This window comes from Coregonus clupeaformis, chromosome 35 (genome assembly GCF_020615455.1).
Source record: "Coregonus clupeaformis isolate EN_2021a chromosome 35, ASM2061545v1, whole genome shotgun sequence".
Taxonomy (NCBI): domain Eukaryota; kingdom Metazoa; phylum Chordata; class Actinopteri; order Salmoniformes; family Salmonidae; genus Coregonus; species Coregonus clupeaformis.
This window is the reverse complement of record NC_059226.1, coordinates 38,407,586-38,479,674: the sequence shown is the minus strand read 5'-3', so window position 1 is coordinate 38,479,674 and position 72,089 is coordinate 38,407,586. Positions and strand designations below refer to the sequence as shown.

The following is a 72,089-nucleotide window of genomic DNA, read 5'->3' as shown; positions in this document are numbered from 1 at the left end:
CTCACACTCACACACAAAATAATCTTGCAGAGATGAGACATCAATAGTTTTTTTTTAACCTATAACTTATCCTCAAGCAAATGTCACTTTATAAATAATACCCTTATCAAATATAGTTGATAGATAGTAACACAAACACACACACACACACACACACACACAAACACACACACACACACACACACACAAACACACACACACACACACACACACACACACACACACACACACACACACACACACACACACACAGAGAGAGAGAGAGAGCCCTCTCTCTCTCACAGACATTAACTTTCAATGTCTTATACTCCGGGACGGGTGTGTTGTAGACTATGCGTGAGTGTACTAGAGGGTCTCTGAGAGCACAATGCTCGCCCTTGTTAAAACTCCTGACAAAACTGCGTTTCACGGAGAAGAATTCCAGCCAAGCCGTCTCTCTCTGCTGAAACACAAATCACTGCTGGACACCATAGCAGAGAAACATATAATCAATAAGAATATCTCCCCCCCCCCTCTCTCACTCTCTCTCGCGCTCTCTCTCTTTCCCTCCCTCTCCCCTTCCTCGGCTGGCTCCCCAGACCTCCAAACCTCCTCCTGTCTCATTTCGAGCCAGTTTCACCCAGAATGTGACACGTCGCCAGAGAGGAAATGAGAACCACACCAGTGACCACGGCGTGCAATAAAACCCCACAGTGCTGCAGCTCAGCTCAGACTCCATTAGATGTCTGCCTTGAGCGGAAACGGGAGGAGACCCGTCCCATTCGCGTCGTATGCGGAACTTTTGGAAGTAAAACCACTTGTGTATGTCAACAGGGAGTGATCATGTTTTGCTCCTCGCCTAATATGCCATCGAGGTTTATTCAAGAAGGCCCTACGCCCCATTACGAGATAGGGGTCCTGTTGTGTGGTGGAGGTTGTGTTGTTGAGCACACCAAAACTCCCATTTCTGTTCCAAGGCAATGGAATGTTAGGTATTTTGTGCAAAAGGGAAATGCATGAATATACAGCTGAGCATTTTCAGCTGGATTTTATGGTTTTATAGCCTACTTGTATTGTATAAGCTAGGCTACCGGTTATGGAAGGAACTTGCGTGCCCTTTGCCACTATTGGTTTGAATCCTTGCCAATTGAATGATAATGTTTATCAGTCCATTTAGAATTACAGGTAGAGCCTATTTCTATTAATTGCGCCATGAATGTGAATGAAAAGTAAGCAGTGGCTCTAAGTATAAGGCTTGTTTAGATACTTTACAAAAATATCATGTATTATGCATATGATGGAATAGGAAACCTATAGATTACCTAAACTTGTAATACAAAGCATGTAGAGGCCTATAGTATCTCATTACAAATATTGCTTATTTATTACTATTATTTACTTATTATTTTAATCAAACTTTGCTGGATTCCAGGCCACAATGACACTAAGGATTTGTGGTAGGCCTATAGCTATACAGTCGACGCTATCTGACCAGGAATACTAATGAAAAAAACACTGCAATTTATTTATATTTCTGATAAGTGATACTTTTGACTAGAATTCCATAACAAAAGAACAGTGTGGAAATTACTACCACTTCCATTCAGGCCTATACATCAGCTTCCCTCTATACTACCCAACGGTTATACCTGCGGGGATTGTAAAACTATTTACTGTACAGCAATTAGTAGTGGAAACAGCTCCTAAAATGTGACTTTTAGATGTTTATATTTGCTCTGCAAGGCGTGTTTACAACATAGGCCACTACTGAGGTAGCACAACAGATGCAGTACATTTGGCCCAGCTAGATTCAGAAATGTATTTATTAATATGAGAAAGATTTCCCACCAGTTGCCTTTTAACCTCCGAGAAGATAGTAAATAATAACAATATCCTCTCCACAACTAATCCTTCGAATCATATAATCTTCAGAATATAACAAAATTGTTTGATTTATTTCAGCAAATTTCACAACATTTCCCTCCACTGGACTTATGCTTTCCATGCACTTTTATCAAAGCTTTATTATTTAGTTACAAAAAAGAACACACATTTTAGTAGACGCTCTTATCCAGAGCGACTTACAGTTAGTAAGTGCATACATTTCTTTTTATACTGGCCCCCCGTGGGAATCGAACCCACAACCCTGGCGTTGCAAATGCCATGCTCTACCAACTGAGCTACACGGAGCTACACAAGCTATCTAGAGCATTCGATTTGATTGGATTTTTTACTACTTTCAGTTTGTTGAGAAAAAATAAAATGTGTTTTCTCTCGATTTCTGTCTGTTCGATCGTTCTCACACAAGCTCTGCCTCTGTTATTTACAGGTGCAGACAGAAAGCGAGGTCGACAGACGTACACGCGTTACCAGACGCTGGAGCTTGAGAAGGAGTTCCACTTCAATCGCTACCTGACCCGCCGAAGACGCATAGAGATCGCTCACGCGCTGTGTCTCACCGAGAGGCAGATCAAAATCTGGTTCCAGAACCGGAGGATGAAGTGGAAGAAGGAGAACAAGACGCCCGGACGGAGCTCCCCTGCAGCCGAACCGCCGGGGGGCGAGGAGGATGAGGATGAAGACAGTAGTGACGGCGAACGGACGGTGAAAAGACTAATGAGCACTACATGAGACTGATATTATATTAAAACCGTAGGGGAAAACCGCGTCCCCCTATTCTTACACTGAGTTAAACATACAATACTACCTATAAGATTAATGATTTATTCATGTAGTCTAAAGCCACGTCTTGTTTTATTAAAAGTACAGTGAAATTGTATAAATAAATAAATTTACATTGATTTCTAAGCGATACTAAATAAGCTATTGTTGCTTACATTTTGATTTAGATCAATATTGTCTAGTGTTTTGACGTAGACCTGAAATATTGCAAAACCCTGGTTGGGAAAATTTGCCTATATACAAGAAAAGGGAAACTAAGATCAGTTATTATATTTTCATTCTCTGTCATCTTGTGATCTTCTGGATGTGTATTTTATGACTTGTTGTAAGGGCTTTTACCCCTATGTCAATTGATTTTACGTATTTTGTTTTTATTCTTGACATGTGGCCTACACCGGACCACGAGATGTAGGAATTTGTATATTTTCGTGTTGTGAGGAACTATTTCTTATTCAATTGCACAAGAGTTCTGTTCATGTCAATAAAACAAAAATTAATCAATTACAAAAACAAAATGTTTTGGATTTCTCTTGGATTGGGTGTATTCTACATTCATAAATGCTTAGGCCCTATATGAGATCGCTGGCAGGTAGCTTAGTGGTTACGAGCGTTGTGCCAGTAACCGAAAGGTCGCTGGTTCTAATCCCCAAGCCGACTAGGTGAAAAATCTGTCGATGTGCCCTTGAGCAAGGCACTTAACCCTAATTGCTCCTGTAAGTCGCTCTGGATAAGAGCGTCTGCTAAATGACTAAAATGTAAATGTCTATGTTTGTAATGCATAGGCCTATGCGATGGCCTATCGAGGAGGCTTAGGCTATTCGGTGAATCAGAAATAATATTCTTACATCGAAGATTTAAAATAAAAAGACAAACGTTAACATTTATGATGGTTAAATGACTAGGCCTAGGCTACATGTACAGTTGTAGGTGATACTTCTTAAATTCATTTAAACAAATAAGTCCACATTAAGCCTTTTGTTTAACAAAACTTGTGACAGCATGATACTATCCACAATCTTATCAGAATTTAGTACACTTTTTTTCCACACATTATCACATTTTGTTGATAGTAGGCTAGCCTTCCACTGGCAGGCTAGTCTGGTCAAATAAATAAATAGGCCTATTCATTTGTAGGCCTTATAGCAAAGTGTTATAATTTTCATTGAATATTATTTTGAATCTGTGTTTATAAAGACAAGGTAGCCTAACCTGTTTCCATTTCTAACGCATCCCAATGTTTAGTATTGATTATAATAGGGATACTGGTATTGCTATAAACAGCCTATCCGTATCATGATTTCGACCCTGTTTAGTTTATTGATGCAAGCATTTGAGTTATTTAGAACATTTAGTTTAGTGGTATATATTTTAGGCTAACCTATGGATGTTAAATCTACCCGTTTTCCCTGGAATTGTTGGCTATAGTCTCTGCCTTGGTTCTGTGCATACAACACTGGCCAAAAGAAGGCATATATTGGGGGTTGTAACTAATGCGTTTATTGCATCGATGAAAGACCGGAAACCACCATAAAAGTAGCTAAAAAAATCAACAAAATGGGAAACAGGCGCTCACGAAAACCCTCATGTGCCAGGATTGCAGGCCCTGTAACAATACTCGTCTTCAGACTTTAGACTTTCCTTTTTCATTTTCGTTAATAATCAACATATTTCATTTGCTTATCGGAAGCATCAAATGGCATCGTTTAGTTATTGTATATTAGACGAAAACGAAACCAGGATGCAAATGCATTTCATTCTCTTTAGTACCTCCTTAGAAGACATCTTTATGATTTGGGCCTTGGCCACAATGCGGCGATTATATGCCGCAGTGCGAAATATTTTACGCACGCCTTTTGTAGCATAGATATTCAGTTGAATGTTGATATTTGCATATTTCCATGGTTGTGATTCGATTAAGCCTTCTTTATCAAAGTATCTCCTATTGGACATTTTGGTAGACTGGAATGCTTTGTTGTTTAGCTTACACGCCTCAAAGCCTATGTTTTCAATGCTATATCGTAGCCGTGCAAGATTTTCTGTTCTGAAAATGGTTTAATTCTGAACATACACCACCAATACACCGTCAATACATAAAGCTGGTCTCATACAAGCTATATTAATGCAAATCATATCTAACATCTGAACAAAGGCCTCGAGAATGCATAGCAATTAACCTATAAGCAACGTAAATGGCTAAGATTGATGTAATTTGAGTATGCAACTATTCAATGAGATATGTTGGTTCATCATTACCTTTTGTTGTAAGTAGTTCTTGTTTTTATGCAATTTTTTTCTTTTACATTTCAACAATACAATGATAATATAACTAAACAACAGGAAAAAGGTCAATGTAAGCCCAGTCTTGTCCTCCATTTTCTTGCTATCCATAACATTTACGCATTGTGCCAATAGCACACAAAGATATCCCTTTCAAACATCTTTAGAAAAGAGACTAGATATTAAATATCTGAGCAATATAGTTGTATTAATTGCTCATAAGTGCACAAAAACACCCTCACAAGAAACGTTTATGTCCCACCGATCGGCCTACAAAATATTTTATGCAAAACAGAAGAGAAATCCTCCCTTTGCCTTTCCTTTTTGAGAGAAAAAGATGGCGATAGAGGAACCACTGCTGTTAAAGCAGTCATGAAGAAATGCAATAAATTCCTTGTTGTTTTATGAAAATTTACAACTTTGTGATAGAACTTTATGAGTGCCTGGGTCCTGGGATTGGCCGAGGATGGTCATGTGGATGGGTAACCGTGAACATGAACTTTTTATGATTTCCCAAGTGGTTATATTGCAGCAATCGTTTGGACACCGCACCTTCTGTAGCAACACTGTGCTCCTTCAAGGTTCTAGGCTCTTTAATCGCATGTATTAAATTTAAAAAATAACCTTGTCCCCGCGCAGTGTTTACAGAGAAACTGGAAGACCTGCCTCCTCGCCCTGCGCTATGCAAATGTGGCCGACTGTGATTGGGATTTCCGCTGCGATGGAAAGAGTGACTGACTGTGAGAGATCTGGACACACCGGAGGGTCTGTCCAATTTTTCATACCGGGATGCTTCATTCCTGTTGACTAATGTAAATGAAACGGTATGGAGGCGGCCTGCGACACTGTAAAGCCACAGTGGTGACTTCGCGCGCTAATGGCGGTACCGAGCTGGGGCAACAGGAATGCTGTACCGCGAGCTGTGCGAGACTCGCGGATGATATCCAAGGACTTAGTGACCGATTATCAACAAAGGTAAGGCGTGCTTGTCTGTCATTACACTCACGCTGTTTCGTTTCACATAAAATGTGAAAACAATTATTCAAAACGAAATCATAACTGCTCTCTCCAATGAACATTTTCACATTTTAGGTGTGCATAAACCTTTAGTAAATATTAAATTATATGATGACGTTCTATAAGATCTCGTCACTCGAAAGTGCTTGGAGATGTTTACCTTGTTATGTGTGCATGACGAATTTGTATTTGGCTCGGAGGTATATTAGAGAAATGCATATCGATTTCAATATGCTCATTTGTGGCTGGCTGAGGGTGTTTGTGGTATAAGGATACCCGTGTCCGGGCTGCGAGGGCGAGGTTTGATGGAGCGGCTCCTATGCAAATAGGATTTCTGATGTACAGTCTTGGGTCACCTCTTAAGTGGAATCCTTAATCAAAAGGCACGGGGCTATACAACATTCCTTCGCTCTCATACGCCTCCCTAAACCGTGGAAACAAACAAGACGAGGCACACAACATGGCGTTTTGTAGAGATAGCAGATCATCTTTTGAGTATAGCATTGAGACTGACCGTCTTATTTCTAAAGCCTCCATTACGCAAGGGCTTGTCAAATAGTGGTGTAGCGTATCACTTCCAGATCACCGACGCAACGCTTCCAGGTTACTGGACAGTTGGTGCGTCTGTGCGGTGGATAATGTTTTTGTATGTGTCTGCGGGGTTTTATTGCTTTATTTCCCCTTTCATTTCCCCTTCTGTGCCATCATCCGGTATTTTTTTTTACACGCTAGACCCTTTGGTGTCCATTTGTCGTCTCCTCGTCAGTAAAATGTCCCCACACCCACCATAAATGCTGCTTCCACAGTGCACTTGTTATGATATCTGTTTCAGTCTGTCTGTGCCTTAACCCAAACGTAGCCTACTATTTAGTTATTTTCAATGTACCACTATAAACATGATCACTTAATAGGCTACCACTACTACAACTGCCACTAATAGCCTATACTGACACAAATCATGCTTGCCTATCCTCATCCAAAGTTATAACATATTATTTTTTCCAATGTATAATCAATGGTGATATTATTCTTAGTGTATAATGCGTAATTGTGAGTGATAATATTCGCTTCTAGCTGTGTATCAAGGGTCTGGCAGTCTGTCTACCTATATATCTATCTGCAAGTCTATCCATCTGTGTGTGTGTGTGTGTGTCTGTCTGTGTGTGTGTGTGTGTCTGTCTGTCTGTCTGTCTGTCTGTCTGTCTGTCTGTCTGTCTGTCTGTCTCTCTCTCTCTATCGGTCTGTGTGTCTGTGTGTCTGTGTGTCTGTCTGTCTCTGTCTGTCTGTCTGTCTGTCTGTCTGTCTGTCTACAGTTTATCACAATACTTCTAATATCAAATATTCTTTATCATCTCACTTCAGTATTTGACATCCCAACAAACAGCACAGCAATTCCTTATAATATACATTTATTATGTTATAGCATAGTACGTTTGGTATTGTATGGCATATTGTCAGCAAAATACGCAGCCTACTATTCAAGTTCGTCCATGCAGATACAATAACTATCAGGAAATAAAGGGTAGCAACCTAGTGCATAAACAGATATCCTATTCCACTTAACGATGATAGAGACCTTGTTTTGGATTTCATTTCCAAATGTGATAAGCCGCCTTGGCAGTCTTGCAGCTTTGCTGGAATGCCAGTTGATTTGATCTTGCAGTGACGCAGGTCGCTGGTTGCTGCAGCCTCTGCTCGTTCCTAACTCTTTGGTGCCATCTAGCGTCCATTTATCCATAATGCCCAAAAGCCTCCTAAATCAGGGCCTTCTGTCTGTGTGTGTGTGTGTGTGCGTCTGTGTGCATGTGCATGTGCATGTGTATTTCTGTGTGTCTCTGTGTTCGTGCGTAGTAGTGCACAGTTGAAACGTACATATTTTGCTCCTATGATTGTGCGGAAATGTGTTTGTCGCTGAGTGCGTGAGCTGTTCACAAACGGATATGTGATATTTCCAGTGTTATTGGTCCCTCTTCTAAACTATTGCGTGCAACAAAGCGGTGAGGCCCTGGCTGGGGCAGGAGATAACAGGAAAGCTGTAAGGGGCAGGTTGGGCTCGGTGGCAGTGAAACGTAAAAGAATGCAGAGGTTGTAAATTCTCGAGCCGCTGTTGCCGCGCTTTGATGTGCCTGCGTTTGGGAGAGATTTGTGGCACACACGCAGAAGCCCAAGCCTTAAGGCTCGATTTCTTGCATCCCCCCATTTCTCCCCCCTCTAAAAAGCCCTTCACCAAGACGTAAGCGGATGACCGCTCCAAGGTTATTGCATTGCGCAGTGAACGGAGCGTATAGTGGTGGCCCCGTGCTAGAGACAACCTGTATTCACTCAGTGTAACTTTCATTGTTATTACGCGGCTGACTTTAGTTGGTCACTTGGTGTATTAAGTGATGTGGTGTTGTGTGCTCTCTCCCCAAGGAAACAAACCGTGCTATAAACGCAATCTGGCCTTATTATTTGTGAGGGTCGTGTTGAAGTGGAGATACAGTGAGAGGGGTATGGCGCGGTGGTTGTGGATAAAGGGGAGGGGTGTGTGTATGTGTGTGTTCGGGTGTGTGTTTGTGCATGTGTGTGTGTGTGTGTGAAGCATACAGGATTTGTCCTTGGTCACTGTTTTCATTTGGTTTAGTGGGTCGCACACGCAAGGCAGTCATTTGTAAACACCTCGAGAATGTATTTCATACCGTGTGTTTGTGTGTGTGTGTGTGTGTTGGTACATGAATGCGTTTGTTTGTTGGTGCGTGCATGCGTGCAGCGTGCAAACTTGTATGTGTGTGTGAGCGTGTGTGTGTTACATTGACCTGGCTAATTGTTTAGTTTTAATGGCAAATTTAATTGTACAGGTTTATTACCGTCGACTGTTGTATAGCCAATGTTACAACAAACAACATAATAATTATACTGTGTATTTTACTATAACAGAATACAGTAATTACTAAATATCTATATTTTGACTGCCAACCATGATTAAAAGTTGCAAAACATCAGAATATTAGCAGTAATTAGGTCTACAGTAGGCCTATATTAAACTCTATGAGACCAACGCTATGAAATATTTAATGAGTAACCTGCGCCCAAAGCTTTTGGCTGAAGGCTGATCAGGTAACGGTCTAGGGACTTCACAAGAGTTGAAAGTCCGTGAAGGACTAGTCACTTTCTGGAGAACAATTATAAATATGTAAGGAAGGGTCTGCCCTGTCTATCATTAACCAGCACAAGTTATTCACTTGATAGAACAACGTTGTAACACCGCAACTTAAAACCACACCATGCTGCATGGGCCTATATAGCCTACGGTAACAATATTTGCTTATATTGATATAATTAGTTTGCTAATATTTTATTATAGTTCTAAATATTAAACTATGCATTGCCAAGCTAAACTTGTGCGGAAAAGCATGGTTGTTGTAGTCACCTTTAATTAATGCATTATTCACATAGGCTATCTACTTCCGTTTAATTCGATATTTCCACACACTTTGATCCATGTAAAGACTTGCAGAATGCCTTGTACAGAACTGGAGTTTCTTCAGAATTAGAGAGTCATTGTGTATGCAATGAACATAAATAAGACTGGTGAATCCTCGGTTTAATTTAATACAATTTACTAAAAAGTAGAATATATCACTTTCAATAATCAAAAAGGTTAAAAGTAGGATTACTGTTTATGACAACTGTAGCAGAATGGGGCGAACAAGTATCAAAAGCAGATGCTTCTTTTCGATAACCGAATGAATTAGGCTATGCACGCTAGCGCGCACTAAACCGGCTAATAGAAGTCAAATGGTTCTAAATAATTCTGCATTGTTTCTTATATTATGGTTAGGCTAAGTGCACTTATATAATAAACACTTAAAACAAAATTACAGTAAGAGCTAAGCCAGGCGCATTTGTTATAACTTCTGTTGCCGCCACTTGTTTTCAATTCCAATCGTGTCTGCGAATTTACAAGCCGCCATAAGTCATAAAACACTAAAACACTTTCCCCAGTGAAATAAAACAGCAACTCCAAAACACAAGACACCACAACTCGTTTACAACTTACTTATATTTTAATGATAGGCCTACATTATCACCAAGATTTGACATTATACGCAGTTATTAACTTAGCAGAACACACTATTGAGATGTTTAATCGTGCAAAATATACTTGTAAGACAATTATTTCCATCAAAATGCTGCGAGTAAAACACCTTTTATGCACAGTAGCTAATATAACATTTACAAGGAGATATAGGCCTATAACTACATGACTTGGTTTCACACACATACTCATATACATACATTTATTAATATATTATAAAATAAACAACTATACAGAACAATGCATGGTCATGAAAAGCGCACATACTTACATATGCATATGTCATGCGGAACTCGGGGGACTATGAGGTAGTTCCGGGACACATGTCAAAAAGTGACAGGCGCGTGTTTCCTCCCTGGTCTGTATAAACAAATCACAACTTTTTCCTCCATACAGTCAGACGCATCTTCACTGGGATTTCCGGTCATAGTCCATAGATATTGTGTAATTTTCACTGAATTGGTGTCCAGTGTGTTGCTGCCCATGCAATTTGTGGACAACTTTTCTGCAGTGCAGTTTTGTCCACAAAAGTTACCAAGTCAGAGTACTTTAGCCGGCTTTACCTTGCTGTTCGTGAAGTTGTCAGGAGACCTGCAACGAGACAAAAAGCTAAATGAGAATTGGTTCAGAGGAACAGACATTGAAAGTTAGTTTTTACACAATAATAGCCCCATATCATCAGATCATTATGCTAACATTATCTTTGTTAAGACTGAATAAAATTGGCTTAAGGTAGTTATTATTTCATTAATTATTAACCGAGACTTAGACTGGCCCATTTCTCTGTGTACTTTAACAAATGGTCACACAATGGACGTTTTCCGTTCACACAAAACTAAGCCAAACCAAAGGAAGCTCTGTGTCCTGGTTTGAAAGGGACACAAAATGAAAGTAAAACTACACAGACTCCCGGCACTATTGGACAGACAACACTTGTGTGAGGACCGGATTAATTTTTGGGACTGGCTAATTTATGATTTTGTAAATGCCATTTGTAAATGAAAAACAGACCCAGGACTGACTTGACTCATGGTCGAAAAGTCAGCGAAACATTTAAAGCTCTACAACGCGTAATGACCTTCCCAGTCAATAATTTTTGAAATAGAAACCGGTGCATGAAATGTGGTCAGGGCAGTATGCATGTAAATACATACTCAGACTAGACAAATGCGGTAATAAGGAACTTTTATGATACCGCAACATAGGCCAGAGCCGTTCAACAAACAACCAATGGTAACATATTGACCAATGTGTGGCAGCTAATTTGCTCTAAACATTGATAAAAGCCAGGGCTCTCAAAATATTGTATCATACTCAACTAATATAGGAATATTGTTCAGTGAAGGCAACTGTTGCAAAACCCAAAGCAATTGTAAGGCTGAATATTCCAATAAATTCCAATAAATATAATAAGAACGTGCATGTTGAAATATACATTAGGTATATTGTCAAATACCCCGGATGGAAATCTCTATGAAAATAATGGTGATGATAATGTGCTGGAAGAGGGGAGAAGACATATCTCATCACATAGGCTACTGTACTGAGCGAATAAATCAGACAACTAAAAATATAAACACAAAATATTTCAAATGCAGAAGATAACTCAAACCCCCATTGGTGCGTCTCTATATGATTTCACGTTTTCAAGTCCTTTTTAAATGTGGGGATTATTTGAAGGGTCGTATTTGTTGTTTTGACTGAATAGGGCCTTTACAGTATATGGGCTCACCAAAGACCAAACAGAAGGGGGAGAAGTGTCGATGTATTCAATTTACCACTTTAAAATTCCAGTCTGATTCGTATTGTGCAATCTCATTGGAAGGAGAGAAAGGCGAAAGAGAAGAGAAGAGAGAGAAAAAACGCCTGCTCTCGGGTTTGCGCTGGGGTCCCCCGGCGCATGCAATCACAGCCCCCCCCCCCTCCAGGGTGCTATTTTGCAGGCACTGACGCACGCTATTGGTCAGCGCCTGGTCAGATGGTACGGTTTCCCTCTGTCCCGCACTGGCACATCGCCACCCAGCGCCCCCCCTCAACTAAAACCCAATCTCCGATAAACTACTAATAGCTAAACCACTTGGACTATAAAACACAACAAATCATAAACCAAGGAAAAGAACCTGTACCCTCCCAATGAGTTCCTATTTTGTAAACTCAACTTTTCCAGTGACTCTGCCTGGAGGACAAGAGTCTTTCTTGGGACAGATACCGTTATACTCCTCCGGATACACTGATCCTTTAAGACACTATCCCGGTGCTGCCTATGGCGCTACCAGCGTTCAAGACAAGGCGTACCCATCCTCCTATTACCAGCAGGCGAACGGTGCCTATGGCCGGGCCACCGCCGCCGGTGCATGCGACTACGCAGCAGCCAGCTTTTACAGGGAAAAGGACCCCGCCTGTACCCTCGCCAGCATAGAGGAACATTCGCTCGTCCTGAGCCAAGACCATCGCAAGACGGACTGCTCGGGGCAAAATAAAAGCATATTTGGGGACAGCGAGGACCAGAAGCCCTCGACGCCCGTTTATCCGTGGATGCAGAGGATGAACTCGTGTAACGGTGAGTCCACATTGTTATGTCATTCGTTTTTTCTTACGGTTTGTTTTGGTATTTGCCTGTCTCGGCTGATACATAGAGCTTGCCTATTACATGTGACCTGCAGCTGCACTGTACAGCGCCGGAAGAGCATACAGTTGGGGAATATTGTCGCTCTGGTTGTGTCTTAACACCCAGGCTGAACGTAGAGGAAGCAAAGCATGCTATAAAAATAAAATATACACTTTGATGCGTCCTCCATAAGTATAGTTTTTTTCTCCCAATAAACTGGTATGATTATGGTTCCTATCGCCTCGAGGCTGACATTATTCACGTTCTAGATTAAAATCGCACCGCACAGGAACACATCCTTGGCAACAATGGAGTAGCAGTTCCATCAAAGATGGTTTCTTATCACAAAATGGCTCGTATTGTTATTCTGACAGGGTTCCAGCTATTAGTGCTTAGTTATTCACCACAAAAATACTTTCAATATCACAAAGTTCAAAATGTATCACCAAGGCAAATACACATAATGGCTGTGCTATGGGTTACAGTTAGAAATTATGTCCGAGGCATGAAATATGATAGGGAAACACACTACACAATAATAGAGGAATACATTAGCACCATAAATTACATTCGAGGAATTCCGATTCGACACACACAAAAAACATATGGATATCCTAACGTTTGAATTATGATCACTTTAAGTGCACCCACCATAATCCAAAAGTTGTCTCCTCTTCTATATAGGCTATTTATTGTTTTCTGGCTCTAAGCAGAAGCTGTGTGTGACTTGCCAGAAGCAGTGTGGGCAAATTTGTTAATGCTTAGAGTTATGATGATCAATAAAGAGCTCGTTGTTCTTTAATGTTAGGATGCGCCATGGTTTGCCCCTACCGCAGGCTAGAATGTGTTTATGAAGATATCATACATCGTTATTTAACTTGCCAAAACTAACACCCCTTCTCTGAACAGCTTATCTTTTTGTATGTGTGGAAAAAACAACAGGAAATAACATGATATTTCAGTTGCTTATTTGTAATGCTGGCGCTCATTGTTTGGCGCAAAAAACCCCACCCATGATTCAAATATCCTGCATATTTATAACAATCTTACATAACCCTATGTAATATAATCTAAACAGCACTTTCACGAACTCATTTAAGGGCAGCTTCCAGGACCATAAATATTGTCCTTTTTCGCTACTGTACACAAAATGTCTACCAGTAATGCATAAATCTTCAGCAAAAGCTCACGAGTTCCAGTCATGGTACTCGCCCCAAGCTTTCTCCTCGGACATAGCCTATCTATATCAGTGCTATAAACACAAGTTAATGTTTGACTCTCTCTTCCCTTTCTTTTGACAGGGACCTTCGGTAACCCCGGTCGAAGGGGTCGTCAGACGTACACCCGCTACCAGACGCTTGAGCTGGAGAAAGAGTTCCATTTTAACAGGTACCTTACCCGGAGGCGCCGTATCGAGATCGCGCACGCACTGTGCCTAACAGAACGCCAGATCAAAATTTGGTTCCAGAACCGAAGGATGAAGTGGAAAAAGGAGAATAAACTGATCAACTCCTCTCAGACCAGCGGAGAGGAGGAGGAAGAGAAGAGGTCAGAGTAAAGAAAAGAAGAAGATGCATAAAATGGCTTCTGGCATCATCTTCGGAAATCCTACAAATATGAAGATACTACCTTCATATGCCCAAAGTTCCCGCCGGTGATGTTGTGTTTGGTAAATTTGTTGTAGCATTCCAGAAGTTCACTTAACTGTCTATTTTTGTTATTGTTATTGTCATTTTATGTTTCTTTTTATAATGATTCGGGTACCCGAAAGGCAATGTTTTTGTGCGCTTGCCTCTTGATTTAGGATGTGGCCCAAAACATTATTGGCCATGTATAACGAAACTATTTCAAATATATGTCATATTCGTGTTCATATTTAAACTGTATAGAAATAAAATGAAATTCTCCTTGTATGGTGAATTAATGTATTTCTTTTGAAAGTTAAATACCCAGACTTATCTAGTTGTTTGGTTGACTTGTTGTATAGTTTCATGGGGAGAACATACTGATCTACTGATAATTCAAAACTACCTGAAGACTGGGTCAAAAGTTTATATTTTATGGATTTTATACGTTGTTTATGTTTGTGGTTTTGTCACAAATAGGTATCTACTTACGAAATCATTCAATAAAATGTAATAATTATTCAACCTGTCATGCACGGTCTGAGCGAGCATACTTTACAGGTCTTTGTGATTTTGTCACCTGCTTAGAACGCCATTTACAGTAAGTAGGCTAGAACACATTTGGCTCAGAAAGTGAAATTGGCCTAGGCATATATAATTCACAATTATGGCCAGAACAAAACTTGTGGATAAGTATTTGAAAGAGCAAATCATATGAAAGCTAAAGACCTCTCTGGAAATCTTATTTTAGTGAATTGTCTACCATTTGGCCCTGCATAAAAACAGCGAGCACCGTGCATCTGCTGCAGTTATAAAGGTATGCGCAAACAGTGACTTAGTCATAAACCAAGCTTCGCTCTTTCACTAGTGTATGAAACACACGAATTTAAGTTCATCCGAGACAAGTGAATACTTAAGGCCCAAACAGTGTCAGCAAACTGTGCGAGGCTGATTTAATTAATGGCTGGGAGCGAAAGTTGACCTGTCGGCCCAGACACTCACCCAAACACTCGAGTATCCAATCCAAGACCCCATGTCTCTCAATGGTCACGTTCCCTTTCCAGGTACCATCAGTGTGACATTTCATATGCAATAGAACCCTCGGGCCTGGTATTCCCCAGTAGGTAATTACACACAAATTATCTGGAAATTGTCAACCGACAACCTCCCCAGTGTACATGACACATAAAGTAGCCAAGACATGATAGTGTTGTCATTTGGAGTTTGAAGGAAAACCGCACAAATACATATGGTGGATACTTGTGAACTACAGCAAAATGTCTTGAAGTGTGTATTACTTTGAGTAGACTGATATTCTCCAGGCTTCATGTTACAGATGTAGCACACACACACTTAGAATAGCCTCATGTGTGATATGTGGATACGTAGAATGCATAAGTATCAATCTGTGTCTCCCCTTGGAGATAGTCTGGACTATTTCAACTATCCTTTTCCGGTCTATATGTAAGCACAAATGTCTGTTCTGTATAGGGGGGTTTACATATCATGGTACACATAGCCTACATGAAATAACTTGCGCCTTTCAATCAACAAACCATAAATCAACCATTACCGTATATCATGACTTTGCATTCCTCTTGTGCACAGCAAAACGTTTCCAGTCAATAACTTTGCATGCATGCTGCCTTAGAAAAGAGCATAAAATACACAGACAAATTATGTGACGTTGAAACAACACCTTTATTTCATTTCACGGCCTACTCATCGACGACCTTTTACTTGCATGTAAGAAACATTACCAGGTGTGCCATTACCTTAGACTGAGGGGTTTACTGTTCGCTTTAGAGTCTAGACCTATTGTGTGCTATATTCTAAAACAAACCTTTCGGACTTCCTAAAAATAGTATCGTAACCTCAATTAATAATACAAAAAGGGAATTATATATCAATATGACTAGTATCGTAGTGTTCAATATCTATCAGGTATTATTATTATTATTATTATTATTATTATTATTATTATTATTATTATTATTATTATCTATGATGGAGAGCCAGTGTGACTAAAACCTTACGAGACATTTCCCCTGAGCATGGTAGAATAAGCAGGACTCTAAAATCGGCATCATAGCTATAAACGTTATTAGCTGTAGTGTGTGTTTCTCTACTGTATTAATATTCAGTTATTAATGGTGCATTTATTGCCACGAGCCCACTTTTTCTCCCACAGGAAAGGTTAGTAAAGACACAAAATGATACTGCGATCACAACAACCGATAAAGAAAGTTATGGGGGAACAAATCATTTGTATTCTTCCCGAAAGAGAGACCTAAATCCTAACTAAAACTCCTTCTATAAAGTCCTTCTTTACTGCATTAAATAAAATTCCCAGTAGGTGACGCTCTCTGCCAACACGGAGCACAACCCTGCAATGGGGAGGCACACATTGACTTGAGTCTAACGACTCCCATCTCGTCATCATTTGTAACCATAGAGCATGAATTACCTCTTGAAGTCATCAGTGAGAATTTACGACTGGTCAACAAAAGCACGTGATTCTCAAACGCACCCCCACCCCCATATTTGGCCGCATACATAGCAAAAACGAAGTACACTGCATTGCTATAATTCATTAATACATCATAAATCGTGAAGCACAGCGTTATAACGACCAAGATCTACAAATCAAGCCCTCTAAAACAACCTAAATGAGCTCTTACTTTGTAAACTCGTTCTCAGGGCGCTACCCAAATGGCCCCGACTATCAGTTACTAAATTATGGAACTAGCAGCAGCGCTATGAACGCCTCGTACAGGGACTCCGGCACCATGCATTCGGGCTCTTACGGCTACAACTACAATGGGATGGACCTGACCGTCAATCGTTCATCCAATACTGGCCACTTTGGGGCTGTTGGGGATAACTCCCGGGGTTTCCAGTCTCCCGCTCCGGAGACACGGTTCAGGCAGCCGTCAAGCTGCTCGCTGGCGTCTCCGGAGTCGCTGCCGTGCTCCAACAGCGAGAGTCTGGGACCCAAATGCTCCTCACCCCCTTCCGACCAGAGCGCCTCCACGACGGGCAGTATCCTCACCAACACCACACATTTCAATGAAATAGACGAGGCGAGCGCTTCCTCCGAGACCGAGGAGGGCACCCATAGAGCCAGCGCCAACCCCGCCGCCCGGACGCAGCAGAAGCAAGAGTCCACAGCAACCTCCACCACCACGGCATCGAGCGATGGCCAAGCACCACAGATATTTCCCTGGATGCGGAAACTGCACATTAGCCATGGTATATAGCCTACGTGATGTCTATCTTTACTAATTTTGATATAAGAAAGGTTGTGTTTTGTGTGTTCGTTTTATTGGTTAGCGTTTCCTCCGTGGCGCGTGATGTTGCCTTTATTTTAGCCAATTCCACAAAAGCGCCATAAATCTGTCAACAGGGTAAGCCTCGCAAACTGAGGGCTAGAGAATGGAACTGGGTGGGAGAGAGAGGGCAAAACGGCAGGAAGACTTAGAAGTTGTTGTTCCTTTGAAAAGTTACGCTTTATTAGGTGTGGGAACTTTATAACTGCAGGGGAAGAAGAACAGCAATAAAATGTGGAGAATGGAGAAAGCCAGTACAGGAAAGAAGAGTGCAAAAAAGTTGAGGGATGTGTTGAGGACAGTGGCTATTCACGAAAAGAAAATACTAATGTTGTAACCAAGCATGTTCTTTGTAATGGGGAATAAGATGCCCAGTAAAAGGAATGCATTGATAGCCTAAAAAAATACACAAAAATACCCCAATACAGCCGAATGAGGCGTATAAGCACCATTTGGCGTAGTTTTATGTGCATTGATAGCCGTAGCCTATATCGGTGGGCTTGTGTTGTGTTTGCAAACGTGTGCTGGTCAAAGTTATTGAGTATTTGCTTGTGTAATGCGTTTTGGTAGTCCTTTCTCGCTAATGTTTATCCCCTTGCGTTTTATCCATGCTATTCAGATATGACTGGACCAGACGGCAAAAGGGCCCGAACAGCATACACTCGCTATCAGACGCTAGAGCTGGAAAAAGAGTTCCATTTCAATAGGTACCTTACCCGGAGGCGGAGGATAGAGATAGCCCACGCACTGTGCCTCTCAGAACGGCAAATAAAGATCTGGTTCCAAAACCGAAGGATGAAATGGAAAAAGGACAATAAACTGAAGAGCATGAGTCTGGCTACTGCAGGTAACGCTTTCCAGCCATAGAGGTCACGCAAGTAAATAACACACTACGTGGGGGTGGAAAGAATACACAAAATAAAAATAGGTTTTAAAAACACTATAACTGAGTACTGTACAGCGCGGCATCTTTTGGCATGTTGTTGATGTTTTAGGGCAACTTAACTTATACTGTGGTACTGCTTCTATAAAAACAGTTCATGTTCGTATGTTGTTGTCTTTTTAATACAACAGTGATTATTGTTTGGAGGGGGGAAAAGAAAAATTGCTATCAATGCAGCCCCTTGTTATTGTTATAAATATCGTTTATGTGTCAAGTGCTATGTTACTGCATTCTTGAAAGTTGGCATGTGAGCTCTTAAATGTTATAACTTATTTACAAACTATAACGAGTATACTTTTGAGTTTACAGCTTTAGAGACTCCTCTGCCCAAATATGAAGTGAAGCTATAGTAGACAGGCCCCTGTATTGCTTTAGCAGGAGTCTCGGTGAGTTATATGTGGTCATCTTCATGTTTGCATACCATTGTTTGAATCATATATTTGGATTTTGTCATGTGTTTAAATTACTCATTTATTTTTTGAAAAAAAGGGAAACTTGTTTAAAAAAAATCATGACTAGAATTCCTGTATCCGTTCATACGTGTGTATAGTTATATTCAAAATGTAATTGTATATTATTGGATCATGCCTATGTTCCAGAAAGGATGTATATATTAGACATTTTTAATGTGACCAATTGGCTATTTGTATTGGGCAGAGTGAATGACAAGTGTGTGGGGAAAATGGCAATTGTCATTTCGGACTGCCTGTAAGCATTTTGCCAATAAGCTTTTTGTATTTGTTTGTAGCTTACCTTGGAGTACAAAATAAAGTTCCTCATACTCAGACCAAACCCCTCGAGCACACTGCTTGTAATTATGTACCCCCTGCCTACCTCACAAACGACCCAGCTGAGGGTCAAACACGTATCAAACTCCCAGACCCCCGTCTACCCAGTGTCCAAAACTGGTAGACGTGTACCCTTCTGTGTACGACATCAGCTGTCAATTCGTCTCAAAACCTTATCTAAATATTTCGGGAATATGTCTAAGTCTTCCACAAATGCAGTCGGACAAATGATAGGCCAGAGTTAAGTCTTAAATGGAACAATCGCAGTTACGCATTACGCACAAGGACATAGCCACTACTGCAGTCATTTCTATTTTTTAAATGCAACCTGAGGGACATGTGGCAATCACAACCGCAAAACAACTGAAACTCAACTAAAATACACACCGAGCACATACTCTTGGCCCATCTCTTGTTGACAAACTTTGACATCCAAAACATTAACGAATTGGGCACTTTTCTGTAATGATTTCCTCACTGTTAAATGGTGTCCCTCCTGTACAAATCAGTTTACGTCTCACTTTCAGTAAACAAGCACTGAACTTTTAAACTTACCGGCTGGTCCTCAACGGTTCTTTCTGGTCCTACGCTACTTTTGAGAGCCGGGTAAAGGTCCTGCCAAAAAGCCCCATCTGCCCGGCGCTGCCTGGCCAATTGCGTTTTGAAAATTTGCTTTCCCCTTTGGCCAAACTATACCAAAAGAAGCTGTGACATTTACATGTCAAACGGATGAGGGTTTTATCTTGAAGTTAGATCGTAAAAATCGCCCAGGCCACCGACAGATACCCCTTACTGGCTCTCAAAAGTCACGTGGGGTCCATAAAGTTAGTTTTATGGTTTTGGGGAGTTGACAATATATATTTCACATTCTAGAATGCAAGTGACGGTTTAACTGCTTCGAAGGGATTCTAAAGGGTCAGTAGTTAGAGAAGAGCTCTGTAGTAGGCCACTGCCATGCCCTTGTCTGGTACACACAATGTCTGCGCTCCGGTTCGAACCATTTCAAGGCAGAAATGTAGCCAGTGGACTGTATGAATGCACCAACTGCACAGTAAGTCCAGTTTTAAGGCTTATTTGGCTGGTGGCTAGGCCTAGGGGCAAGGGAGGAAGGAGAGGGGAGGCATCGTTTGTAATTAGTGTGTCATTCATTTTACTCTCAACTGTGGTATTAATATGGTGCTGAGTCTCTGGACCTTCATATATTTCGGGTATTTTAGTTAGGCCTATCTGCTATGTGTGGGACATGTGATATAGGCATCATAGATACAAGTGTTTATGTGTGCTTGTGTATATGCTTTAGTTGTGTATTTGTGGATGTAACTATACAAACTTTGACCTCTGCCTCCGAGGGAATTCATGTAGACTCAACTGTTGAGGGAAGTTACTTAGACATACAGCCTGTCGTTTTTATTGTCATTTTGCATCTATGAAATAAAGTTTTGTTGTGGTATACACGTTGACATCTTGATTCGGAAGTATTGTTATTAGATATTCAAAATTATTGAACATTTCTTGTCTATAATCTGATAACGTATTAATTTAAAATAAAGCTAAGGCGTTAAGGTGCTTGGTAACCTGGAGTGGAGTTGCTTCAGCCACAAACAGATTGCAGCATAGGCTCCTCGACGGTCATGACGATGGGTCCTTAGACAGTATAGAGCTGTGAACAGAAAATAAAACAGTTCAAAGTTATTATGAATATGAATATGAGCGTAATATGCGTGATTGTGGTTGTTCATTGTTTCTACCTGTCTGATTTGAGGATCAGATATGCTATTGTGATTATCCAGTGGGCAATAGATTACTTTTACCCACACTTTTACGCACACTGGTTTAGTGTATGGAATGGATATCAACACCAGCAATCAGAAAATGTCACCAAAGTCCACTATTTTCATAGAACAACCACACACACACACACACACACACACACACACACACACACACACACACACACACACTATAATGATATGCGTCCTTGAGGTACAAGCAAATCTTTGTTCGTACCCTGCCCTAGTATTTTCAAGCAGGAAGGGTGTGAATAGCAAAACTGGATGCGAACATTCACATTCGACCCCTGTATCAAAATCTCCATGCAGGCAGGACTATTTTAAGGAACAAAGACTTGATTTAAAATCATCCTTGAGATATAGTCAATACCATGGAAATGGCACCTCTGTATGTCGTATGATTAAATCCTTCATGTAAATTGTTTAATAGTTGTGTCAAAGCGACACTTACATTTGAGACCAACTGTAGTTGAACTCAAGTGTAAACTTTAAACTCTAATCATTACATATCCTTGTGTAAAGATCTTTATCGTGGAATCTCTGGCAGTTACTGTCGATCAAAAAACAGAGGATACAGACGTCATTATTTTAACAATTAATAGCTATGTAGTCTAACCCAAAGCAGGGGGCAACCGCAACAAGACCCATGGCAGAGATAGGCTAGCGAGTAAACGGCTGCTAATAGGGAGGGATTTTATTTCGGAAGTTCCTCAGAACTCGTCTACAGATCTCCAACTGTCATTAATTATTTTCTCTCAGATCTATCCCAATGTATTTTCAATATGGGCCGACTGGCCCTATTTCTCTTCTAGTATTTTCAACCGTCTGGACAGTTCTTGTTTGTAAGGAGAGTTGTGCGTAGCATAATGCAAAATATTAAGAAAAAAACAACTTTACGCAGTGGAATATTTACCAGAAAAGTTATTCAGAATGAACAGTTTTGTTTACCATTATTCATATTCATGACAGGCCTAAATTCATTCACAAGGATATGGGGTTTTATATTTCTAATGGCAACTTTTGCATTTGATATTCGGAAAATGGAAAATCCACTATGGGCTTCTCTATGAGGCCTATTTAAACTTATATTAATATGACGAATAACAGCATATCGAACTATGAGCAAGACAGATGTAAACACGTTATTAATGGTTAGTTTCACAAGAATACCTATATCACAATAACAATTGCCAATGAGGTTAACGTTTTATTCGTAAATATCTGATTATTTTCACTAAGACTACATTTAATTGCACCTTCTCTTTTCAAATATTATCAAATCAACAATGCAATAGAATGATTCAATCATATGTTCAGCTGTTGGGACGTCCCATACGGTATTTTGAGAATCCAAGATTGTCCAGTGGGATCTTAGGCCTAGTTCATGTGTTCTATAACTCTAAATCCTACAGCGTCCTATTTATTTAAAAATAAAACGAATATTGGGTTTCCAGTGTATTTTGCTCTTGGCTCCTCGTGTGTGTGTGCGCGCGCTTTCGCGCGTGTGTATATGTGTGTGTGTGTGGGTGAGCACGTAACAGAGTGAGGAAGTTCAAGCCAGTAAACAGGAAGGCGAAACTCTGGTCGGGAGGAGAGGTTAGGGACTTCCATTTCATTTTTCATCAGCTTCCTTTTTATGATGATAGCATACAGTCGGGAGGAATCTGGCCAGAGGCCTCAGCCCGTCACAGAAGTAGTGCGCCACATGCATGTTTTCCTCTTCAAAGTTGTCCAACGGGTTCACCGACCTAGACCCCCACGAAGTCGACCACTTTGTTTTTTCATCATCTGTTTCCCGTTTATGTAGGCTACATGCACTTTTTGAACAGTCAGAGACTTAGCACGAGCATAAACGTTTGTAGATGTGTGGGTGAGTAAATAGGCGACAGCTTTTTCATTGCAAGGTGTGTGTGTGTGCTTTTACATGTGGGTGTGGGGTGTGTTTTGGTGAAGTGTTGGCACAACATGAGAGAGCAGAGAGAAGCGTATCGGTAAAGGGTATGGAAAACTGTATTGTGGTTTTAACAGAAATTATAACATATGTGTCTTGGTCTTTTACAGTGCTTTCAATTTGAGACGTGTTAATAGCCAATTTAATTTGAGTTTAAAGATAACATGACTGACCTAAATAGTCTTAGATTATGACTGAAACTTGTTAATGGAATTTGGAGATTTGCTGTTGCTTGTGTACAATATGAGCACGACTTTCCCTTTTCTCTGGGTCTCTACTGTTATTTGGTATCACAAAAACCTCCAAACCTTTCCGGTCTTTTCGATGGAGGACCTGGAACATTCGTTCGCCACAATTTCGAAACGTTTGAAATTGCCATTTGAACAGCGTAATGTGTTTTGCATATTGATAGGGTTAATCTGGGCGCATATCTCATCCATAATGCATATGGTGTCACCGTGAGGTCAGCAGACGAGCGATGCAAAGCGAGCTCTATCTCTGTGCGCAGGCGCAACCACAAAACAGCAAGCCCATCAAGCGCAGCTATGTGCCATGTTTCCACACCGACAGGGGGGAAAATGAATGAACTAAGTCGTTTGTATTTACCTATTGGGGCAAAGGCAACGAAAATATCCAAAATGTGTCCTGCACGTGGCCCATGTAGCGTCCACGTTTGAGAGAGGATTTCAACGGAAACGCGCTGAATACTACTATAAATCTGTTTGCAATTGCAGGCTGATCCAATCTGATATTCCTTGCGTTGAGATAAGAACTTGATAACGTCAATTCCTTGTTAATATTCGCTAAGATTTATGATAAGGGGATCACCCTCCTGCAAATATTTGAAGTTGTACATCACCTATATTAGATTTGTATTCCATGCATGTTTAAGTTTAGTGATAACTGGAGGAAAGGGAATCTGTACATAATTTCATTACTTCAACATATTCCCTTCGACGTGCTATTAATTCATTCCAGAAACAGCAAGTTATATTTGTGCAACTTTTCAGATTATTATGTAGGCCTATGTATGTGATTATTTTGCATATTGCAGATTCCTAACATTTCTTTCACTTCTAAACTAGTTGTTAATGGTTTGCGTATTTCAATTACATCTATACATTAATAATAATAATAATAATAGTTTAACAATGAAAGTGCTGATCATGTGTGAAAGAAACATATGATATACAGGATTGTTTCATGTGAATACACATCGAATCTCACACTTTTACCATTTGATGTCAGCATTACAAAGCATTTGTATTTTCCAATAAGTCTAGTTAACTTTGGTGATCTTATTCATCCTCGAAAACCACTTGGGCCTAACTATTTTCAAAAAATATTTATAAAACTAAAAATGTTTCATATCTTGTTTCTCTCTCAATTTTACGCATGGTGCATACCTTTATCAGGCTAAATATTTTCTGGAGTTGTCCTTAAACCTAAAAGTATTTCTCCACAAACACAAAAAGCTGGATGTCTTCCCGTTGTAGTTATGTTTACACAATTAGATCTGTGCCAAGGAATATTCACTTTAAACGCAACTCTCCCTCGTCGCCAGCAGAGCCCGCTTTAGACCAAGTTCACAGCCACAAGAGAGAGTTGTGAGGCCCGCTTATCTTCCACCCACCCAGCGCTTCGACCATTTGAAACATAACAGTTGATAACTTAAACACTGTTCTTTACTAAAACAGCCCTCTCAACTGCCTAAAATTGAACTTTGATTCTACGAAGTGGAGACCACGAGTCGAAACAGCCTTACTAAAATATAGCCAGGCACACATTACAAACAATTCCCGTCAGACTGTCTATCTCCCTGTTTTTCTTCGCTTTGTTAACTACACGAAGAGCTGGAAAGGCAACCAGAAAATAACCCAGCAGTGTCTGTTAAAAGCAGTTCTGAGATAAGAGAGTAAGCATCGTACTCTCCCTGTCTTTCTCTTCTCCCCTGAAGCTAATAAAGGAAGGTGAGTCCAGTATTGGTAGAATGGCTGTATAGCTGCATGGGGTCAAACAGTTGAGGGGTCAAAAGTTTACGTCGTGCGTGACTCTGCCGTCGGCTGTCGACTCTGTATTCTAGACCAATTGCTGCGTGTCAATGGCAAAGTGGGAGAGGAGAGGGAGGGGATAGAGAGAAGGGGAGCGCGAGGGAAGGGGGCTATAGATTGTCTCATGCGCAAAGATGAGAGAAATGATAGGGAGAGGAGAGTGAGAGGTGAAGGGCTGACCTTCGTGGTAACAAAGCAAGCCCCAGCGCGTGAGGGAGAGAAAAATGGATGCTTAGATTGAGGGGAAGAAACGGAAGGATTTGGTGACATTGGGGGTCTCTCACGCACAATGCAGGTGTTTGCTCTCCCCAAACGTCCTGTCACAGGGACAGCCGGAAATATCTGTTGGCTCGTGCAATGCAATTGTATTTATTTTCAACAGAATCAAACATTCTGTCTGTTTTTGTGGTGGTCTAATTTACCTTTTGACGAAGCATTACGAAGAGAACGAGAGTATACTGCCCATACATAAAATGCATGATGAGGAATTTTGATAATTTACTCTAAAATAGATCACATCTCTTCATCATATTGAAATTAAATGATAAGCTACATGTGTGGTTCAATGTTAGTGCGTGTGTGTTTAAAAACATCAACATATAGGCCTAGAATTATGTAGTTTTCCCCTTTCCAGCATTGGATAATCAAAATAATGATAGGCCTATCAATTAAGCACACTTTATTTAGTGTCACTAGCCCATATATTTCCGTTTTTGTTGCGTTCTTTTAGTGTCAGACATTTAGTTAGTTGGCCTGTATGAGGACACTTCTTGTCAGTTTAAATAAAATGGGAAAGCACAAAGTAAAATGAATTATTTGCTTTATTGTCATTAATTCTACTCTTCTACTACCACAACAACTACATCTATTATTATTTTATTAGTAGAAGTAGTAGCTGGCAGTAGTGATGTGCAGTAAAGAATGATGGTGTTAGTGTTACTGCCATGGTGGAGGTCAAATGATAAAAGTCATAGGCTTTAGTATAGGCCTAATAATAAAAGTTGTGTTAAACTTGAATGGATTGAAATATTTGAAATCTCTGTATGCGACCTGCGTTTATGAACCCCAGAACCCTTCCTTCCTCTCTCTGTGCTTATCAGCATAACTCCGTCAAAAAAATCCTTATCTTGCTTACCATCTTAAAAATCACTCATCTTATCTGATTTTCCTCTCAAAAATATTGTGCACGAAGACAGAACCGACATCTTGAAGAATGAGTATTTTGGCATCCTAAATAAGGTTAAGAGGAGACACTCAAGCTATTGACTACACTTATCCTGGTATGTAAAAACAGTTTAAAAAATGTCTGTTTATTCCTATCCTTCGCCAGTGGTCTCCACAGAGTAACTCTAAGCATATTCAAATAATATTAAGGCTGGATCCTTATGGAGCAGGTTCATTCTATTTCCAGACGCTACAATTGCATATGATGGTTTTCCCCTCACAAATGTGTTGGATTGTTTTTGTTTATGCCTATTTTGTGAGAATGTATTTTGTAACCCCTGTAACAATTTAAACAAAACACAACAAAGTCTATAAGCTACTATAGGCATATTGCAATGTACATTATTTCAATATTCAAAATGAGAAAGGAAATCATCATCTCTGTTGAAAATGTCAATCTGTCACTTCCACAAAGAACTGCAGTAAACAGTGAAAATACAAGGAAAACATCCCGTGCCCCCACCCTGAGGAAAACAACAGTTTTCATTTCACTGCGAAAGGATGAGTAAAGGACAGTGGTTGGCAGAAAAGGGTGTTTAGACAACATTTTGTCCACATGGTGACAACTTTCACTAGTAAGAATATCAAAGTTGCATACCTGGAATAAGGTTATATCATGCAATCTGGTTGCCCTTTGGAACCCTAAAACATAATACTTCAGCAAATTCATCAACAAATAGGCCTCAATTTATCTTTACGTAAACCTCTTTATCTACGTCGAGAAGTTGAATGGGTGACTTTGGACATATATTGTTGAGGTATGCTTAATGTTGGGGGGAGAAAAGAGAGAGGCGAGAAAATTGATAATTCAGTAAATAAATAATTACGTTATTGACATAAACATTTGGCCTAATGGTAGAGTTTAGGATGATATAATTCTGGTTGGTCGGTATTTTGCCAAACAAATAAGTGCATAAGTGGTGAATAATTGTATTAGAGAACCTGTCCCTATTGGAGTTCATCCGGAGTTCACTGAATTAATTTCAATTCCATTGTAGCTTGTGCGGTTGCCTGGCAGGGTATTGCCGTGAATTTTAATATCTGCAGTTTGCACACGGCTAGAGAAAGACAATAATTAATTTAGCTATCGTAGCTTTACATTTTTCAATACGTCAACGTAATTAACATCGAATTATAGCAAAGATTATTTCATTTCTGTTGAGCCCAAATACGATCTGTGCGTCCCTAAAATGTCCAATGATAGGCCTATTATACATTTAGATGAAAATAAGACAAAAAGTGAGCACATATGTTAAAACCACAATACTCAATAAATATATTGTAAGGAAAGGGTATCGAATATCCTCAACAGCATTTACTTTATACTTTTAACTCCACAAGTAGCCTAGCACATTTATGGTGAAATATAGGCTATCAGCTAACAATCAATTGAACAATTTATACAAATTTTAACAAAACATATATGTATATTTTTAACAAGATAGATTTCTAAATGTTATTCTACATTAACAATATTGTATATCACGGTTTGTTAACTGCACATTTGGTATGTTATTTATGCAACAAAGAAAATTAAATTCACTATGCTTGAGTTGTTTTTCGGACTTGGAAAGCCTTTTTGAATGAGCCCCTTTCCTAGTCCATTTTTCTTCAAAGTAATGACCTGGGCACAATTCAATATGACCGAGCAAGCTATGCATACATTACTATAGAAGTTGCGAGTGGGAGAGACCCAAAGAAGGGGTGAAACGCAGGTCAGCACGTCTAACAAATATTAAAATGTCCTCGGACTCGTGACACGCCTTGCTGTTTAACAAAGACTGCCAAACTGCGAGATTAATACGAAAACTTGAGCCCACAACAAAAATGCCTTAAAGCACCCGGTGGTTTGTCGCGTTCAGAACAGTAGAGGGGTAATGTGCATTTTATTTTTTAGATGTATTATGTGGCATGCGGTGGTGTTGGGGGGGGGAATATACTAGCCCTCTCTTGTCGCCCACCGCAAGGTTAAAGCGACTATGTCGCATTCTTTCGACTGATGAAGTTGGTCTCCTGCTGTTTTATCGTATTATTTTCTTCCTCTTATAGTATGTGTAGTCTACGCGTCGGAGATTGGCTTGCGCCCTTTGGATAGTTTAATGCCCGCCTGCCCATTGTCGCCCTATGCTACCGGAGTGAAGCTTAGGGAGAACACCGCGAAAATTAGAGGGAGTTTCACGCAGAAAGGTATCACGGAGAGGTCACGGGCTAAACCTGTGGCGTTAGAGAAAGGAAAGGGGGGCTTCAGGGCTCACGGTACGGCGAAAGAGAAAGAAAGGCTCGGAGAATCGACAATAACCGGAGCAAGACCGCGTCCTGTGTGCAGCAGGAGAGATGGGGAAAGGGGGGAATCGAAGACGAGATGAAATGTGCCAAGGAGCGAAGTAAGTAAGAAATTGGCGCCTCATTTACATATCGCGGTGTTCTCCATAGAGCAGGTGCTTGCCTGGTCGGACCACGTGCTTTGCACTGCGGTGAGTGGTACTGTTCCCCCTCCTTTCATATTCGGAGTAGTTATGACTTTAATTCAACCCATTGAGGTGCTGTACCCTGAGCACCGTGTGGGGTTTTGGGGTGAATATTTACCTTTGCTATAGTTTGTGGGTGCTCTCCTTGAATGCCTGTCGGTGTACACATTAACCCCCGAAAGGGGCAGATGGCTCAGGCGTCCCAATGCGGTTCAGAGGGGATAGTTAAGGGGGTGAAGGCGAGGTCGTGGACTCCAGGGGGTGAAAGGGTTACAGTGGACACTAGGGCTGGACTTTCTCCCTTGTGCTATGAACACATATTGGTCCTATTTTTGTGCATTAGAATTTAGTCGTATGACATGTTTCTTATACAGGTATGATTAGGACTAGCTGGATTAATTTGTTCATTTTGTCCACATTGTATATTGATTCATTTAGCCGTGATATAAAGAATGCCAGTTGTTCTGAGGAGTAAGCTAGAAGAATAGACTGAGACAATGCTAGAAAAGGACGATTTGAGTGTTCAGGACATTGCTAAGGCCTATTTGTGAATTAAGCAGCCCAACGAATATGTAAACGCTAGGGGTGCTAAAGATTTCGTAATGTAGATTTGGTTAGTTTTTTTCCTCATTACAAAGTATGAAACGAACAAAGAGAATTCTGGTAAAGAGGTTCACTTCGATTCCATCTCAATTTTTTCGTTTTTTTTAAATGACGTTGGCTTTAGCTCACTAATAGTTTCTTAAATTGAATTCCCAAATTCCATAACAAAGAACCCTTGCGATTTCTAAACAAAGACCCATCCTAACAATAACCTATACTCATTGATAAAGGAACACTTTGAGATAAATATATTTGGACTAAAATGGACACATGGGATTTTGAAATATCAATAGGCCTACTTTTTTGCCATCTTATTGGTAGCCTATTAAATAATGGCACAATATAAGGAATTTCAAAATATTTTAATTCTGCATCATAGGAGTAGCCTATCGCTGGTATCGTGTTAGATTAATAAATAATATTTCCTCATTAAATAAATAGCCTATTTGAATATGTAAAAATATATTTTCTAAGTCAATATTGCAATTTATTTCAACACATTTGTATATTAATCTAATTCCAAATGTCTCTTACAGAGGATGGTTTGAAAAACATGCCTTGAGATTTATTAGAGATGAAGGTCTTTGTTGAATGTGTTTGTGTGCATTATTTTATTTTTGGAAAGTAAAAGCTGTACCCAGAGACTATTTGACTATAGTCTGGGCCTATCATTCTCAGAGGTAGCCTATACACACATTTTATCCTAAATATTTCGACATAGTTTGATATGCATTTTAATATAACTCTGTAACTCATGTACATATATAAAATGCCAACGCAACCTATTCCTATTAGGTATTGTTACAACACATTTAACACACATTTAGCTCACACAATGAAGTCGATATCAAATGTTCAACTCTGTAGAAGATTATTGTGGTTATAAATGCTTTCGTACACAGGTCTTACCTTGATAGTATGGACGATATTTTTGCCTTTGTATATGGTCAATATGCCTGCTTCTTCGTAATGTTGGGATCTTGAGTAGCCAGAATGAGTATATGTGGTTTTTTCAGGACGTTTAAAATCGAAATGAGAGACTCTGTGCTTGTTGTGAGGGGGAAACTTGTTTAAAAGGTCGTAAATTCTGCTGTGCTGCTTTAAGGATGTGAGAGGAGTTGGCCACTTCTTCCTTCCTGCATATTTTATTGTTTTATATACCCTACCTCCGGATATCGCTGTTTGAGTGGTGTTTGCCCGCGACCTGTAAACAAAAATGACCTGCCATAAAAAAACAAATGTTTCATTACAGCCTGGGCTCGAGCCTCGGTTGACCTTTTTCTACAGTTTGACTCACTTGATCTTTCTTACAATGTGTATCGTTGCTTGTCAAAATTGTGTACAGTAGTCGATAAGGAGCTGGCTATCTTATCATCCCGTACACCCTCACGTTTATTCACTTGGCTTTTGTTCTCTCTGCATTGTCAGATAGATTACTGGCTTTGGTTATAAACGAGCTACTCTCCCTCTTTTAATTGTAGAAGTGTGAGCTTCAGTCTCCTCTGAATAGTAATATTTTTAAAAACCCAATTATTTACATTGATTTGCTCTTACTGTTCTTTTGTGGTTACCGAAAATCACTGTGCCATTCACCTATTGTGCAATACATTTTGGTGAGTCATGCTGTCTGTTTCAAAGCATAAATGCATGGCAGAAACAAATGTGAATTTGTAAAGTTGGTCCCTACACATCACGAGCTAGCTATGTTTGCGAGCAAAGCACCTTTCATTAAGTAGTGCTGTAGCACATTGCTGACACACTTGAAGGAAGCCTGCTTTGGGCGCAACACCTTGATACCTCACATGACGCAGTCAAGGTGAGCAGCCCCTTTCAATACCTGTCCGGAGAATACCTGTCATCTATATATACCCTGTAGATCCGGATTTGTGTGAACAGACTCACGGTCACAAATTCGTATCTAAGGGAGTATGTAGTTGATGTATACACTACAAGCCATCGATGGATACAGACGACTGTTTATTTTAATTTTGTTGTAGCATTAGGCTATATTATCCCAATGTAGGCTAATGGGGTGAGATATTTTGTTATTGTTTTTCATTGTTTATAATTTCAGTAGAAAAGGTAACCGAAAGTTATAATGGGTTTTATTGTTAATCTGTCAAGTGCTGTGATTTGCTTGTCTCCACTGAAAAGCCTATTGACGGTGTCACCATTTCGATTGAGAAACAGTCAATTTGGACAACAAAGGAGTTTTATCGCATGATCACTCACCATGCATGTGAGCCTTCTCCAACGATAACATTGCATGGGTTAGGATAATGCAATCCTGATAAGGACCAAAACTATTATTCTGTTGGCAATGCAAGGGCGCATGGTCTCAATTACTATTCAAGGTAGGTGTGCAAATTGGTGTGCAGGATAAACGTGGTCTTTATGGGGGACTGACGGTGGACTCGCTTTAATGCAAAGGTCTAGCTGTGATTTAGGAGGCTTTGTAACCTGAATTAGTTGATGAATTTTCTATCGATCCTAAACAAGCCTAGATTCATCTCTGACAGCCTTCTGCTGCACGCAGCGCACGCCAGGGCATTCTCTCACCATTATTAGCAAGTGCATTTAAAAGCTTGGCAAGAACGACAAGCACACGGCATCACATTTCCCAGCACTTGTTTTCAAAAGCTCCAGCCAAAATAATAAGAAAAAATCGTTTGAATGAACAACCTTGGGCCGCAACACTTTTCTTGTTTATGTACTGTATAACGAATTGGGCAGGTGAGGGGGCTGGCTAGTTGATCTGCTCTATAGACCGTTTGAAAACTCCGGTGGTATGTATTTCTGGCATGTCTGCTTCGGGTTGTTATTGTTGTGATTCTCTCGCTTGCTTATCGCCAGCGTGTAAAAAAGTATGTCACATTCGAATTCGAATGCCACAAACTATGCCAAGATGATGTGCGGGTTCTGCTATGCCTAATCCTATTTCCTTATCCGGGAATCGTCAGGATCCACGCCATTGGCTCCCGCTGTCACATGGATTCTTAACTTTGTTCACTTGACAGAAAGTAGGAGGGTTCTACGAAACAGGAAAACGAGTAAAGCGATAGATATAAATTTTAGTATATTTTGTGTGCAATTCAAAGAAATTAATGGCCATGAGTTCCTATTTGATCAACTCCAACTATGTGGACCCCAAATTTCCACCCTGCGAGGAATATTCACAGAATGACTACCTACCCAGTCACTCTCCGGACTACTACAGCGCCCAGAGACGAGAGTCTGCGTTTCAGAATGAGTCGATCTACCATCAGCGGTCGGGCTGCGCCGACCCGCCTTACACGACGTGCCAGGGTCCGGGGCAGCCCGCGGTGGTGATGTCTCCACGGGGTCACGTCCTCCCCCCAGCCGGACTCTCAACCCCTCTCCCGGAGCCTAGCCACCATTGCGACTCCGTAACTCCAAGCCCTCCACCCGCCTGTGGCCAGAATCCCCTCAACCAAAGCCCTTCCACGGCCAGCTCTCGCAAGGATCCCGTGGTTTACCCCTGGATGAAAAAAGTCCATGTAAACATCGGTAAGTGCTGCTAACTTCTCCCTACTCTGCGTCTTTGTGAGCATGAATCAGTTTACCTAAGGTGGGAAGCTGAGTGTTCGGTGCTAAATCTCTCCCCTCGTGAAGTAGCCCTTGGTCTAGATTTACGATCGGCTGTTTGCAGGGCAATATAATTACATCCTCCATAAATTTTTATTGCACTTCTTCGTCAAGCACCTTTGAAGTCTATGCAACCTAGCCCTTCTAATTTCTTCCTAAGATTGGTTTTATGACGACTCGACTATCCCATAAGTTAAGTTTTATGCTTTGGTAATTTGATTTTAAGTGGTTGGATGTATAAACGTGTACTTTCCTCTGTCACCTCTCTATTGTTCATGGAAAAGTTTTATGGAAGCTAAAATATTCATATTTATAGTTGAACCATATAATGGACCCACACAACTATTCTGCAATGATTAGAGTGTGTACTTTGAGAACTAGTCCATGCATTCAGACAACAACAAATGCGACTATTGCAAAGTCACCGTTTAAAGACGTTTCCCTGTGCATAATGCAAGTGCCATTCGCCAGAAATTCAAAATAAAGGAGTTAGTGCCTTACTTTTAGATAGGTTATTAGGTTTGTATTTTATTAGGCTTTTTGTGGGTACTATCCACTGTGTTTTGTCTAGTTTTGAATTAGTTGAATCATTATCCAGCACCCATTCAGGCTCTACAAACCCTCATGCGCCCCCATTCACAGTGAACGTATACAAAATACAATGAGCATCCATGGACCTAGGCTTACTTGTAGAATTTTGCATACCATAATCCAAGAAGGTTATGTCTACATAGGCCTACCTTGTGACACGTTCTGAGGCCGATTTAATATAATATTCAAATGTTTTGAACTGTGCATTAATAATGTATGTTTAGTCCTACAAATGCAATCAATACATGTGTGTTTTGGGGATTGGCTGTAATATATTGCTCTGTGTCCCACAGTGAATCCAAATTACACAGGGGTGGGTGAGCCTAAGCGCTCGCGGACAGCCTACACGCGACAGCAAGTCCTGGAGCTGGAGAAGGAGTTCCATTACAACCGCTATCTGACCCGGAGACGCAGAGTGGAGATCGCCCACACCCTGGTTCTGTCTGAGCGCCAGATCAAAATCTGGTTCCAGAACCGGCGGATGAAATGGAAGAAGGACCACAAGCTGCCCAACACCAAGATCCGCTCCAACAGTAACTCCAACAACACAAACTCGCAAAGCAGCGGGCTCGCGCTGGGGAGCTCTCAGAACCGAACCAGCGGGCCTCCACCGAGCCTATAGCCTCCACCCTCCCCTACCCATCCACCACACACCCACCACCATGCACTTTGAAACCTCCGTTTCTGGAGGGGGATACATGGATTCCACCATGTTTTTACCTCCCCTCTTCAATTAAATTACAGGGATATAACATGTGGGGGGGAAGGGGGAGTAAAAAACGAAGAGGAGAAAATGTCTATCTCAAAAAATTTAAAAAGGGGAGAAGACTCAAACACAAACACTTCCAATGATGTGTTCACAACCTGATCCAGTTCCCTTTTTTTATCCCGTGCCCCTCTCCTTCTCTCTCTCTCTCTCTCTCTCTCTCTCCTCCATTAGAACAGAAGGCGGCAGATACTTTTCAGATTTGGTCGAATCCATCAAGATGGATCCGTGTTTCATCTTTCATCATGCCAAACTCGGCCCCATTTGTCATGTTTACTCTGCAGTACAAAGGATGAACCGTGGGCCTGCCCATTACCTCGACGTCCAACGTTGTGTTTAATAAATGAGCCCCCTTATTTCGTCAAGAGACGTTTTCTTACTCCTTTTTCTCTCCTCAATACTAAAAAAATACACCGAATATGTTCTCCGAACATGAAGTTTTTTGTAAGAGAAAATATAGCTGATTCTCAGTTATATTCTATGTTTATCAAATGCAATTATATTAAGACTGACAACGATTGTGAGGTCCGTTACTAGTTCATTTTTACAGGGACTCGTTTTTCCTTCTTTGTTTCTAGCGGAGACAGGGTGCATTTGAACACAAGCTGGTAAATCACGGTATTCACAAAGGATAGTCGTCGCAGTGGAATGATAAAGCTGGACTTATAGAAACATATTAACCAAAATCAGGTACAAACCTACCTAAGCATTATAAACACCGCACTACAATGTACTACCTAGCTATTATAATTACCTCAGTTGTACTTATGTTCATTATTTTCTTGCCTTGTGTTATGAAGTGACAGGTTAAGCTCATTTGAATTTTGTGGCAAGTATCTGCAATACAAAGGTATTCATTTCTTGTAAGTGAAACGTAATTTAAGCAATTTTGTTGGCCAGGGTTGTAAAGAGAAAAAAGGTGCGTATATTGCATGACTGAATACACATTTATTTTATATTTTGTCTTTCTCTATCTGGTATCTTTTCTTGGCACAGAAACATGCACACTCCCTCTTTCTTTAGCTCTCTCTCTCGCTCGCTCTCGCTCTCTCTCTCGCGCTCTCTCTCGCTCTCTCTCTCACCATGTGCCATTTTGGGTATTTTTATTGTATGTGTTGCTTTTATTTACATTCCAAAGATCAGTCCTGGCGCTGATAATGTCGAAATTGTATTTTTTTCTTCCTCCATATTTGAATGTTGCTCTTTTTCTGCTTATTCTTCTCGTGTCTACCTATTATTTGTAAATAGCTATAGAAATGTAATAAATGGCTGAAAAAGCATCCATCTGTCCTCTGTGTGTCCTCCTTTCCCCCTGCCGCTGTTTCCCCAATGCTATGGGTCCCAAAGATACTGAGATATGTCGCTCTCTTCAGAACAGCTCCTTTAACAGCAAGGGATGTGTAAAAAAACAACAAAATGATTCAATTTAATTTCGCCCTCCCATGGTGGGTTTTCGTTTGCCTTTCTATGTAGCCTGTCTTTTAAAAAATCACTGAATGTCTCCGTGGTGATTTATATCTTATGGTCATGAGTGATCCTGGTACATTATGCCTTGTAATCTCGTTTTAAATCACAAACCCCTTCGTTTCACTCTCTTCCCTCGTTAATTTAACGGTGCTCACACACCCGCTGCTCGCTTGTGCTGAGAACAGCCTGAAAATATGGATCCTCGTTTTTGATTTTTTTTTTAAAACAGCTTCTCGGCTCGTGGGCTTTTAATGCTTTAATGAGTGTAATTTTTGCACAACAGTTTCTCGGTGTTTGCTGGCTAGCTGTGTATTTTTGTATATTACAAAGGAGCGGGCCGGCGCATAGCTCAAACCCTGACAACCAGATAGATAATCAAGAAGACAAATGGCTTCTTTTGTAAGGCACGGCTCTTGTATTAATTTTCATTTTCTTCTCTTAGAGCAGGTATCGAAAATATAGAGCAGGAGAAAATAACATTCCGTTTGGGTGTTGAACTTTAAACAAAAGTGTGGCCTCAAATTGGTCTGCTAGCATTCCGTGGAACAGAGAAGATTTTCTATTACTTGTTGGTTGATGTAAGCCCTTGTGCCATATAGCCTCCTCCAATCCACTTATATGTTTGTTTTCTCACCATATATTTATGAAATGTATTTTCAAAACCACCAGCGTCCTACAGGCCTATGCTATGCCGCAAGACATTGAAGCAAGTCCAGTCAAAGACACGCACATGGTACCATTGAAATACATACAATGTGATAGGCCTACCATCGAATTCGTTCACAGTATTCTTGAATGTGCTCTTTTTTAAATTCTATAGGTGTTTTCGCGTGAAACCGATGATAGGCCCTATAGCGCACACATAGATGCACACCATTTATTTTCATGTGGGCCCTTAGGCAGTGTCTCTATACTTCTCAGATTTCAAGTGATTTTATGTCCAAATGTTGTGATATTCACAACAGTTCAAACGTCGTTTATTTGAATAGATACATTGGTCCCCACGCATGTGTCTTCACAAAAAAAGCCCCCAAGCACTTGCATAGTAAAATAAATGAATTTGCGTGTGACATCACATACAATATGCACCTTGGAATTCTATTCTTATCCTTTATATAAAAAAAAGAAGCCTTCTGCTTTCGGAGGGTGAATAGGAGCGAACAGATTTCTAAAGGGGCCCCAAAAGTTCACCTCCATTATTTGCGGACAGAGCCAAGAAAAATGTGAGAATTATACAGAAAAATCATTAATCACTTCTTCTCTTTAAACACTTCTTCTCCTCTATTGTCATTCAGCAGCACAACTGCACGGACCTTCTGCTAGGAGGGGAGAGGAGTCTTGGAAGACACTTGAAGATACCACCCCCCCTCAACCCACCACCTTCTTTTTGACCAAGTCTTGCCACAAGAAAACTTTTTTTCTTGAAGAAAATCCCCATAGAATTCCAACGGCATTGAGAATCTTCGCATTACCGAGGATGGCAGCGACGAAGGTAATGACTTTTGTTTCGTTGGTTTGCTTTGGTTGGAGTTTTATTGCTTTATAGCCCTTGCTTTCACAGCCGGGTAGCAGGCACGCATTTGTTGAGGTCGGGAAAGGCTAGCTAGGTTTTATGGTCGCTTTGATATAGTGTGAGGACTTTTGGAGCCCTGCTGTTGTGTATCCATGATCCGTGTGGAGGATAGAAATTAAGTTGCGTTTTCCTGAGAATTTGTGCAACTGTTTACTTCTCTTGGTCTCCAAGCGTCACCTCTGAAATGGTATTAACATGTCAGATGTCTCTCTCGCTCACCCTCTCCCTCTCTCTCTATTTGTTGCTTACTTTCAATAGGCCTATGTTTTTAGTACATTGTATATATGGATATGGGTGTATAGGCTATGTAATAGGCCTACACACCCATGCGTAATGTTGCCCTTTTGGATTGGACAGCATCCTTGTCTTCAAAGCTTGACAATGCACTGCATTCTTCCAGGGTTAGGATGTTTACATTCTTAGAATACTGTCCTATAATTGGCCTATTTATATTTTTCTCAATATACTTTTTTAGTATTACTGGCAGTTAGATTTGAATTTGAATATGAAGGCTGTCCTATCGTTTTTATACAGGTGCGTAAATGCAACAGAGGCTTGGCTATGAGTAATTCGATGCTCAATTGGTCAAACCAAAATTAAAAGAACGATTAATGGGGGGGCTACCGAGCGCAAAAAAATAATTTACCTCGAAATTAAACGACTTGCAGCACATCCCTGCAACGCAATTGCATTTAGTGGTTGCTTAGATGAGCACGAATGCCTAAGAAGTGCATTCACTGCTGTTTCACCCCTCCAAATCAATCTCTGCGGGTATTTAAAAAAGTCCAGAGGTTCTGCGCCATGGCTTCTGCTCCCTCTGCGCACCTGTGTGGCATGATGCGTGTTAAAGTAACAGAAACAAATGGTAAAAATGTAAGGACTGGCATCGAAGGGAGAGGCAGAGAGAGAAAAAAAATCGATGGGTGGAAGGACAACAGAATGGCCTGGCCGTGCGCGAGTTCAACCAGGGGACACGTTTTCTGACCGATTAGGTCCGTTGCGAAGTCACAGACTGACCCTTGGTACCCCTTGACCCCTCGCAGACTGGACACCGCTCCGTGTTACATTTCCAACAAAGACCCCGGGCGAGTTAGTCATAACACCGCTGCCAGGTCACTGTAACCTCGGGGCACGGTGCTATCTCGTCTCAGACACCCACGTAAACCAAACAGGGCCTTAAGAAAACAGACAGCCGTGCCCTTCTCCAGAGCTATCTAGCTGCATGGATTCATTTTTTTCTCTCTCATTCCCCTCAGATTCACAACTATACAGGCTAAGCCCCTGGTTGCTATAGGAGACGTTTGGGTTGTGTCCCATATTTCGTTGATAGGCCTCGCTATGAGTAAGACTGTACATTTCAGCAGCTTCAGCTTTACACAGGAAGTCATGCCCCCCCTCCCCCAGATATGACTACTATATGGTATTCCAACGCTTTGCGTTGTATCATGCTCCCTCGGTCCCTCTCCAGCCCCATTCCCTCCCTCCTTGGCCCTAAAACCCGTCCAAGATTTGTTGGAAGCCTCTGCCGCTTGGCCCTGGAGAGCTGCTGTGGTGCGGTGCCTGTTTTAGATCACCCCGCTAATTGCGAAACAAATAGCCCACGCGCATTGCTGAATTATTATTGTGGAAAGCCGCGGAGCGGAGGTCAGCGCCATGTAGTCACAGAGATATATAGCTAACGCACGCGCACTTCGTGTGCAAAAGCTGAAAGCTGTATAATTATTTTTTTTTAAAGGAGACATTAAGTAAAGCAAAGCACCATTGTTACTGCTGCCAGCAGATCATCATATAATCACCAAATGCGGAATGTGAAAATAAAAGTAAGTTCCATGTTACTATTTTAGCGAATAACTTAACCCTTTTCGTTTGGTTTCAAGGATAGAAATGCAATTAATTATATCACTGCGCCTATCTATAGCGAACTTCTAGATAGCCTCTTTACTACTCTTTATTACTTAGCCTACTACTACTACTACTACTACTACTACTACTACTACTACTACTACTACTACTACTACTACTACTACTACTACTACTACTAGCTACTACTACTACTACTCCTACTACTACTTTAACGATACTACTAATGATAATAGCACTAATAATGATAGGCCAACATACATACAGACATACATACATACATACATACATACATACCTACCTACCTACCTACCTACATACATACATACATACATACATACATACATACAGACATAAATACATACATACATATATACATACATGCATCATGCATACATACATACAAAGGCTAAATAGTACATAAATACAATACAAAGGCTACAGTACATACGCTAACAGCATCCATAATTCATCTTTATAATTATGATCGCAACGCCAATAGCTTAATACCGTTCATCATGTAGGCCTACCTACATGTTTTATCATATTTCAGACTGGCTTCCATAGATTTTGAATTTTGTTCAGAAGCTTGCAGTATTGATTGAAACATACCTAAAATAACTATAGCATAATTTTTGGTTAGGTTACATGCTGGCAAGTATGGCTGGATGCTGTCCTATGGAGTCCATGTCTCTCGCAGAATATATATTTTAAAAAAGGTTGTGTGTGTCCTGCCGGCTCTGACAGATTTACGATCCCCAATAAAGGCCGGGATGTTGGGCTTCGCAAATCAATCTCTGCTACCCTATATAAACCTAGCCTTTAGCAAAACGTTGTGTTTACATAGCCAAACTTCAGCTTTGATTTTCATTGACTGCTGTTTGATAGTTTTTGTATGAGTATTTATTGTTATTGACTATTTATTATTTGTTATTTTTTTATATATATATGATGATGATGTAAATTATGATGATGATTATGATTATGATTTATTCTGTAAGCAAAAGTAACCCACAGATAGGCTATTCTTTATTTACACGTATTTCAATAGCTTTTTTTATGGACACTTCAGTTTTTAAGTGCAGTTTTATTCCATTCTAGGTGATTAGGTTAATCATTTACAAGGATAAGGCTTTTGGGTGTTCCCATCGATCATGGATTTGTCTTAGACCTTTTCTTGCAATGTATTTCGTCAACATTTATAATAAAAAAAGGCTATTATTAGGCCTGTATAATCATCACTATTATTCTCATTAAGCTATTGGTGTGGTGTTGTTGTTGATATTAATATGATTATCATAATAAGACTACACAATATGGTGTCATTCTTTTGTTAGTCGTGTTCGTTTGTGGTTCTTATTTTAGTAATCTTTGTTGCAATTATATGGGCCTACTGTGATTAGTGTAATGTATAGCTATCATTAATAGTGCTATCACCCCTGCAAATATTTGATTTAAATTATGTGTGAAATCTTTTACAACTCCTTGAAATGTGTTATTCGTTCTGGATTTCTATGTTTCCCAGTCGTCCCTTTGTGTCTCCCCTAATCTTTTATAGAAGAGAGTAAAGCTACAATAACAATTTTATCTGATATCCACAATTTTATGGTTCCACTCTGGCATCTTGCGTTCATTGTTCACATTTTCCCCCGACCGCAAATATTCCAAATAACCTGCTGGGCAAAAGTTATAGCTGCAAAATAGCTTATCTACACAGCGTTGATTTCTTTCCCAAATAGTTCGGGGTAATTGCATTTGATATCAAACCCTTTTGTGCTTTTCCCTTCGAGCCGTTTAATTTCTTGTGTAATTTTATTTTCCTGGGGAAAAGGCAAGCAGCTTCAGTGTTGTGTTGTTCTCTGCTACTCGTAGGCACAGCACCAAGTCTTGCTATTGTTTGACCTTCAGGATTCTCCTTTAGACATAGCTGGGGTTTGTTGGACACAGCCCCAGGTCTATTGTTCTGAGAGAGTGCAATGGCAGAGCACACCAAAGGATTGGTACCATTGTTGCTAAGTGCTTGCGGCAGGGTCTCTCCCCATACAACTCTCTCCTTTCTGCCGCGTGCTACCTGTCTTTTATTCGCTCCATAATGGTCCCTGTACAAATGAATCACCCTCGTGCCACGGGCTTCCACCAAACTTGTTAATAATTAGATGCCTGCTATTTAGAGATCTCGTCGGCGCAGCTATGTGTGCCATCACTTCACAACTCCTATCGAAGTAATTCGAAAATCAGGATACCACAAAAAGGTAGTTGTTTTCATTGATCTTTTAGCAATTGTGTCATATTGAATCACCATCAGTAATGATAGTGTTATTATGAGATTGACTGTGGGTGAAACAGTGTATGCATCGTTTTCATTTCTTCCAGAATGGCCAAAAATGTATTTAATTATTGTGTAAACAAAACATTTGTGCAAACCAACAAGGACTTCAACGAATAATAGGACAGAAATAATCTCAACAATAGACCAAGCAAACCAGTTTAGCTGCTACAAAATTAGCTTTTAGTGTACGCCTTCTGTGCATAAATCTATATCTAAATAAGGATTGCTTGTTTTCAAGCGAAAGAAAAACACCCTTATCTCGAAATACATAAACAGAGCGGGTATGGTAAGGAATAAAGACAAAACGAAAGCACCCAAGGGTTTCACTATCCTCCTCTATTTGTATCATGTCATCTCTCTCAAATAGCCACTTACCATAACTTCTTTCAGTAGCCTACATAGCACACACATAGCCTGAGACGTATTTCTCCCTTTCACAAAGAGCTTTATAGTAAACGATGTAGGCCTATAGGCTAGTATTTATTGTATATTCTGTAAAATATTTCAGTTAGAACGTGGGCTCTGGAGTGTTGGGTCAGAGTGGTCCCGCGAGCGTGCAAGGAGAGGTACCCCATCCCCCTCATGGTCACGTGATTCATTAAATAATTAATGCAGATGTTGCAGAATAGATATGTATTCGTCAGGAATATCGCAGACATGGTCTCCCTGTGTCTGACGTGAAATTCAACTGTCCTTTTAAAAACAAGCCCTATAGCGGAGAAAAAAAAGAGAGGGAGAGACACACAGAGGCTGCAATAAAACAAATTTGGACGGGAGCCTCTCGTCGTGTGGACATTGTGAGTATAGCGGAAACGGGGACGCCACTTCCACGCAAGTGCATTGCTGCGCCGTTGGCTTACCCGAGTCAATGAATTATATGCTGTTTGTAATATTGTGGTAAATATGTCAAAAATACTCATCTTGCCGTACTTTGACATCATGCATGTGTGTTTGCACCCATCATCCCATGTTTGACTTCAGCCTTGGTTACATGAACGATACTAGCCTTTACATGTCATAGTACTGCACTGTATTGCAATGCAATGATAGCGATGTATATATTTTAAAAGCAGTCGTATTACTATTCTCATCCGTCCCCCATCCCATCTCTGTCTTCCTCATGTCTGCATGTCTCTCTCCCTCTCTCTTCTTTTCAGCCAGCTACTTCGCTTGATTTATAGTGATATGTGTGTCAGCGGCAGCGGGCTGCCATTGTGTGTTTGTGAGGGAGTTGTGTTGTTTATGGCCGTCTCCACGATAAATCATTTCTCTTGGAAAATGATTGGCGAGTGATGATACGCGGGAATGAGGAAGAGATTCCTGGATCCTCGTTTCTCACTCTGGCTTTTTCGGTGCTTCTTGTCTCTCGCGGGTCGAGAAACGCTTTTGCCTTTTTCTCACTCCTCTCTCCCCCGGGCAGTTGATTATCGCGGGCGATTTACGGCAATGGATCAGCGACTAATATGAAGGCTAAGTAGCTCGAGGTCTTGAGTTACTGCATATGCGATTACCAATTAAGGGAAGGTTTGTTTAAATTTGGCGAAAACAGGAACGCCTCGTCGCCATGTGAATCTCATAAAAGCGCCGGAGCTCGCCAGCATAGGCCTATTCATAGCCAGGGGTGTAATACCTTAGCTCAAGCCGTTTTTTCGGACAGGATAGACAACTTAATTGGAATACAAACTTAGTAGAAGAGTAGGCTATAATTCAGCTAGATGGGAATTGTTGTATAGAGGGGTGGCATGAAGAGCATATAATCGACTCACTGTAGCTAAAGGGACTGGAGGATTCATTCAAAAAAATATTTTTCGACCGATTATTTCGTTGAATTTACTGTGGATTTTTTTCGACCATGAAATGATGCAACATTCGATAACTTCGTAGCCTATCTTTCTGCATTTCACCATAACGCACAATGAGACCTTTTAGTGAATGGTGGTGTTTAGTAAACAGAATATAGTATTTTTTTTAATTATTTGGTGTACTATTGTGTCCATTATGCCATCGAATGTCTGCAGGTTGTGAGAATAGCACAGGCACCATTTTTATTGGTTGTGGTGGCATTTCAGCGCATTTTATTGTGCCTGTGCCTTTACCAAGGGGTGGGGGGTGGGTGGGGATGTGCAATTTTCTGGGCTAACCGTAGTAAATGTCGTAAATGACGCGTTAACGTTGTTTTGGTGTGGATATAAAATATGTGTATGGTGCATTGATGCTATTGAAAGAGGAAACTACAGACAGACAGAGACTGCAACAGTTTTCCATTTGAAAATGTTTTACTCACATTTAGGTTTGAAAAGGATGACAATACAGATAATGAAATCAGTATTTAGTAGGATAATAATAAATAGGACTAATAATAATAATAATAATAATATATTTATAATACAGTGCTTCCTTTTTGTATTCATGAATACAAAACCATCTTAAATTTCATTACCATGGCTGGCTCCTTCCACAATCCTCCCCTTCGCCTCGCTAGTGTAAACCTTTGTGTAACAAAATTAGAACAACTCTGTGGCTCCCATCAAATATTAATGGGCATAGCAGCAAGGGGCAGCACTTTTGAAAATGTATAATCCAGCGGCGCTCCTTCTTGTCGGGCTCTGTGTCAAAAACAATATTCCAGCTCATTTCTGTGGACGTACAGGGGGTCGATGAGAAGGGGACATTGTGCGCGTAAGAGATCACGGTTGCTCACTGAAACCGCCTCATGTCTGATTTCAATGACAGCCCAGCGTTGGAAAAATGATTCCAAATGCCAGTCAGATGGGTAGCTAGGCTGAGTGCTCAGATTCTGGGTGGAAACAATGGTGCATCATCATCATGGTGTCAAGACAAATGCTAATAACCTACAGTCAAAAACTAACTATTAGCATTACGCACAGCTCTAATACACGTAAATAGGCTACAAATAGATTAGCAGTAACACTTTGTAAGTAGCATGTAATGGTAGCAACAGTGTGTTATGAGGCTTCTAAAATAGCATCAGTATAATACTGTTACAAATAATCTATATTACCCACCCTGCCTTAACTAGAGGTTGAAAGCTGAAAGTGGGCCCTTTGTTTGAATGGCTCTTTCAGGTTCGATTTATAGGATAGGCTATTGCTCTTCAAAACCCTTTCAGCAACCTGCAACTGATTCACTGCGTCCAGATTGTATATGTATATCTCTATAGAGGCTTTATGTATGCATGCGTAAGTGTGTCTGATTATTGTTTATTCATTTGTGTCACAGACAAGGTCGTTAAAATCCCACGCATAAGAGACGAGGCAGCACGAGCGCATCTTCTCGCTCAACAGCGGTGGGGAACAATACAAATATATGGCAGCCATATTGAGCCCTTTCTCTCACAAAAAAGGTGCGACCCTCCAAGAATACACCATTCATAAGCATAGCCTTTTTCTCCAGAATATTCTCTCGCTTACGTCCAAGTATTCGTTTTGCAGTGCTACAGCAAAAACTATCGAGATAAATGTATTTCCATCCGTTTTTCTGCTATATGTTTACATAAAGAATGGTGGCTCTATAATACTAGTATTTTGGAGGTAGCTTAAATTCGATTGTTGCACTTCGTTTTTACAATTATAGATACACTACGACACTGCATAAAAACAATAATGGAACCTTTATATAAAATAACATGCATGGTACATAACACTGCAGGCGATAAAAGACTCACTAGAACACGATACTTTTCCTGTGGTCAAAGAACAAAATGACCTACCATGAATCATTAATTTACGCGTAAATAAGTAACACATGTATGTACCAAATAATAGCCTGGACAAGACGTCCACAAAAAGCCATGGGGATTGTTTTAATATATCCAAACAAGAGAGAACTGTTCATTCTAAAGCCTGTCCTTACCTCGATCTAACTTAGCTCTATATTTGCAATAGTTTTCATTGTAAACGAATATCGAAAGCATTAGGTTAACTTTTACGCAATGGAAATCTAACCATCTAACATATCTTGCACTTTATCCAAATGCCTCTAAAACATAAGCGTAATATATATCCTCTTTATTTCAGTCACATCGACCACCCTTAGCCATAATAATAAGCCGAAATTTAACATAATAGCCTACGAGTAGCCTAATACAGTTTCGATGTAATGTTACTGAATGACTTGCCCAAAAGCTATACAATAATTTAGCTCCCCAAACCATCTATTAAAAAACAGGTGAAAATCCAGCTAACATATAAATCTAGTGGTCAGATTAGTCTTAAACTTGAGTCTTAAACTTGAAAAAATAGCTGTTATTTCCCCTAAGTTATATTACTATTATTATTATTATTATTATTATTATCTTTGTGAGTAGTCTATTTCCATCTCCTAATTCTGTTCAGAGGGCCAGGTAGATATTGGTTGGCCAGGTAGGTATTTCCCCGGCCTTCAGTAAATGCAGGAATGATTACCCCTTCGGAAATACATCAATATGAAGCCCCGCGCTAATTCATAATGGTCTGCAAGAGCAGCAATTCAAAAGCGCATGAAAAATGACCGGTGAAACCGTATCCAGAGGCTGCAAGGATAATTTTCACCCGGCTGAAGAGCATGCAGGAGAGCGATAAGAGTGCTAAGCCGGAAATGTTCAGAAGAAAGGCAAGGTTTTTCATGCGGGACTAAAAATAGCTCGGATACTATCGTGGAACATTTGCATCAGTATAATTGAACTTCCCACTATTCGTGTGGGTATCTCTCCCTCCCTCTCCCTCTCACTACCTTCTATCTCCTTCTCTCTCCCCCCCCCCTTTCTTTCTATCCCTCTCTCTCTCCCTGTGTGCGTGTGTGTGTGATTGTGTGTGTTTTTTGTGTGTTTGTGTGTGTGTGTTTCTTTGTGTTGTCTGAGCGTAGGCAGATAACACTCAGACACACAAAAGGATCGGCCAAGAAACAAAGCCAAGTGCATCCGACTTAGTCACAAATTCTAAAACGTAATAATCTACGTTTACAAACGTTAGTGCAATAAAAACAATCAAAGGGTGAGAGCCTTTAAACACATCAAGATAGAGGTCATTTATTTTCACATCCCCTTACTAGCCCGGCTGCTATGATGCAAGCCTATTTCATTCGTACTATCCGCTATCCGCCAACCATCACCCAGCCTAAAAATGAATTTAACTCTGGCAAGAAAATGGCAGTATCGGAATGAGGTTGACCACGTTCACCCCTGCAGAAGCCCGCAGGTTGTAATCGCCATATGGCCCGCGTGTCGGCCTCGCAGCCGTGCAGTCAGATCCCTATTGGACAGACGAACCCCTTTGCCTTCTCCACCCTGTGTGTCCTGTCAGTCCACTGGTTCAGTAGTTCACCGTGTCAATCCACCCCGCTCCACGCAAGCAGCTACAGGCGGGAAAAAATAGGTAGAGGGTAGAGGTGGAATCTATCGCCTGCTGCTGACTGCTAAGCCCGAAGGAATCGCAAGCAGGGTTCGAAGAGTTCGGAAGTGCAAAGGGGGGCTCCGTGTTCGGGAGCGCTCGGGCTCGGAAGACACCCGTCGTGTTGATGGGTGCGCGCGCGCGTGTGTTGTGAGCAGTCCGTCCTGCTCGCGGTCGAGGATTTATAGCTTTCCAAAGCCGCCCAGTAAACTCTCTTTTTTTGTTTTGTTTAGTGGAAAGATATAATTACCAAATTACGCACAACGCATCCAAGGTCACCAAAAAGCAAAAAACTATATATTCCAGGCGCGTCTACACTAGATAATCCTCCAAACGCTGGCCAAGCTTGGTTCGTGAGACCCAGAGAAGTGCTGGAAGTCAGGTAAGGTTTTCAGGCATCGACTGACTCCGGATGCTTGGGCTCTTCCCAGTGTCCTATGCTCCTCTGTAGACAAGTCATTAATTATCCGTTGTGTGACCCATCTTTGGGTGTGCCTGAGCTCGCAAACTTTGTGTTTTCGAACAGCCGAAGACAGATGCCTTCGAATAGGTAACCGAGGAGGGCTAAAGGGCGACTCGCTCCCCTCACTCTCTTTTCCTCACCCTCTCTCCATTCTCTCCGTCTCAGTGCATTTCTTTACCTCTCCCCTGACTGTCCCTCTCCTTCTTCTTTCTACTTCTCAGTCAAGCATTAATATCTGGGCTCCCACACCCCCATTTAAAAGTTTACTCATTGCGTAAAGTGCGGTGCATCTAATGTTTAGAGAGGGGAGTGGGGGACTCGCGGTGTGGGGTGAGCCGTGAATGGATCTGATGGCTAGGTGTAAAAAGAAGATGCATGTGCTCCTGATTTATGACCGTGTGAAAGGATTGCTTACTCTAGCTGCTCCCAATTTAGCCTCGGTTTTTTCTCTCTCCCCAGGAATCCCAAAATCCTTTCAATACCATCACTACCTCCTTCGTTATTATTTTTAATATCGCTGTTTGTGGAACAACTGGTGCTCCACATAAACCTACAAATGGCGTTTTAGGCTATGTGAAGTAATGTAGATTCGCGCTATTACTTCTAACACGACCTGCAGGTTCATGGGCAATTGAAAGCTATTGTTTTTCATACTGTAACTGTTAACCTCTAGGGATGTAAAATAGAAGTGTTGTTGTAAAATAGAAAATGTTGACTTCAGAGGACCTCGAGAGCTCACTGATAATAGTAAAGATAGTCATTCATAGGCCCTCTGTGAGCCTATACGCTCATTGCTAATTTTGCTTCCCATGCATCTCGGTCTGTACATCGATTAAATATATTGGTTCTATTCTAAACTATCTCACTAACAACACGTTCTAATGTTACAAGAACATGAAAATAAATGGTGTAAGAGGACTTTGTACAGCAAAAGATGCAGTAAATGAAGCCATACTATTACATGCCGATGTGAACTTTGCACATTGTAAAATCATTGTAAACCGATTATCTGCAACTGCCATTTTACAACTACACATTGTAAACACATTATCTATGCAAACATTATCTAGACTACCCTCGAGATAACACGAGCAAGATGTCAGTGAAAGACATCTGCAAGACACGTGGACTTCCAACTATATAGGAACCCCCAATGATGCTACACGAACATCATGCCATCTATAGCTTCTTTAACCCACAATAACTAGTTGCGCCAAAAGGAAAACCAAAGAATAGACTCCCAGATATGTGTTGTTCCTGTTGTTCTTTCTTTAAAAAAAAAGGATTATTTGTGTGCCTGTTTGACATTGTACTGCATTGTCAGGAGCTAATAACATAAGCATTTCGCTGCACCCGCTATAACATCTGCTAAACGTGTGCCAATCATCTTTGATTTGATTTGAATATGGTCCATGGGTTATCTCACTACACGACGACCATGTTTTGACAATACCATTATACTTCTATAAACTACATTTACTTCTATAGACTAACTTTGTCTATAGACTATAAGCTGTACTGCATGTCAACCATTAGTTGGATAGATCGGTGGAAATCATGACCTGGCAGTTTGTGCGTCATGGGGTTGGAAAACTGAATGAAACCACAAAAGTCTAAGTGGCCATGATTTAATTGATTTTATCATACATCACTGACAATATAGGCAAGCTCCAATGGAAAAAGTGAAAGTAAAACTACTGTGTGTCAGTGTATAATATCTGACAGCTTTGGATAGCATCCATACGATCTTTATGCAAGTTATTTGCTATAGTGGCATCTGCTTGAGACGACGTGGATCACTCTGCAGCACAGCAATCATTAGCATGATCTCTAAAGTATTAAATGTCAAAAGGTACTATGAAAATCTAAACTTTCAATTTAAGTCGTTTTTATATTGAAAATAGGTCCAGGTTCCAGTAAAGCCTTGTAGGCCTATATCCAACCATTCATTCACTAAAGCTTGGTCACGTCCCCCCTACCCCATCCTCACATGTCATATTGGTGAGGTTGGCACTTTTTAGTTCCCTGGAGCAGAAAGGATACTGTGACCTATAAGGTCCCCCCACCCCAACCGTCTCCAAGTCAGTGTCCTCTTTGAATTCTCGGTTAAAGATTACCACCTAGAGCCCGTTCTCTCATAAAGATTAACCCTGATCTCTTAATGAAACTAGCTGATGGAAGGGAATTCTTGTTGAGCATTTCGAACGTGAATATGTTCTATGTTCTGCAACCAAAAGCCAATATGCTAAAGTCCCTCATATGCAGAGGCATCAGTGGCACTGATGCCATAGAAATGCATCAATTTTCTTCACTCCAGATTGGCACCTTTCTCTCTCCATTCGCACCTTCAACAAATAAGGTGATCAAACTAAATAAACATTTAGTAAAATTAGCTATAACGCCATCATAACAACGTAACCTAATGAAAGCCACTCTAAAAGCACAAAGAGCTAATCTTGCATAGACATATTTGCCCATATTTCATATTCAAACACTAGCACACCCCTTCTGAACTTGCGTAGGTTCTCTTGCGCAATGACAACTAGCTCCACGGGGATCGATACAGACATAACGCTCAGGTCACCGGGGTCAAATGGGAGTTTAATTGTAATCCGGAGATCTTTAGTAGAGGGCTATCTGCGTGGGTGTAAAACCAAGCCCCCTTGCTCCACCAGTCGCCCAGTGAGCAGTGCACAAACCCCTTTCATCACCCAAAGATTGGAGGCAGAGGCCTCGCATCCCCACCGGTCTCGCTCACTATTGAGTCCGTCGTGTTGAAAGTCTCATGTCATCCGGCAGAATGGGAGAGAAAATAAGATGTATCATGTCTCTCCCCGTTTAGAACAATTTGTGGCTTTCCATTTGGGATGCCAGTCGTTCGACCTCATTGCATTTCAAGGCGGCGGAATTCGGCGAATGGACACGATGAAAACTACACCCTCCCAGAGATTGGGAGGAAAATATGATTTTGGGGGTGAGTAGCGCCTTGTAAAATGGGGCAAAATTCAGAGAAAGCAACAAATCCGGCAAAGGTGAAGAAAAATAAATTCTCCCTCGTTTTGGAGGCATCAAACAAGGGGGAAGAGTAGCCACAATTATATCAAAACCAGAGTCTGTTGACGTACGCACGTCACGTGACCGCATGATATGGAGCATTATTTTGGATATGGAAAGGGCCTTATTGTTGCTTGCTGGCTGTGTTTTCGAACAGTCACTAACTCTGCTGTTAACAACTGCCTGGTAATTACACAACAAATGGGATGTCGGCGTTTCGCTGACTTCCAGAAGCCCATGCAGGCTCTTTGAAAGCCTTGGACAGCAAGGCCCGGATTAATACATAAATATAATTCATTAAGAGGGGACTCCAAAGTAGACTTCTTCCGTTGATTGATCATTAATCTGGTGAGTTATTGCTCTTCAACGCAAAGGTCACTTGGTAAACCGAACTCCAATCCGTCACATCGAGATGTAGCCCCGCTGCGTGCCTGTTAATTTCGCTTGTTTTGCACCCAGCTCGTGTTCATAAACATGGTGCACGTAGAAGTTGTGATGGTGGGGAACCGTTTTTCGGTAAACGAATGGCCACGGAGGGTGTGAGGGTAAACATGGCCAGACGCAGGCTGGTGAAGGCACCGCTAACGATAATAAATGAAAAGAGGGGGGAAAAAACGTAACAATAAAGTTGGAGAGAAACTGTTTGTGTACTTGGCCTCTAGTGTTGAGCTATAGGGCTGTGGGATTTGATCATTGGCTTAGATTTTATAGAACATTTTCGAGCAGGCAAGCATTCCCCATTCCCCTAATGCCTGTGCATCCACTTAATATGCATTTTGATAAATTATGCAGGAGCCCTTTGTTGCAACCCGTGCAGAAACGAACCAGCCAAATCCCTATGTTGTTTGTCTCCGTTATTCCGATAGCTCTTTGCACATGCCAGGCTTTTTGGATGATTTTCGTTGAATTAGTGCTTGGTTAGTCGTCATTTCTTCTGAATTTCCTCGCTCCCTGGCTTCTTCCAACCTTTTTCCACAAAAAAATTGGCTCATCAGCTCTTCTGCTTGTAGCTGCCTCCTCCCTTTGTTCGGAGCGTGCAGCGTTGCTGGCTGCGGGGGCTGTAGCACCCTGCACTTTGTAGGTAACTTTAGGTTAGTCCAGTAGGGCTCCGGGTCGAGCGAGCTATCGGTGCTGGAAATCTTCAAAACTACCAGGGTAGCAGTGGAGTAAAAACCGGGGCGACGAGGATGGAAGCGAGCCAATGCTGTGCGTGAGTGCGGGGATGCAATAAATAACTTTATATCGCTATAGGCCGCAAAGTCGGGGAGGTCGGGGAATCCTCGTTTTGATTTATGTGTTTGGGGTAGCTGTCAGGAGCCGGCGAACGAGAGCGTCCAACGTTTTTATTCCACTTTTAATAAGAGCTACTATGCAGACCATCATGGCCATTTGGTTTCATTTCTGCTCCGGCCCTGTCTCTGGATAAAGCCATGTTCTGTCGACCTTTACTCTGGAACTGGATATAGTGCTACATTTACCTAGACTTTGGGATTCTTTTCCCAGAATGGTGGGGCTTTTATTTACGGTGTTTCTCAATGGGCGCTACACATTCTATTGGCTGACTTTCGTTTATTTTCGATTTCATTCGTTGAACTGTTTCGTTTATTGGGACTTTGTAAGCTATTTCTCACCTTTATTGCTATCTTTGTTATAATAATTATCATATTTTTTTAAAATATTATTATTGTGTTCATTATTTTCATTATCATTAGCCTATGGATATTATTGTTGTTGTTGCTATTATTAGAATATTAGAATATGATTGTCATTAGAACATACTTTGATCCCCTACTGCCTCGATTGGTAGGCTATTATTAATTGCTAAATTCATAATAATTAGTCAATGTCAACATAGCAACAACTAGCCTACTATTATGGATGATTTTTGCTTTATTCTTCATTCATGCTTGCTACATGAGCTACCTTGAAGGAAAATAACATTAAATCAATATCCACCAAATTGCTTTTACATTTATGAACATTGTGGGAGCATTTTTGTTTATTTATTCAACATGAACCTCACTGTCGTGTGGATTGATTGACTTGCGCCATATGTAGGCCTACTGCGTGAGATTACAGAATCTCAAAAATAAATAATGAGAAATATGATATGTTATCTGATAGATCATTGAAATCAATACAATGGGCTCATGAGAAAACCCTGGATTCTATCCTTTGGCTTTGCATTTAATCCGCGATTCCACAGGAACAATTTAAGGTTAACGATATCTGTCACCTGTGGTAAACTCTCAGATTGCCTGTGTCTTCGATTTGTCTACAAGAGGTCATATGCACTGTATTGGATTTTTTTACGACCTCCTTTGATTGCATCTTTCTCCTTTTCCCCATCTGCAGTTCCTTCAATCCGTCCAGGAAGCTGTATTTCTTGCATAAAATCCAGTGATAAGAAACAACATAATCCCAGTAAGTCACCTTATTACAAGTATTGCTAAGCATTGCAAATTATTATTTGCTCGTTATTATGAATAGGAATGAAAAACGGATGTGCTATTGAATGCAATCTATTCGATGAATATTTTCCATTATCCCATTGAAATAATCATATTTCTTAACATAAGAAAACATACTTTTACATATTTGAAAGTAAATATGTTTTATTGGAATGGAGTATGCATACATTGCATACATTCAACAGTGATGATTTAGTCTGCACATTACATTCACATAATCGGTAAAACATTTCCTAGGCCAAGAGTGTGTATCATAATGTTCCCTAGTATGGCATACATGTAGCCTGTGAGAATGGCTTGTGATATATTTTTGAGGCAATGGACTGCAAGTATGAGCTTTTCAATTAAGATTTTTTTTTAAACAAATAAACATCTCTTTGCCTATATGCATAAAGCACCACAGATGAATCAAAATCATTGTCAAAATGGTGGTGCCTGTGTGTGTGTGTCCTTCGGTGTGCTTGTGCTCTCTTCTTTCGATGACGCAATGAATGCCATAGTGTAATATCTGGAGGAGAAAACAACATTATGCATGATGAAAGTGTGGGCGTGTAGCATTATGTAGATTAGCCATGCAATAGCATTCTTCTTACAGCATGTGTGACAGAAGAATCATAGGATAACTCAAATAGTCAAATAGGCACAGAGGCGGCAATGTCCTATTGTCCAAATGGAAAATTAACACGTTCAATATATATAAATAGATAGGCTATGTCGTTCAATGTAAGGGGTCTGTCATATGAATACAGTAGACAATGCTCAATACATTTTAAATTAAATATATTCACACTCAATGGCATATTCACCACACAATCACTAGCATTTACCTAATGAAAAAAACTATACACAACATTCAAAACACTTTCCACCTAAAAACCTACCCTTCTCATTAACAAAATAGGAAATACCAACGAAATGTCTCATTGTGTTTGTAGTCTCTTTATGTAATATGTTGGTTGCAATGTTCAGTGCAGGAAAAAGGAAAACCTTTGATCCCAAAATCTGTCCATATATTCCACCGTTGAAATAGTATATCCATGACTCAGTCAACTCCAATATATCAGGAAGACGATGCATCTCTGTCATCCTATGAAAATAACGAAAATACTCTTCCTCAATCTTCTAACAAGCACCGGCATGTTGTAATCCCCAAAATCATATTGGTATAGACTCTTCTCTCGCCATAACTCAGAAATAATAACTTGTCTTCTCCCGGTATGCGCTTAGTCGTGAGAAAAAAAAGACCAGTTGTAGATACAAAATACTGGAGCGTTTGGGTTTTTAGTTAATTAGTAATCTTTTAAGTGGGTTGCATTTGTCCATTTAGCAGTAGTTGCAAATCCAGAACAATGTCAGGCAGATAAAGTTGCAGACACCTACATTTCTGTCTCCTACCTTCCTCCTACACCGTTGGTGATCCTCTCTATTCAAGTTCCCACACGAAATGCATCTTTTAAAGTAGCTGTTTACAGCTAGTGCTGTGTGGTAGAAGTCATACATCTTGCGTAGCCATAAACGAAGGGGGTAGTGTCCTGAATAATAAAAATAGAGAGAGAGAGGGAGAGAAGATAGTGAAAAATTGGGAGAGAGTGAGAGAGAGAGGGAGGGAGGGAGAGGTGGTGAGAGGTAGTGAAGAGAGAAAATAAAACCTGTAAAACCCCTTCGGCTTCGTGTTTTCATTTCCATGTTGGTCTCTCCTCGTTTCCTTCTCAGTTTTTCCTCTTTCTTTTTTTGAAAAGTAAAAACACTTTCTTCTATTTTTAACATGGACTCGCTATCGAAGTTTCGAAGAAGTTTGTGTGGCACCGGCTCGTCATAGCTATTAAATATCACAGATTATCTCTTCTTTTTCCCTTTTACTGATTTGTTTTTACACCCCTCCCTCGTTTTTCAAGTGCGCCTGTTGTCTGTTCCCTGAGCCCCCCACCAGCCTCCCTTTTTCATTTTGCGCATTAGTTATTACACTAGTTGGGTGTGTTGGGAGAGATGTGTTGAAACATTAACAATACAGGAGAAATCGGTTTCTGCCGCGAGCCAAGCGGGAGCCGGCTGTGGAAACCCACCTCTTGGTAATTTAATATAAGCTACGCCAGTGGAGGAAAAAACAGAGGCTCCTCTCATATACTAAACAATATTACCATAGCTTGACGCCTAACCAGGAGACACGTGAATCAAAAAGTACTAGCGCTGTCTCTCCGCTTGTAGGCCCCTGTCCTGTCCAGCACGTCTGCAATTAGCATAATTTTTCACTAGTGACGCTGTTTGATGGGGATTAACAGCCGCGACTGGCGCTCCAAGTCAACCCCGCTATATCCAAATAGCTGCACCAAGGCCTTGTGTTGACAATACAATAACCCACCGAAAGAGCTACGAGGAGCGGGAATAACCACCGAGAGAAACACACGCATGGGGGAAATGCAATGGGGGAAATTTCGCGGCGAGCCGCGGTTCTGCTCGGATTATGATGTTAAGGTTTGCGCTGTGAGAGAAAGGGAAATCTGAGGCCATTGTTATCAGCGAGCAGGGCGTACCAGTCGACAGGGCAGCCAGGCGCTTGCTGCCTGTCCATTTGCAGCCCCCTAGCATTCCTCAGATCTTTCATGCCAGACCGTCTCCCCCCTTCCCAAGCCGAGGGGATCCGTGCAGGAGCGCCCGGACTCAGGCTCGGGGCAGCCGTCCTCGAGATACCGGCGGATTTACATTCGCTGCGAGTTTTTGAAGGGAAGGGGAGAGCTCCCGTTTTATTGATTGCATCGAGGCCGAATGTGAAAGATATGATGCCTGCCCGTGCTTCCCTCGTCAGAGGCTAAGGTAAGCTGGTCTGAAATAGGCTATCAGTTTGTGAATGGCGGCGAGTGTGTCCCGGGTGATTTATGAGCATATGACTCCAATCGCGGTTCAAGAAGAGTTCACAATGCTTTAAGCTTCCTTCCACGCCGCAACCCCCCTTTTTCCTTTAGAATCTTTCTCCAACGGATTCATTTTCCCCCACTTATATGTATTTACAAAGCAACGGGGAAATAATTTTTGGCCAATCTGTTTTCGTGGGCTTTGATGTTCAGACATGGGTACGCGTTTATTTTCAGCTAGTACCGAGGCATGGATCCCCATGTTATTGGACTGCCATGCTAAGCTAACCTCCATTTTTATCCTATCTGGCCATATTTCTAAATGTTTTGATAAGGTGTTTTTCGTTTGACATGCCATTCAGACGTCCAAGGCCTATTGTTTTTAATTGAATGAAGCCAAGGGGCGAATGAAGACCGCTCGACATGAAGACCATTGCACTGCTCATTTGTTGTTTTGATGCAATAATTGCCATTTCTCAATCTGTAAATGGGCTAACACATGTCTCGATACCTAACGTCTTTATATGTGTGTGTATTACAGGTAAAATGCTAAAAATGCAAATTTGCCACCCAAACTGGTGTCTAGCTCGTCTCCATGTTGTTGTTGTTGACGTCCTTGTATGGGATTGCTTTTTATCCAGCCCCCATTCGCTCTGGACCCCATAATTGTATTAGAGCGAATCTATAGGAAAGTTAGTTATTGTGTTAGTGTTACAAGCAGGCCAGGACATTACATGTTCCATTTAATGGCATTGCGGTATGATTTAATATCTATTATTCCTGTAGCCATTTTTTCCCCTTCTTTCTCGCTGTCTCTCCCTCGAACAATTCCATAGAGAAAATAATTAGGATTCCAGCCGTCTACTGGAAATAAATTAGCGACATTTGTGACGTGGTGAGAGTTCTTGTCCAAAAGCTGTAGCCCATGATCCCCTTCCTTCTCTCAGACTAGTCCTTACTGCTCTCACAAATATTTTTATTCAAATGTGGAGAATGTCTCCCTATTCCATTTTCGGGGTAGGCCTATATTATTAGGATGAGCTATAAGTCTCACAAAGGATATACATACATTAAGATTCATTATTTACTTTATGAACACAAGCTTTGTATTTTCTTGGAATAGCATGTAAGAATGATCTTATTTTTATGGACAATTGATTTTAGCCTTACACATTTGTATAATGGTTATTCTTTGGATTATTCAGATTGTCTTTTTTATTTTTAGGCAATAGTATTGTCTTATTCTTGTCCAGAGATTTTCTAGTGATTATATAATTTCAATTTTCGTCATCAGTCTACCATTTATGTAATTGTAGGCTATTGGGTCACTTATAATATATATTATTAGGTAATAACATAAAATATGTCCATATTATTATGCAAAAAGCCTAATAATAGAACAATTTCATTGAAATAACTACATTCACTATTAGACTTGTTTATTTGGGGGAATTTGCCATCATAATACCAAGTGCAACCACAAACCTAAAGCATGTGTTTTTGTTTTGACTTCTATGTAAGTGAACCTGCTAGTTGGCAACTGAAGGCTGCCTGCTACAAAAAAATACTATTCCTCAAAGCTTCCATGGTCCTTTCAAAGCTATTTTCCAACGTTTTATCTCGGTCTTCAAGCGTCCAAACGAAATTAATCCCAGGTGCGTTATTGTGCTTGGCAGGGGCCACGCACACTGCCCTCTTGGCCACCCCAGCAGTTAGCACATATAAGGTCTCGAGCTTTTTTTAGGGTCTATAGTCCTCTTTGGCCGAGCGACCCTAATGAATCGAACTCGCCTGAAGGTTCCGGGGACCCTATCTCATTCTCCTTCTGTGGAGACCTCCAACAACGCTCACAACGGAGTCTCAAGTGCCGGTTTTTTCTGGGTTTTAATGTTGCCCAAATACAATATTGTGTAACCTGAGAAAACCTGGCAGGAAATGGAACTAAGAGCGACATATGCACTGATTTCCCCCAACAACATGGCAAAGGCCCATTCATAGCTCTCTACACAGGCTAGATAGCATTTTACAGACAGCATTTTAAGACTATTCTTTTTTTTTTAAAAACATCACTAATTGTATATTGCTCGTTTTCATTCATAACACCGAAATGCACCTTCTTTACGCAGAAGCTTTATGTCTTTATCTTTCAATTGTGCAAATAAATATAATGACTTTTCTATTACAACATAACACAAGACATGTTAGGATAGTAAACGAACACATCGCTCTATCGCAATTCAAACGACTTTCAATGTATGAAAAAAGAATGATAACGAAAACACGTTTTATTATCGTATAAATAACAAAGGCCAACGCTGAAACATTATTCAAAATCTTCTAATGTGAAAATCCGGAAAATATATCACAAATGATGGGTTATACCTACCCAAATAATGCAATCACCACATATTTGTGAGGTTATATTCGTTGTTTATTCAAGGACAACATCTTGAAGACAATCGTGTCCGTGCTCCCAGGTGCGAGTGAAGAGTGACTGGCTGGATGTTGTTTGTGTGTGTGTGTGTGTGTGTGTGTGCAGTTGTGTGTATGTGTCTGTGTGAGAGAAGGAGAAAGAGAGAGAGAGAGAGAGAGTTAGGAGAGAGGGAGTGCTGCTCATAGTGAGAGAGAGTAGGCCCAGTGCACCGTGGCCTGGCATGGCATCTGCAAGCCGTGTTGTGGGAAAGCGCTATTCATGTCATGGCGCCTTTCAGCGGTAGAAGATGGATTTATTTTGCGCCTCTCTTATTGTGTGCTTCTTATAACCTTTCAGGTCAGCTTCCAAGAGGCCTTTGGAAAGAGACCGTCACGTGACATCTGGTGCCAATGTTCTTCCAGAAGGTCGTCAGGACCCTGGTAGCCGGTAACTCCACTTTTGGAAATGCAGAAAACGACCTACTACGACAACTCGACGCTTTTCGGAGGTTACTCGTACCAAGGGGCCAACGGCTTCGGCTATGATGCTCCTCAACCCGCCTTCCAGTCCGCGGCTCACCTCGAAGGCGACTACCAGAGGTCCGCCTGCTCGCTGCAGTCCCTCGGTGGCAACAGCGCCCCTCCCCAGCAGCATGCCAAGACGAAAGAGCTGAATGGCAGCTGCATGCGGCCCAGCCTGCCACCTGAACACCAACCACCCCCCCAGGTGTCTCCACCCGTCAACCCCGCCAACGCCACCAGCAGCAGTGCCACCGCCACCAGCAGCAGTGCCACCGCGCAGCAGCCGGGAGGCAGCGGTGGGGCCGCCAAATTAGCGCCCAAGACGTACACTCTGTCCACCAACCCCACCCTCAACAAGCAGATCTTCCCCTGGATGAAAGAGTCGAGGCAGAATATTAAGCAAAAAAACAGCTCTCCAAGCGCAAGTTCAGCTAACGGTGTGTGCCCCCCTCCCCAATCCTCCTTACCTTGTTCATGCCCCTTATATACACATTCAAAGTTGGATAGCTTAACTACAATACAGTTACAATACATAATAATGTATCTAATGACCTAACTTATTATTTATATATTTAAAGCCTGGGTTTTTCCCTAGATAGATCGGTAGGAAAAGCCCTCTAGTCATAACCATATTCATTTGGTAACTGAGACCTCTATTAATTGGACTCACGGAAAATAGAAGCAGTCATTCTCTTTATTGAGGAGCATTTGAAACAATTGCATTGAAACATAGCAGTGTTTGGCATATACTGTATATCTTTTCATCAGACAGAGATGATACGTTTGGAATCCGAATGTTCTTGTTTATTTGCAGATAAGAGCAATGCTTAATCTAAACTGTAGGCTGTCAAAGATGATTGATATGAACATATTGACAGACAAACACACGCACGCACACCAATTTAATTGAACCTCAGCTATGTGTGACACAATTCAAGTGAAAACAGTTAACGTGCAGCTCCTTCAAATATAGTAGGCTACAGTTCTGGCTGTGGGCTTTGTCTATGATGCAATTTACGTACACGGTCAATGTAGGGTCTCGAATCTCTTAATAAATGCCAAAGTTATGAAGTGTTGACAACTAATATCAAGGGGATAAGTTTCGTTTCCTGGCCTCTGCTTTATTAGGAAATGATGCATTCAATTTCCGCGTGTAGTAATTATGTTTTATTTCATTCCCACCCCAGCGGAGAGCAGCGGAGGTGAAAAAAGCCCCCCGGGTTCCGCAGCCTCCAAGAGAGCGCGCACTGCGTACACGAGCGCGCAGCTGGTGGAGCTAGAAAAGGAGTTCCATTTCAACCGTTACCTGTGTAGGCCTCGCCGCGTGGAAATGGCCAACTTGCTCAACCTCAGCGAGCGCCAGATCAAGATTTGGTTCCAGAACCGGCGTATGAAGTACAAAAAGGATCAGAAATGTAAAGGGCTGGGCTCGTCATCAGGGGGGCCCTCTCCAACCGGAAGCCCACCCCTACCCATGCAGTCCTCAGCTGGCTTCATGAACTCGATGCATTCAATGGCAGGCAACTACGACGCCCCCTCCCCGCCATCTTTTAACAAGTCCCATCAAAACGCCTATGCCATGTCCTCAGCCTACCAAAACCCCATGAAAAGCTGCCCCTCCCAACAAAGTATGCCAACACAGCACCGGAATACGACCCGCACGGGCTACAGGGTAACAGTGGCAACTATGGGACTCCCAACATGCAGGGCAGCCCCGTGTATGTGGGAGGAAACTACGTGGAGTCGATGCCCACCTCTGGGCCGTCCATGTACGGCCTCAATCATCTACCACACCACCAGGCTGGGAACATGGACTACAACGGTGCCACGCAGATGTCAGCAAGCCAACACCACGGACCGTGCGACCCCCACCCGACATACACGGAGCTGGCAGCGCACCATCCTTCTCAGGGTAGAATCCAGGAAGCACCCAAGTTAACTCATCTGTAGTAGCAGGTTTGGGGAAAACTAAATTACAACTACAAATAACTAACCCATGGGACGCTGCAATGGGGTTGAAAAAAAATATGATCCAGTGGTTTCTTGCCATGGCCAAAAAAGTGTTGTCTGTTGTCTTTATCATTGTGCGTATTAGTAACATTCACTTGAACTGCGTTTTGATTAACGGTTTACTTCCTTGAATATTGAGCCCTCCCTCGAAACCAAGTAATTAAATAGTAATAGTTGGGCTTAATGGACAGCTAACAAGGTGGGAGATTTATTACTGTCAGACCTTTTTGACTCGATGGAACACATGTTACGTCAACGTGGAATTATGTTTAGCCTGCCTCCCTGCAGTCAGCACAAATGGCTAAGCTTGACTGACGTCAATATGTATTTTTCAATTGGTGCAAGCAAACCACTGGATTGTTTTAGATTACTTCCCTTATTCATATTACCTCTCTTTGGAAATGTCTCACTAACCCACTGTCCTGTGACATTTTTTACATGTCCTCGCCAAACATTGTGGCTTCAAGGGAAGAGCTCTTTCAGCATCACACAGATGCATAGTAGGCCTACACCCCTACTGGGTTTATGGTGTTTGGGTTCAGATTGCTATGCTATGCTAGCTAACATCTATAAACAAACACAAACACACACACGAGGACATATGGTGTTATATCATCGTCACAGGGTAAAAAGGAGTTGAGAACTCTTGAAAACTATGATAGGCTCATTGCCCCCTCCCCCCCCTCTCCCCCTCCCTCCCTACTCTCTCTCTCCCTACTCTCTCTCTATTTTTCTCTATCACTCCCTACTCTCGCTCTCCCTACTCTCTCTCACGCTCTCTCTTTCAATCTATAGGGTTTACTTACATTAGCCATGACTAATGCGAAAGGCCCACATTTTCTCATGTCTTGACTTAACGTGGAAACAGGGTATATTTGAACAAAATGCATGTCCGGGAACCAAGCTGAAGTGTAGGTTTACACTAATGCTTTCTCGTCTGGGCATCATTGTTGCACTTAGAGTTTACATTTTGATGGTTAAGGAAAAAATACATCTTATTTTGGAAACGGAAGACCTCCAATCAGCGTCTTTCGCAATGTGTGTTCAAGTGAACATTCATAAATATATATTTATTTGTTATAGCCAGTTTAAATACTTTCTTTTTGTATTATTTATCCCCCATGTATTTATATCAAGAAAAAAATGTACTTTTTTAGTATTTACCTGTTATAAAGACGTTGTGTTCTTGTCATTGTAACGAATTAATTTTAGTTATTGTATTTTAGAAATAAATAGTTTTATGTTACCCTTGTACATAAATAATGTATTGACTTGTACAGGGGGCGCGAGGACGGAATCAGACCGTTCCTGCATAGTCGAGAATTAGACGAAATATAGCTAAACACTTTTGGAGAACTTCCTTTGTCCTTTGTAGCTCCTTTTATTTCATTGTTAAGAGTTGTCTGTTGAACAATTCTTTAATAAAATGTTATGTTATTCAGTTCTATCTGGTCATTTCAAGTTTTCACCTGAGACAAAACGAGGGCCATACTTTTAAAGTTGTTAAAAAACGCAGAGGTATTAATTAGCATAGTAGACATGTGCACAAACTCTATTGCTCCCTCGCTGGCTCTATTCCCCTCTCTCTCTCTCTTTCAGTGACACACACACACACACACACACACACGCACGCACACAAAGCTTCTTGGGAGCATCTTTCCTCGTGCTAGTGCCAGACTACTGAAATAGCCCTCGGGTATGCGCTTGGGTTGGTCACGTGGTCCAATGCAACACAATCTTTGCCAAAAGCAAAATAGTTTAGTACATCATTTACACATAGATCGATCCTCATATCCTGAATCATATTTTAAGGAGAGTAGGTCTACTGTATGAAGACAATCAAAGTATAGAAAATAACATTTATTTTAATAGAAATCTAATTTATCGCCAAATAAGCAAAGGAGCAGATCACAGATGTTGGAATATGCCTATACCTAATTATGAGAAAATATAGTTCATTAGCTTGGATTGCTACCGAAAATACTCATTATCATTGAAATTTCAATTAAGTTCCCTTTCAGATGCTGTTAAATATTAAAAGACAACCATCAAGACTAATACTCTTGCTAAAACTAACTGCAACTGAGGAAGTGTATTAATATAGCAGTACTAACACAAATAACATAAGTAGCACTAACAACAGAATAGTAATAATAATAATAATAAAGTAAAATGCACTGTTTATTCTATGCTGCTACTTCAAAACACATTTGCCTTGTCATAAAATGGTAAAATCAACTTACACCTAAATGTAAATGTGTGAAAACACTAATCACCCAACATGAATAATAAAAATACAACATATAGCCTAGCTAATAGTCATTTAAACAGTAGTTAAATCTGTTAATCGTTTTTCGAATTGTTTGCTTAGCTGTAAAAAGGCAGTAAAAAGAGCACACTCCCACCACACTCCAAATATGAAAGAGCACATTCCCAATAAATAAATATATAAATACACAAATAACGTTGCAAGTCCATGTTCTGGCAAGCATAAAGATTTTTGTGGCACAAACAAACCACATGTCAAAACGCAGAGTTCTAAACCACATAAAAAGACAAAACAAATAGTCATCAAAAAATGGGAATAAAATTCCTGATGATGAGAAAATCTCCCCAGTTGTCCCAGTTTTTGCACAAGTCAGCTCCAACATAAGCAAAGAGAGCCCGTGCTTCTGACCTCCTTTCCTTATTCTACAGCCTGCATGCATGGGAGAAAAGCGGCCTACTCACTGCTTTGTATTTAGCTTTAAAGGGGCCAAACACCCACGCACATTTCTCCCGTCTTTGTTTCTAAAACCTAGAGTCAAGTCAAATAGAGTCGAATAGTGCACTGCAATGTTGGCCATTTTCTTCTATTTTGAGATAATGCTGAAGCCTATTTCAGCAACAGGGTTTTATGCGCAATGGAAAACAATTCTAAGGCCTGCGTTTGGGTTGTTAGACTACTGGCTTTTGCGTAAAAATCAGTAGGCCTAGATTCTGGGGGATAGAAAGAGCTTTTCTTTGTTGGGATCTTGAAGGAAAGAGACTCATTCTTGAGGCTGGTTGCTGTCAAGCGCTTTGCCTGGGAAAAGATTGATCACCGCAGTTCTTTTTTTCACTAAAAATATCCTAGCAGCTAGGCTACTATCCCTTTTAAACTTCTACAATATCCTTCAAATCAATACATGTAACCTAGACCTATAGGCAATACACTATGTTCTTGCTTATCAATAAGCACAAATTCGTATAGGGCATTAGTGTAAACACAGCCAAGTTTTTAGTTTTTAAGAAGCTAGGATTCCCAGTTGTACACGCGACCTCGCTGTGAACCTTAGTCAGTCCGACTCAGTAAACAAGCCGTCAATTTTTTACACTGCGAGAGAAAACTCCTAGCTAGCAGTCAGTGGAAGGCCTTGCTGTGCTGCATATTTTTAGGACCATTTCACACACACACACACACACACACTACATAATTTAGTAGCATATCTCTCTGCAAGGTGATAAAGAGCTAGGCTAGCAGTTATAGAGAGATAACATAATATAATTATACACTTACACACACCGACCTGGCTCTTCACTCTGTAGCTTCCCTTTATGAAAACAAAAATATAGCAGTCTACCATTACACCATGCAGGCTGCTAACCTGCACTATGCTAGGCTCTAGGAAACCGTTATACAGTATTTTGCCAAGCGAATCTCAGCCTCTTGCTGAGACATCTCCCATCTAGGTTGGGTGCAGTTATTTTTTACCTTAAGTCTGCTCCTCCTGTCAAACTTTTAAGATTAATGAGCTTCTTTTGTATAAACACGCCGTTTGCCATATTGTAAATGTGCTCTTAACAATATCCTAATGTTACTGGATTTCATCACCAGGGTCCAGGCAGAATCTCTGCATGCAAATCTCCATTGTTTGACATAAAGGGCCTCACATAACCTCCCACTCGAAACAGCGAGGTGAGACAGTTGGCAACCGAACACTTTTTTATTTATTTCGAATATAATACCCCCTGCTAACACAAACCAATATCTTATGATATTTTTGAGCATTTGCTGAAAATAATGCTTTCTTTAGCCACCAGGCCCCGGCTTTCCATTGGTTGAATCTGGTCATGTGACCAGGAATTGGCTGCAATTTCGCCCATAGTCTTCAGTTTAGTAGACCAAGGTCCCCATACGCTAGTAATATCACCAATATACACAATTATTAAAGCCCGCAAATACGGGATAGCGGGGAGCTAATAATCACGCGTTTTTGTTTTTATTTTGCTCGTTTTGATCTCGGCCGTCCGCCTGTGGACCAGGATAAGCTATGAATTTTGAATTTGAGAGGGAGATTGGGTTCATAAACAGCCAGCCTTCCCTTGCAGAGTGCCTGACGTCTTTTCCCGCTGTCCTGGAGTCATTTCAAACTTCATCAATCAAGGACTCGACAGTAATTCCTCCTCCTTTCGAGCACACCATCCCCAGCCTGAGTCCCTGCACAAGCAGCCAGGCGCGACCGAGGAGCCAAAAGCGAACCTCCAATGGCCTCCAGCTTCGGACGCCACAGCCGCAACAGGGCCCAGCCCCGCCTGAGAGCGCGGCTGGCCCGCTGGCACACGAGTTCCCCTGGATGAAAGAGAAGAAATCCTCGAAAAAGGGACCCAAATCTGGGAATGCCACTGTAGCCTCCTCTTCTCCCTCTCCTGCATCCTCCGGGTACGCCACTGCAGGACTTGAATCACCGACAGGTCGGTACATGATGTGAAAGACAAGGCTATACATTTTTGCTGCCGTTTCTTTTATCTTTTCCAATGTCTTTATTTGCATGGTTCCATTGCATGTTGGTCTATACTGCACCTCATAGAAACACATATGGAATCCTAATCTTTCTCAATCACTGTTGCAGGGCATTTTTTATCATGTTGATGTTAACAAAAGGACAAGAACCATGCATTTATTTCTGAAATATGAGTGCCATTCTGCTCTGTGTCGTGTGTATGGAGGAGTCACAGAGACCTGCATTGTACTGCAGTGTTGCTTTGCATGAGCTATTTCCCGTCATAATCCTTATTATTACTAATCCATTACACAACTTTCGGTTGTATTTCACTGTAACATATCCATTTCTTGCATTGTGTGAAAATTTATGTCAGGCATATAAACATTGATATAGCCTAGACATAATAGGCTATATGTTAGCTATATTGCAACATCTTTGTAATGCTTGTATGTGTCAGATATTCTATGCGTAATGCGGATGTGTGTGTGTGTGTGTATTCTTGCTGATAAAGTCGCATTTCTCAAGATACAGATTGCAAATCTTGTCCTAGAATAACGATTTAATCGCAGTCAGTGTCAGTGCTGTCTTAATGATATATATTCATAACCATGTCTCGAGGTTTGGGGTAGCCATGTTGGATGTCAGTATATAATGTGGATGCAATGGGACAAAACAAATATGGGGCTTAGAGGAATAACGCGTGTTCTCTGCAAACCTCATACACTGACATCAGAGAGGCACTGCAGTCATTTGAAAACAATGCACATGGGGTAGGCCTATTGGGATTTTGATACTCCTCGTTCATTTTTATGGTTTTCAGTAGCTGCGTGCCAAATGTCTAGGCTCAACCCGTATTGCTTGCTATTTTGGATTATTTATGTTCTATGTCTGGGCTCTTGCAGAGGCGCAGGGTGGACTGGACAGCGGAAGCGGATCCCGGAGGCTGAGGACTGCCTACACCAACACGCAGCTACTGGAGCTGGAGAAGGAGTTCCACTTCAACAAATACCTCTGTCGGCCCCGGCGGGTGGAGATAGCTGCGCTTTTGGATCTAACCGAGAGACAGGTCAAAGTGTGGTTCCAGAACCGGAGGATGAAGCACAAGCGGCAAACGACACACCACAGGGAAGGCCAAGAGGGCGACCCCGGCGGGTTCGAGCCCCTGGAAGGTGCCGATGCCTCCTCGCCTTACTCGAGCCAGCCACTGGAAGCCTCGGGCTCGGCTGCGTCCGAGGGGGAGACGTGCAACTCGGCAGCCTCCTACACGAACAGCAGTGACAATAACCAGCCCACGCCTGAGGAGGGCCAGCTGAGCTGCCAGGAGCCCGCATCAGTCTCTGACACAACTGTGAGGTCGACCCTGTTCCCAACGCCCACTGCAGATAACCCCGCAACAATGGGCGACGATGGCGCATCTGGGCCGGACCATTCGTTTTCAGAGCAGCAGGAGGCCTCCTCCTGCCCGATTTGAATTTCTTTTCTGCTGATTCCTGCCTCCAGATTCCTGACGCTTTATCGCCCAGCTTGCAGAGCTCGCTCGACAGCCCGGTAGATTTCTCCGAGGCGGACTTTGACTTATTTACGAGCACACTTTGTACAATAGATTTACAACATTTACAGTTCTAACGACAACAAGAACAATACAGAACAATCGAATTAAGGAGAATGTCCCACCGTATTACAATGGTATGAATGCTTCTCGGCAACATTCCCTGAAACACATTTATGAAAAAGATTCCTGGGTTTATTTTGAAGATAACATAGAACCTGAGATAGCAAAGGAGCGATTATGTCCTTTCCTGGCATTATAATTTTGGTTTACTCCATCGAAATCACATACGGATTTCCCCTTGTTCAAATTTCAGGTATTTATTGCCTTCTTGTTTTCTGACAGTATTCATTGGCAGTTACAGTATTAGGCTATACTGTCTCCTTAATGTTTCAAAACTGTTCAGTCCAGCTCAATCGCTTAATTCTCAGGAAATGTAGGCCTTAAGATATATAGGCCTAAAGGATAGTTGAACTGCTTTTAGAAATTCTCTCGAGACGGGCGTTGATCCTGTTGATGAGTTTTAGAACTAGTTTATTTATTGAGATTCTTTAATAGTAAATTTCAAATTATTTATTGTACATTATTTTCATAGTTGAAATAAAAACATACTTTTATAATGTGGCCTAAGTGTTTTTGATTATGTAGTTACTGTTAAATGAAAAGTGCAATTCTTTTTGATAGATGATAATTCAAACAATTATTTCAGATAAGAAAAATCTAGAAATATTGCAAATAGTGATTGTTTGAGATGTATTGGTCTACCAATGTCTGTTACTGGTCTTGGCAAACGCATAATTTGCTATTGCACAGTTGATATGTTCAAAATGCAGCATGTTATAATAATAATAATAATAATAATAATAATAATAATAATAAGTAATAATTATTGTCGTTAATATTATTTCCACACAATAATGTTGGGATGGTTTCATCTATTGTATGGCAACACATGAAATCTCCAAAGGTTGTATAGTCCGTTTGGTTTCAGATTTTGGGGTACTAAAGATACAAAAACTAATAATCTGCTATTTTAAATATTATTGAAATGTTTTCATTATTATCTTCCAATAAGCTATTGCTGGGGCAAATGCATTCTTATTGTGAATTCATTCTGTGCAAAAAATAAACACAACACATATGATAAAACTGTTTGGGTAAAGACGTTAGCCAAGAGAAATCGTCATAATCAAGAGCTGATAAAGAACACAATGTGTTGGCCAAGTTATTGTTTTTGTCTAGCCTAGCCTGGTGGGAATTTGGTGCATGGTAGGCTAGCCGACCTAGCTTAACTTACTTTAGCTAGCATTGTATCATGAGGGAATGACTGAGCTAACGGCGCTCATGGCTGCTGTCATGCTGATGCAAAATGGCGCTGAGAACACAATGGGCGATATGAACAATAATGCGGCAGCCATTATAGGACATTTGGTGTATGTGGCCTCACAGCCCAGCATCCAGCAATACTTTCAATGGTAAATGGTAATACATAAGCCTATAGCCAAATTGATAAAAATAAACCAGTTATGTAGTTGAACCGTACTTTATGTTAATGAGATAGGTCTGGAGTATTTAGGACTACTGACTATTTATACATTTGTTTGGTTGCTACTCCCTCAATTATTAACATGGTCAGAACCAAAATAATAACGTAATAATAATAGTAATAATAATAATAATAATAATAATAATAATAATACAAATAATTATTATAATAATGATTATTATGTGCAGTATTGCATTGTTTTATCGTAGGCCTAATGTGCCTAATAGTCATGCATTATATAGTAGGCCGAACATTCACAATGAATAATGTGTATTCCTAAGACATAAATTAAGCTCTTCTCTGACTCACTGTACCTATCTATTTAAAATGCATCTCCTGGATCTGTGTTCCAATAAGCACTCTCCTCCTTGTCACTTTACCACTGCCTGTCTACCCGCCTCTCCATAATCACATGGTCTACACACATACATGTTATCTTATAAAGCAGTATTACTATGCCATCACTACATAACTCACTAGCTAGTCCAATATTCCCTTTTATGATGGTACTTAGAAGTTATTTTATTAAAGACATTGATATGAAGTTCCTATATCAAACATGAATATTATCATTATTTCATACTGCAATTACTTAGCCTACTGTGTCTCTGCCAAAGCAATGGCCCTTACATTGTACTCCTGGTGGGGAAACCAAATGTATAGTGTGCACCTGCTAGACCCAGAATGGCTTCCTAGTGTGCATGGAATCAAGTTTAAGGAGAGGAAACTGAGAACTAGAACTGGGTCACAGGCCTTTGGAGCCACCAGACTCAGGGGCCTTGATGAAAAACAGTGGGTGGTCCAGACAGGGTTCAGCCAAGACGAGTGTGTGTGGCTGTGGAAGGAATCGTCGCTTGCCTATCAGCAGTCACATGAAAGACAAAGACACCTGATCGATCCCAACTTCAGAGGTCCCTATCTGCCTGGTCAATGGCAGAGCACACTCACAACCCTGGGACCCTAGCAGTGACAGGTATGAATCAATTGAACATTCAAATAACCACCGGAATGAATGGGGTCAGTTCTGTTCACTGGTGTACCTTGTTGTGTGTGTGTTTGTGTGTGTGTATGTGGCGGAGATAGAGGAGAGTGGTATGAGGGGTTTGGGGGTTGGGGTGGTGTGTGTTCATATTTGACAAAGGTGAGAATCACTTGATCCCTTCTATCAGCTAATCAACATACATCGTGAAGGCCATTGAAACATGGGTTGTGACAAAGTGAGATGTTAACAAAATTAGCATTAGTAAACTTAACATTAGCATTAGTGGAAGGCGAAGAATTACGACTAATGTCAAGTTTAAGTTGAAAAGGGCAACTGGGGTGTCTTATCGACCAAAGAAAGCCCATCTAAACTGTCCAAACTTGTATCCTCAGTGCTGCATCTCAGCAGAGAGTCACTTCTTGGCTCAAGTTCAGCTAGCTCAAGCTAGCACTCCCAACCTCCTGAAGTGAGTAGCTATGGGAATGGACATGTTCATTCAGCTTCTCGTGTGAAACATCAGTTGGTACTTCTAGTCCACTCTACCTGGGACCAGACCACAACACGGACATAAGCACAGGAAGACGCCGGTCATTGTTTAGACAACAGAAGTCATGCCCTGAAGCCCTTACTAGATCAGTAAACACAGGAGCAGGAAGTAATGGCCGACTGATATGGTTAATGTGCTTGATAATTCGAGGTGTGGTGCCTGTGTCTATGCTTATCCATCTGTATTTGCTTTCTTTGGACTCCTGCCAATACTAAGTTAGAGCGTTTATCAGTTGGGTCCCCTCACAATCGGCGAGAATCAAGACGTTTGTTTATTTCCCTCTTAGAGAGCAGCCATTGCTGTGAAGTTCTTGCGAGGTGTTACTCTTGGACGGTGCCGGCTAGTAAGGTGGAGCAAGGCAGAGGTCTGTTGCATGAAGAGGAATGTCACTGCCCCAGATTTTCCGATATGATGTTTACATAGTTATGTTTACACATACATGTGGGATGGTTAAGGGTTCCGTATAGCCAATGACATTTGAATGAGCCTAATGCGTGTTGGCTATACATCATCTGATTGGCTATGAGGGCTCACATGACGTGTAGGAGAGGAGGTAGACCAGGAAAAGCAGCAGCTGCATGCACAAACTGTCTTCACATTGGAAACCTGACTAGGTTGACCTGTATGTACAGTGCCTTTAGAAAGTATTCATACTCATTGACTTATTCCACATTTTGTTGTGTTACAGCCTAAATTCAAAATGTTTTTCTCTCAACCATCAACACACAATACCCCAAAATGACAAAGTGAAACATGTTTTTCAAATTTTTAGCAAATTTTTCAAGCGGATTTAAGGTAACTAGGCAACTCAGGAACATTCAATGTCATCTTGGTAAGCAACTCCAGTGTATATTTGGCCTTGTGTTTTAGATTGTTGTCCTGCTTAAAGGTGAATTTGTCTCCCAGTGTCTGTTGGAAAGCAGACTAAACCAGGTTTTGGATTTTGCCTGTGCTTAGCTCTATTCCATTTCTTTTTATCCCAAAAAAAAACTCCCTAGTCCTTGCCGATGACAAGCATACCCATAATACGATGCAGCCACCACCATGCTTGAAAATATGAAGAGTGGAACTCAGTGATGTGTTCTGTTAGATTTGCCCCAAACATAACGCTTTGTATTCAGGACATGAAGTTCAGTTCTTTGCCAATTGGTTTGCAGTTTTGGAATATTTTTATTTATTTTCACTCTGTCATTTAGGTTAGTATTGTGGCGTAACTACAATGTTGTTGATCCATCCTCAGTTTTTTCCTATCACAGCCATTCAACTATATAACTGTTTTAAAGTCACCATTGGCCTCATGGTGAAATCCCTGAGCGGTTTCCTTCCTTTCCGGCAACTGAGTTAGAAAGGACGCCTGTATCTTTGTAGTGACTGGGTTTATTGATACACCATCCAAAGTGTAATTCATAACTTCATCATGCTTCATCATTATTTTTACTCATCTACCAATAGGTGACCCTTCTTTGCAAGGCATTGGAAAACCTCCTTGGTCTTTGCGTTTGATATTCACTGCTCGACTGTGGGACCTTACAGATAATTGTCTGTGTGGAGTACAGACATGAGGTGGTCATTTCGAAAATCATGTTAAACACTATTATTGCTACACAGAGTCCATGCAACTTATTATGTGACTTGTTCAGCACATTTTTACTCCTGAACTTATTTTGGCTTGCCGTAACAAACGGGTTGAATCCTTATTGACTCAAGACATTTCAGCTTTTCATTTTTAATTAATTTGTAAAAATTCCTAAAAACATAATTCCACTTTGACATTAAAGGGGGTATTGTGTGTATGCCAGTGACACAAGCATTTAATCCATTTTGAATTCAGGCTGTAACACAACAAAATATGGTAAAAGTAAAGGGGTATGGGTACTTTCCAAAGGCATTGCAGCTAAAGATGTACCATAACAGTGTAACATATCAAACTCTGACACTATTCATCAC

The 72,089-nt window shown here is 41.0% G+C and overlaps 6 protein-coding genes across 6 annotated transcripts in view; all 6 read left to right on the top strand.

Moving 5' to 3' along the window:
- The window catches only part of hoxb7a (homeobox B7a), a 5,032-nt gene extending 1,867 nt beyond the window's left edge, over positions 1–3,165 (top strand). Inside the window, exon 2 of the mRNA XM_041880811.2 lies at positions 2,309–3,165. Within this exon, the coding sequence (XP_041736745.2) occupies positions 2,309–2,610 (302 nt within the window). The 3' untranslated portion in view covers positions 2,611–3,165. The remainder of the gene's footprint in view (positions 1–2,308) is intronic.
- Positions 3,166–11,994: 8,829 nt separating this feature from the next.
- Positions 11,995–14,552, top strand: hoxb6a (homeobox B6a). The gene is made up of 2 exons (XM_041862795.2): positions 11,995–12,593; positions 13,943–14,552. Exons 1-2 carry the CDS (start codon positions 12,167–12,169, stop codon positions 14,197–14,199), a joined length of 684 nt encoding a protein of 227 aa, XP_041718729.1. The 5' UTR covers positions 11,995–12,166; the 3' UTR covers positions 14,200–14,552.
- A 2,218-nt stretch (positions 14,553–16,770) lies between these two features.
- Positions 16,771–52,916, top strand: hoxb5a (homeobox B5a). Its single transcript, XM_041880814.2, has 4 exons — positions 16,771–17,518; positions 18,215–20,377; positions 37,139–37,335; positions 52,865–52,916. Exons 1-2 carry the CDS (start codon positions 16,936–16,938, stop codon positions 18,460–18,462), a joined length of 831 nt encoding a protein of 276 aa, XP_041736748.2. The 5' UTR covers positions 16,771–16,935; the 3' UTR covers positions 18,463–20,377; positions 37,139–37,335; positions 52,865–52,916.
- hoxb4a (homeobox B4a) lies at positions 31,356–35,658 on the top strand. Its single transcript, XM_041862793.2, has 2 exons — positions 31,356–32,941; positions 33,904–35,658. The coding sequence occupies exons 1-2, from the start codon at positions 32,518–32,520 to the stop codon at positions 34,230–34,232; spliced, it is 753 nt and encodes a 250-aa protein (XP_041718727.1). The 5' UTR covers positions 31,356–32,517; the 3' UTR covers positions 34,233–35,658.
- Positions 52,917–58,680: 5,764 nt separating the features above from the next.
- Positions 58,681–62,214, top strand: hoxb3a (homeobox B3a). Its single transcript, XM_045211078.1, is given in 3 exon segments — positions 58,681–59,200; positions 59,951–60,376; positions 60,379–62,214. Coding segments are annotated over 3 exon segments (1,254 nt in total). The 5' UTR covers positions 58,681–58,707; the 3' UTR covers positions 60,714–62,214.
- Positions 62,215–62,845: 631 nt separating this feature from the next.
- hoxb2a (homeobox B2a) lies at positions 62,846–67,087 on the top strand. The gene is made up of 2 exons (XM_041863736.2): positions 62,846–65,486; positions 66,421–67,087. The coding sequence occupies exons 1-2, from the start codon at positions 65,066–65,068 to the stop codon at positions 66,987–66,989; spliced, it is 990 nt and encodes a 329-aa protein (XP_041719670.2). The 5' UTR covers positions 62,846–65,065; the 3' UTR covers positions 66,990–67,087.
- The last annotated feature ends 5,002 nt before the right edge of the window (positions 67,088–72,089 follow it).

Excerpts from the sequence above, each read along its gene's own strand:
- hoxb6a (XM_041862795.2), top strand. The coding sequence starts at position 12,167 with ATGAGTTCCTATTTTGTAAACTCAACTTTTCCAGTGACTCTGCCTGGA. Across the intron at positions 12,594-13,942 it reads GAGGATGAACTCGTGTAACG|GGACCTTCGGTAACCCCGGT; the intron begins GTGAGTCCACAT and ends TTCTTTTGACAG.
- hoxb4a (XM_041862793.2), top strand. The coding sequence starts at position 32,518 with ATGGCCATGAGTTCCTATTTGATCAACTCCAACTATGTGGACCCCAAA. Across the intron at positions 32,942-33,903 it reads AAAAGTCCATGTAAACATCG|TGAATCCAAATTACACAGGG; the intron begins GTAAGTGCTGCT and ends TGTGTCCCACAG.
- hoxb5a (XM_041880814.2), top strand. The coding sequence starts at position 16,936 with ATGAGCTCTTACTTTGTAAACTCGTTCTCAGGGCGCTACCCAAATGGC. Across the intron at positions 17,519-18,214 it reads GAAACTGCACATTAGCCATG|ATATGACTGGACCAGACGGC; the intron begins GTATATAGCCTA and ends CATGCTATTCAG.
- hoxb2a (XM_041863736.2), top strand. The coding sequence starts at position 65,066 with ATGAATTTTGAATTTGAGAGGGAGATTGGGTTCATAAACAGCCAGCCT. Across the intron at positions 65,487-66,420 it reads AGGACTTGAATCACCGACAG|AGGCGCAGGGTGGACTGGAC; the intron begins GTCGGTACATGA and ends GGGCTCTTGCAG.